Consider the following 72,089-nt stretch of genomic DNA (forward strand, 5'->3'; position numbering starts at 1 on the left):
TCCACATGATGCTTGCGCCAGGTCTCTCCACGTGTATTCAAGAATGCATGGAAAGATTAGAAAGGCAAATAGAAAGTGATGGAAAGATAAGCGGGAAAAGAAAATATAGTGGAGAGATTTTGAGTTGTAGTGGTGAGCCAAATCACGAAGTTAATGCATTCGAAATGGAATCTGAAATAAGTCGAACTTCAAATAGATTATTCTCTCCCTTCCCAACTTCAGCTTTGTTTCCGAACATTTATCATCACTGTGACCATAAAAGAGTATGCATAGAAGCTATATACAAGATGAACAAGATGCTTCATGTCCTGAATATGTATAGCAAGACTCAGAAACAGCGGCAAATGTTAACATACCAAAATGCATATGGAAGCAAACCTAGGGTTTACAACACATCTCAAAGCTATTTCCACTGTACTAAAGCAATATATAATTATCAAGATAAAACTGCTTTAAACAATCCCCAATTATGATTAAAAACCAGACAATAAATGCGAAAGAGCAGCAGTCTGAAACATTTATCTATAGATTTAAGCAAGCAACACAAACTTCCAAAAGAAATCTGAAACTCTAAGTCACGTGCTAATTTAAATCCATATTATAAAACTTAACTCGGGATAAGCATGCATGACCATATTAATCCATTAAGAACAACAAAACGAACCATAAAACTTCCTCCACGGTAACTCTTTTCGAATCTTGCCCTAGCACCTCTTCCACCGAACTTCCTCTGCTCGCGCCTCCTGGGATCAGCCACTAGCCAAGTCCTATCGTACCTGACCAAATATCCTTAATCTCCTTCTTGCTCTGCTCATCGACGTACTTCTGGTAAAAAGCCACGAGTGCTTTAGCGATGCTTTGGCGGATAGCGTAAATCTGAGAAGTGTGACCTCCGCCCTTGACTCTGATCTTATGTCGACGCCAGCGAAACGGTGACGGCCGAGGAGAAGGATTGGCTCAACGGCCTTGAAGCGAAGGATATCCGGCTCAACAAGCTCGATGGGACAACCATTGATCTGATCACCACGGCCTCTCTTGCAGTACGTTACAGCCAAAATTTTCACCATGAGTTTCCTTTAATCCTTCCTTTTCTCAATAATCAGATCTCCTTCGTGGAGAAGTAATGCAATAGCTAAGACCCCCTTCACGTGGCCCCCTATGTTTTTTTTCCTTTGCGTAGGTCCCCTTTTTATTATATCCAACCAATTATATAACCCCAGCAGCCACTAAAAATAGGAAGTGTCATCTCTCCCTCACCCCACAAAAGACGTGAGGTGAGTGCACAACCGACTCCCCACGAATAGGAACAGTTGAGATACGTGGGGTTGGGGTTGGAGTTGAATGGGTTAAGTGCTGCTGGGTTTAATTTGTTGGGCTGTTGAATTGTGTCGGCCTGCACAAATGTAATAATATTAATTAATAATAATAATAATAATAATAAATAAATAAATAAAATGTTTTCGTAAACCAGGACAAAACGAGTGTCTACAGCTGCCCCTCTTTGCACATTTTGTGTTAACAATAATAGGGCAAAGATGAAGATGAAAATAATAGTGTTTGTTGTGACACTAAGTCGATCCATTGGGCACGATATCCTTCTTCGTTGAGTTGAAATCGTGGGTAACTTATTCGTTGTGAAGTTGAGCCTTGAATTGGATATCATTCGTCGTGAAGTTGAAATCCAATCTTCAAGATGAATGTTGATGTTTTGAGACCAATATCCTTCGCCGTGAAGTTGAAATTGACTCTGAAACTGTAAAGTTTATTGACAGACACTCATTCTTTGAGTTGGATATCCTTCGTCGTGAAGTTGAAATCCAAATCTGGAGATGGATGCTGCTTGTGTGCACGATTCCCTTCATCGTGAAGTTGAAACTGTGGATGGCCCCTCCGTCGTGAAGTTGAGCCTTGAATTTGATATCCTTCGTCATGAAGTTGAAATCCAATTAAGTTATATTGTTTCGATTCTAATATCCTCCGCCGTGAAGTTGAAATTGGCTCTGAAATTGGGAAGCCCCTTCGTCATGAATTTAAGCCTCAAATGGCACGGTATCCTCTATCGTGGAGTTGAAATCGTGGATGTGTGGGTACGATATCCTCCGTCGTGGAGTTGAAATCGTGGATGGCCCCTTCGTCGTGAAGTTGAGCCTTGACTTGAATATCCTTCGTCGTGAAGTTGAAATCCAAGTAAGTTGTATTGTTTCGAGTCCAATATCCTCCGCCGTGAAGTTGAAATTGGCTCTGAAACTGGGAAGCCCTTTCATCATGAAGTTGAGCCTCAAATAGCACGATATCCTCCATCGTGGACTTGAAATCGTGGATATGTGGGTACGATATCCTCCGTTGTGGAGTTGAAATTATGGATGGCCCCTTCGTCGTGAAATTGAGCCTTGACTTGAATATCTTTCGTCGTGAAGTTGAAATCCAAGTAAGTTGTATTGTTTAGAGTTTAATATCCTCCACCGTGAAGTTGAAATTGGCTCTGAAACTGGGAAGCTCCTTCGTCGTGAAATTGAGCCTCAAATGGCATGATATCCTCCGTTGTGGAGTTGAAATCGTGGATGTGTGGATACGATATCCTCTGTTGTGGATTTGAAATCGTGGATGGCCCCTTCGTCGTGAAGTTGAGCCTTGACTTGAATATCCTTCGTCGTGAAGTTGAAATCCAAGTATGTATTGTTTCAAGCCCAATATCCTTCGTTGTGAAGTTGAAATTGACTTTGAACGAAATTGAAAAGTTATTTGTTAACAATCAATCGCCCCTTCGTTGTGAAGTTGAGCTTGTGTTATCTTGAGTCTAATATCCTTCGCTGTGAAGTTGAATTTGACTCTGAATAAAACTGAAAAGTTATTTGTTGACAGTCGCCCCTTCGCTGTGAATTTAAGCAACCACCATCAATTTCCGAATGCGATTTTGAATCGAGTATCTTTCATCTTGAAGTTGAAATTTGACTCTAAAAGCTGTAAAAAATTATATGTGCTAAACATGATAAATGTGATGCTCTTAAGTATCTTTAAGATGCATTCAACATGAATGAGTTATGTTTTATCTCTTAGATTGGAGTCTCGTGTTTTGTCTGCAATCTGGTCCGTGGAATCGATTGTGCCCATTGTTTTTTCAAGCTTTGGCTTTACAGACCTTTCATATATGAGATTGTTCTGTTTGAAAATGTTTTTCTCATTTTTCTTGTTTTAAGAGGGAAAATGATAAAAATGTTGTAAAATATTATTTGCAATTGAATCAAATTATAAACATGAGTTCAAAGTATATCAAGGAATCAATAGCTCTTTTAATGCTTTCAGAGTTACAGCTCTTTGACAAATGTTCAAATGGATGAGTTGGCTTTAGGTTGGCCTCCTTTCTAAGGTTTCGGTCATCCAAATGTAATTTTTTGAAATATCGCAACATGTTTTTTGTTTCGCATTTTAATTGGGTACGGACAAAATGACGCAATTAACATGATCAATTATTAGACCTTTTATTTTGGTCCTTTGAAATCTTCCATTTATTCAAGCTTGGTAGGCTCCTCTAACAAAGGCAGTGCAAAAATATCGGTCTAAAAATGAAATTCTTGAGTGCTCGTGTGAAATTGACTATAACAGGTGTTCCTTAACTCTCTTAGTCCATCATTACCGAAAAATTTCTTGCTTTGATTTAATTTGTTGTTATCTGGCTAGCTGAATCCATAAAGCTAGGGTGCTTAACCAATTGCTTTATAAGGACAACTTAACATTATAATCAGTTTTATCAAGTTAACTGAAGGGTTCATCTCATCACAAAGTCTTTAGTCGGACAATAGCAGTGGAGCAAACACCGAATTGTCAAGTGTTCGAGCAATGTCATGGTTTGAACGTAATCTACTCATAAGGCTAGGGCTTTCAAGTTTCCTCTATAACCAATTTCCTTAGTGAAATAGATCAATATTTACGGATTTAATTTCTTAAGATTGTCAAGAAGAACCTATTATAGTCTAGGTGTTGTTGAAAGTCAAAATTTCATCTTTAGAGTTCAATTTTCAAGCAACTAACCTAAACTAGATTCACTTACTCGACTATTCTATCTGTAAAGATAATTATCATCATTGAACGTCTTAAATTAAAAGCATAGTAATGTCATATGCAAAATGATGCCCCATATTGTCCTCGCCTTATGAATTGAAAAGGTTATATTGGTTAATTGCAAGAGCAGGGTACGGTGTTTGAGTGTATATTCTGGGTAAAGTAAAAAGTCCTTGTTTTAAATCATGTTACTTTGTCAGAGATCTGTAACTTTGAACCATTTACAGAGTTTCTTAATTCAGTTGATATTCAAAGAATTGCAAGTTTGCAAATGTGATTCATTGCTCGTCATCATTAAAGTAACATAAATTTATTCAAATGTTCTTACAAAAACTTGAGAAAAAATGAAAAAACAAACTCAAACAGAATGCCTCAAATGATGAAATGATCTTCTTCACTTGGATGCCCCCGAGTTGTTGAAGTCGATCCAATTCTTGTTATGTATTTTCTGTACGATTCTCTTGAATGTGGATTAGTTCTCGATAGTGCGACCTGGGACACCACTATGATATTCGCAATGAGCGTTCTTATTATACTACCTGGGGTACGGGGGCTTCATGGATTTCTCTGGATATGGTGACACCACATGTGCATCAAACAACTGTTGGTAAAGCTCCTTATATGTCATAGGATTGAAATATTCTCATTTTTTATGAAACATGTTAATGTAATAATAATAAAAGGAGAAAAATAATACGAAATATACAGGAATGCATGATGCATGTAATGTTCGAGGTATTGATCCAAAAATATGTTGTTAACTTCCTAAAAATGCTACTTTTAAAGCCTTTTTCACTTAAGTTATTGTTTGTTTAAAAGCTCATTTTAGTCATTTTAGGATCATGTAGTTGCATATAGTTGCATTTGTGGTGGTTGTGCTATTTTATTTCTTAATGGTGCTGTTTGAGGGAAAGGTGCAGTTTGTCTATGGTGTGCAGGGAATAGCAAGAAAAAGGATTCTTTGGGAAGTAATGCCGCGGCATCACACGTTGCTAAAGCAGATTGAAATGCCTTGGCATTTCTGGCGCAGAAAAAGATAAAAAGATATTTCTGCATAAGGACAGCTGGCACTGGACAGCTGTCTCTGCACGTGAAGGACTACTGTAACCGCCTGCCAGAGCTGCCAAAGGACCACTGCCACTTGGAGGATAAGATTCATGCACAACATGTGATTCTAGGGGTATGAGGGGTATTTTGCACCCAACAAACTCATCATTACCCCTAGATATTTTTTATTATATATGACACCTCATGGGAGAGAGAGATAGAAGGACAGAGAGCACACGCATAGAGCAGAAAAAATCACATTTTTATTTCTTCTTCCTTGGGATATTCCTCCATTGATAAAGCTCCAAGGAGTGGCAAGCTAGGCGTCGGAAGAAGCTAGCGAGCTAGGTGGTTCGTGGTGGCAAAGAGGAGACCTCCGGTGGTGCGTCGAAGGCTTCTTCTTACTTCCCTTTTGCTGTTATTTTTCTATTAATTTGTGCGTTGTTGGAACGAATATCTTCATGACTTTGTGTTTGGATATTTTGAACCCCACCATGAACTAACTTATTTGGTGGTGGTTGGTTGAACGATTGTTTAAACTTTATTTTTTAGGGTATATTTAAGTTTATGTTGGGTTCTTTATTTGCTTTGCTTATGAATGCTTCACCATCTAGGCTTGTAAGATACATGGAAATGTCCATCTCTTAGATGAAGGTTAGGTATTCGGAAGAATCCTAAACTAAAAATACTTGTAAGTATTCGGAAGAAACGCAAGATAAGATCCTCATAAGCAATGGGTTATGGTATTTTCAAGGGGCTTTGAACCGGCCTAGGAATATTATAACTTAATCCCTTAGATCTCGAAAGAGACTAGGATAGGATTTCAACGACTAAAAAGGGTGTCTTTATCAATAGGGTAGGCTGTCCAACATCGTTGAGTAAGAGCAGATGCCTTAGCATCCTATTCTGTTAGGTTCTTTTGAACACCTTAGGAAAGCCCTGTCGAGTAAGTAAAGATAAGATAGCTTAAATATACTTGAGAAATAAGTTTAGCAACCTTAGACCAATCCTTACCATTCATTTCATTGGAAGCTTGTCACGTGAGGATTATTTTCTTCTTATTTTATTTATTTATCTTTTTATTTACTGTTTTTACCATTTTTCATTGCCTTGACATTTCACCATACTCAATATTAAACATCCATCATTGCCACTGCATTTCCATTTGCTATACCATCACACCATCAATCCACATTCACCAGCATACACATTTCCATTACCGTGACATTTTTATATATCAAGACTAACTATACTTAGATAATTTAGTGCGTTTCTTTGGTTAGACTTTCGTAATTTCACCCAATCCCTGTGGAGACGATACTCACTCATAATTATATTAATTGAGCGATTGTGTATACTTGCACATTATTTGCATATATTTTATAGTACTCACAACACGCGAACAAGTTTTTGGCGTCGTTGCCGGGGATTGGCAGCCTGAAGTTATTTAGTTTTGCCAGAGCATTTTATTTTGTTTTACATTTTTATTTTTGTATAGTGTACTTGATATTTTTTTTTTATTTTTCTGGTTTATTTAGTGTATGCCTAGAAGAAATTCTGAAGAGCCTTTGGAACCGATAGAACCTGAGATTGAAAGACTCTTTAGAAGAAGAAGATGTGCTCAAGGAAATATGTATCAGATTGGAAACCAAGGCATTGGTCAAGACGACGGAAATCAGAATGTCGCGGCATTAAACAATGTTGAACCTGCTATCAGGCCTCGTGTTATTCGAGATCATTTAAATCCGATGCTGGATGATCTGAATCCTGGGATTGTGGCACCCGAAATTCAAGCTGCACATTTCAAGGTGAAACCAGTCATGTTCAACATGTTGAATTCCATTGGGCAGTTTGGGGGTATGCCAACTGAAGATGCCAGGCAACACATTCGTAATTTTCTGGAAGTTTGTGATTCTTTCCGCCAAGAATGAGTGCAGGAGGATTTTCTGAAATTAAAGCTTTTTTCGTATTCATTGCGTGACCGAGCAAGGGCTTGGTTGAGTGGTGTACCAGCCGGTTCGATGGAATCATGGGCCGATCTTTGCAAGAGTTTTTTATTGAGGTACAACCCACCGAATATGAATACGCAGCTAAGGAATGAAATATCATATTTTCGCCAGGGCGACGACGAATCCATGTATGAGTGTTGGGATCGTTACAAGAGTTTGCTTCGAAAGTGTTCAAATCATGGTTTTCATGATTGGACTCAAGTAGTCATGTTCTATAATGGAGTCAATGCACCCACGAGGATGTTACTGGATGCCTCAACAAATGGGACATTGATGGATAAATCACCTACGGAGGCGTTTGCTATCTTGGACAGAATTGCTAACAATGATTATCAATTTCCTTCCTCAAGACTTGGGAGTGGGAGGAGAGCACCTGGAGCATTCGAGTTAAAAGCCAAAGATTCGGTGTCTGCTCAACTCTCCGCTATTACTAATATGTTGAAGAACTTACAATGTTCCACTGATGTGAAGGAAGTGAAAACAACTAGTCTGGCATGTCTGTTATGCCAAGGCAATCATCACGAGAGCGAATGCCCAACCAACCATGAGTCCATCAACTTTGTAGGCAATTACAATCGAAGCAGCAACAATCCTTACTCAAACACTTATAATACTGGATGGCGTCAGCATCCTAATTTTTCATGGGGAAATCAAGGAGCCCACAATGCTAATCAACCTACTAGGCAGCAGAATCACAATGAGCCTCAAAGTTACCAAAATACTATGCCATGGCATAATGCTAACAAAGGAGCTTCATCTTCAGCGAGCATAAGTTCCTTAGAAGCTACAATTCAAGAATTCATATCTACTACGAAGACAATGCTGCAAGACCATTCTACTTCAATTAAGAATCAAGGAGCTTTACTTCATAGTCAAGGCTCCTTACTTCAAAGCCATAGCTCATCTCTGAGAGCTTTGGAAGGTCAAGTTGGTCAGATTGCTACGGCATTGCAAGAGCGTCAGCAAGGATGTTTGCCAAGTGTTACTGAAGTCACTAAAGGGCCTGGAAAAGAACATTGTAATGTGTTAACTCTTAGGAGTGGAACACAAATCAATCGACAAGTCAAGGATAGTGGGCCACAACAAGATGATTCTAATCCCACTACTGAAGCTGAATTACAAGATGATAGAGTTTCTGAGAAGGACAAGGAGGAGGATTCTACCAAGGTACCAGATTATGATGCCAAGGCAAAAGAAAATTCTATTCCTACAGCTAAGGAAGCTAGACCTCCCCCACCCTTCCCGCAAAGATTGAAGAAGCACAATGATGAAGTTCAGTTCAAGAAGTTCGTAGACATTCTTGATCAGCTCCATATCAATATACCTCTCTTGGAAGCTGTTGAACAGATGCCGATGTATGCCAAATTTCTAAAGGACATCTGTACCAAGAAGAGGAAAGTAGAGACTGTTGCCACGGCAACAGAATTTTGTTCTTCATTGAGTAAGTTTCCGCCAAAGAGAAATGATCCGGGCAGCTTCATTATTCCTTGTTCAATTGGAGCTAATTTCGTTGGAAAGGCTTTATGTGATCTTGGATCAAGTGTCAACTTAATGCCGAAATCGATATTCTTGAAGCTTGGCATAGGAGATGCAAGACCCACCTCAGTTATTTTACAACTTACCGACAAATCCCATGTTAAACCTGAAGGGAGAGTTGAGGATGTAATAGTAAGGGTGGACAAGTTTGTGTTTCCAGTCGACTTCTTAATTATGGACTGCGAAGTTGATGCCAAGGCACCAATCATTCTAGGAAGACCTTTCCTAGCCATTGGACGTATCTTGATAGACTGTGAAAAAGGTGAACTCACCATGAGAGTGGCTGATCAGTGTGTGACTGTCAATGTTTTTAGAACGCTCAAATATGTTGATGACACTGAAGAATGCCAAGGCATTTCTGAATTGAACTCAGTGATTGAAGAAGAGACTGAACATCTTTGCCAGAACAACTTCATTCAGCTAGCAGAAAATGAATATTGGGTGGATGATGAAAGCTTAGTGGAGTCCGACGACTTTCCAATTTTGGAGGAGCAATCTAGCTTAGTACAAGTTAGATCAGGTATGAATTTTGAACCTCTGAATTTTGATGAATTCATTTCTCCTAAGCCTTCATTATTGCATGCACCCAATCTAGAGCTTAAGACTTTGCCAGGGCATCTTAAATACGTTTACTTAGGTAGCGATGAGACTTTACCGGTGATCATTTTCAATAACCTTACTGCTAACCAAGAGCAAAGTTTGTTAAGTGTTTTGATACAGCATAAGAAAGCAATTGGTTGGACTATGGCCGATTTGAAAGGCATTAGTCCCATGATATGCATGCACAAGATTCTGCTAGAAGATTGCCACGGCAATTCAATTGAACCACAAAGAAGACTCAACCCTGTTATGAAGCAAGTGGTGATGAAAGAAATTCTGAAATGGCTTGATGCTGGAGTGATCTACCCAATCTCCAATAGCTCATGGGTGAGCCTTGTCCAATGTGTTCCGAAGAAAGGAGGCACGACGGTGGTTACGAATGAGGATAATGAGCTATTACCCACTCGCACTGTGACTGGATAGAGGATATGTATGGACTATAGAAAAATCAACAAAGCTACGAAGAATGACTACTTTCCTCTACCTTTCATCGACCAAATGTTGGATCGATTGGCCGGCAAAGCATTCTATTGCTTTTTGGATGGGTACTCGGGGTACGATCAAATTGCCATCGCACCAGAGGACCAGGAGAAGACTACATTTACTTGTCCCTATGGCACTTTTGCCTTTAGGAGGATGCCTTTTGGACTCTGTAATGCCCCGACAACGTTTCAGCATTGTATGCAAGCTATATTTTCAGATATGGTTGAGGATTTTCTGGAGATCTTCATGGACGATTTTTCTATTTGTGGGGATGATTTTGAAAGATGCCTCGGCAATTTAGAAAAAGTTCTCAAGAGATGCGAGGAGGCTGAGTTGGTCTTAAACTGGGAAAAATGTCACTTCATGGTGACTGAAGGCATTGTATTAGGCCACAAAATTTCACACAAGGGTATTGAGGTAGACAAGGCGAAACTTAAAGTGATTGAAAAGTTGCCACAACCAACTTCGGTCAAAGGAATAAGAAGTTTTCTTGGACATGCTGGATTCTATAGAAGGTTTCAAAGACTTCTCCAAATTTCTAAACCCTTGTGCACATTGCTTCAACAAAACCAACCCTTTGTGTTTGACGAATTATGCCTCGGCGCATTTACTGAGCTGAAACGACAATTGATCTCGGCACCCATTGTAGTCCCTCCCGACTGGACATCACCATTTGAGCTGATGTGTGATGCAAGAGACTATACTGTAGGAGCTGTTTTGGGGCAACGCCGAAGTAAAATCTTTCATGTTATTTATTACTCTAGTCGCACTTTAAATGAAGCACAATTGAACTACACCACCACTGAGAAAGAATTACTTGCCGTAGTATTTGCTTTTGATAAATTTAGACCTTACCTAATAGACACTAAAATTATTGTTCACACTGATCATTCGGCTATAAAAATACTTAGTGAACAAAAAGGATACCAAGCCTAGACTTATTAGGTGGATCTTACTTTTGCAAGAATTTAACTTAGAGGTGGTAGATAGAAAAGGAACTGAAAATCAAGTTGCTGATCACTTATCTAGGCTAGAGAACAATTCTGAATGCCATGACACTGTAGATATCCAAGAGGAATTTCCTGATGAGAAAATTTTATATGTCGCGGCAATCCCGTGGTTCGCTGACCTTGTTAATTTTCTTGTTAGTGGAATTGTGCCTTTTGATTTGAATAGTCAGGCTAAAAAGAAGTTCAAGCACGATGCAAGGCACTATTTTTGGGATGAGCCATATCTGTTCAAACATTGTGCCGATCAGCTCATTAGACGATGTGTACCTGAAGAGGAGCAAAGTGATATTTTGTACCATTGTCATTCGGCCCCAAGTGGAGGCCATTTTGGTGGAGCAAGGACTGCTGCTAAGGTCCTGCAATCAGGCTTTTACTGGCCAACTTTGTTTAGAGATGCCCAAGTATTTTACAAAGGATGTGATCGATGCCAACGGACTGGAAACATCTCCAGACGACATGAGATGCCGCTGCAAAATATTTTGGAGATAGAGCTGTTTGATGTGTGGGGCATCGACTTCATGGGACCATTCCCATCTTCTGAAGGAAAATTATATATATTGCTTGCTGTGGATTATGTGTCAAAGTGGGTGGAAGCAATAGCAACTTCAAAGAATTACTCCAAGACCGTACTCAAGTTTTTGCACAAGTATATTTTCACTCGATTTGGAGTACCTCGTGCTATCATCAGTGATGAAGGAACCCATTTTGATAACAAGTTGATTACCAAGGCATTGCTGAGATATGGAGTTCGACACAAGATTGTCACGGCATATCATCCGCAGACAAATGGCCAAGCTGAGATATCTAATCGAGAGATCAAGCAGATTTTAGAGAAAGTGGTGAACCCAAAGCGAAAGGATTGGTCGCCAAAGTTGGATGAAGCACTTTGGGCGTACAGAACAGCATTCAAAACTCCTTTGGGGATGTCACCCTTCAAGTTAGTGTATGGTAAAGCTTGTCATCTCCCGGTTGAGCTTGAACATAAAGCTTATTGGGCTATCAAGCGATTGAATTTCGATGCTCAACTAGCTGGGGAGCAGAGATTATTAGAACTTAATGAAATGGAAGAGTTTAGAGCACAAGCATATGAGAATGCTCGGATATACAAGGAGAAAAAACCAAGAAGTGGCATGACCAAAAACTGATGCCACGGCATTTTCATGTGGGGCAACAAGTCTTACTTTACAACTCCAGACTTAAACTCTTTCCTGGGAAGCTAAAATCTCGATGGTCAGGGCCATTTGAGGTGCATTATTTCTATCCCCATGGAGCTGTTGACATCAAGAGAATAGACAATGGGAAGATCTTCAAGCTCAATGGCCAGCGTCTGAAAGCCTACAATGAAATTCCACCACCACACATAAAAGACGTGTTACGGCTGCACGATACTGAAGCGTGCCCAGAGGAGAACCAAAATTCGATGCCTCGACATGAATTTGTGTCTATGCATAAATAAAATTTAACATTCAAGTTTTTTTTTCTTTAGTTTTATTTTATTTTATTTTGTAATTAATTTTTGATCTGATTTGTAGGGACCACATTGCTGCAAACCGTACAAGGAGCGGTTACCAAAGGGAGGAAAGGACAAAGCATTAATTGGAGAGATATTCTTTTGATTTGTTTCTTTTTATTTAATTTAATTTCTGACATTTACTTTTCTCTTTCCACAGTTTTTGTCCCATCATCATCATTGCCTTTTGGCAGTTTTTCCTTCCCCATACACGCACAACCCCCACCCACTAACTTCTCTCTTAATCGTCCTATCACCCCTTTTCCTTCTTAAATTTTTAACTTTTTCTTTTATCTTTCATTATTCATTTTTCTCTTTCATTTTAACTTTTACCTTTTCTCTTTCTTTCATTCATCTTCTTTCTTTGTTATTTCTCCATAGCCGAAATACATCCAAGTTTTTAAAGATTTCAAAAGCTTCTTCCTTTTTCATTTTTCTTACTTCAAAAACATTGAAAATGGTGCGCTCAAGACTAGCTCCAACCGACACGACCGCTTGGCAACAGTTTGAGAACGATGAGGCCAAAGTTCGGTTCCAAAACTTCAAGAACCGAAAACTCTTTTTTTGAGTTGGGATTTATTTTTACCGAGGAAACCGATGGTGGTTTTGGACCCGATGTTATGGACATCGTGACGCCACTCAAGTGGCAGAAGTTTGCCCGTCATCCTGGTTCGGTGAACGCCTCATTAGTTAAGGAGTTCTATGCGAATATTTCCAAGCCCAATCAACACTCCATCTTCGTTCGAGGTAAGAAAATCCGTTTTACATTCACTGCTATTATTCGTTATTTTCATTTGCAGGATGTTGTGGATAACCATGCCACGTTCGAAGAAGAAGCCGATAGCAACACATACGATGGGGTCTTGGAGGACCTTTGTTTCGAAAACACTGAGTGGAATGGTTGCCAGACGATCCGATACTCGGTCAACCGGGAACGTCTTCAGCCGCGTGCCAAATTATGGAATCACTTCTTCAAGCATAAACTCATGCCCACCTCCCACAACACTACGGTATCACTTTCACGCTTATTGCTTTTACATTCTATAATGGTATCCCGTCCGATCGATGTGGGTCGTATCATTGTTCAGCAAGTTCACGACTGTTTGGGTAAAAAGGCAAGTGCTTTGGTGTTTCCTAATTTAATTATCGCTTTATGTCGTAAGAAAAAGTTTGAGGAAAATGCTTTTGATGAAATTTTACCTGGATTATCGGGCATCACTAGGGCTAGACTTCCACTGTTGTTGGGAATTGAAAATCCCAAGTCTAACGACCCTGTTCATGAGCAATCTGCAGGTGCTACAGAATCGAATGCCGAGGCAAGGTTACTTGCTCTCGAGGAAGCTGTGACGCAGACTCAAGCTCAAATGCATGCTTTACACGGTGACATCCGTAACTTCTTTGGATATGTGAAGCATAGAGATGCTGTGGTGGAATCATTCTTTCAAGAAATTATTCCCCACGGTCAACGGAATTTCCCTGGTTTCCCAGACGAAATTCTGTCGGCATTCAATGCCGAGGCATCTCCAGAGCCTGAGCACGATGCACCTGATCCTCCTGTTGATGACCCTACTCCTGATACACACCGTTCCGAAACTCCTGAATATCCATCCACTGTCCCTGTCGAAGAAACATCCAGCCCCGTCCCAGCACCCAATCCTTCTCATGCACAACGTAGTGGTCGCCGCACCAAGACCACGGCTGGACGCATTGCGCACTATTACTCCACTTCTTCCGAGTCCAGCCCAGCACCTATCCGAAAGCGCACCCGATGAGAAGCTGCTAGCACCTCCAAAGCACCACCACCACGTAAACATTGAGGTACCTCTCTTGCATCCATTTTCATTTAGTTGCATTTCATTGCATAACATATAGTTTTATAGTTAGTTTAGTTCTCTTTAAGCATTGAGGACAATGCTTCCCTTAAGTTTGGGGGAGGTATTGTTCTTGGTAGGTCATATGCATGATAGCATTAGCATAGTATTATGCCATGGCATCAGTAAATGGTATGACAGTTAGATGAAATGTTTTGAGGATACCCGATTATGATAATTTTGTTAGGCTAGAATCTGAATGTAAATGTCTGTTGAGAATGATAGAACTCACTCTAGGGCTTGATGCTTTGTGAAAAATATTTACACGATTTGTATGTTTTCTATACTTAGAAAATTTAGGAAATTTTTATGAAGGAACTTTAGTTAGTCTTGGCATTGAAATATAGTATGGTGTTTAAAAGAAAAATCAAAAACAAACTCCCTTAGAAATGAAACTGTGAATAAATGCTTAAGCATAGCTGTAGAGGGAAACTCCTCTTTTCCGTGGCATTTCCGGGAACTTTCTTTAATAAATGGAAGCCCTGTGCATATGATGAATGAAAGAAGTCACGGATGACTCTACTTAACTAGCTCGGGATGGAAGGTATGCTCCCTTTCATCTAGAGTGTGGGAGAGTAGGTGTGATGAGCTGACTCCATTCGTAACAGCATAAAAAAAATCACAGAAAAGGGAGTAAAAATGTGCTTAATGATAAGTAAATGCCTTGACAAAAACTAGGGGACTTGATTAGAAATTGTCTAAATTCGCTAAGTATAGATTGGATACAATCACGCACACACACCCACAAAGGATTTTGACCTAGGGAAAAGTACTTGAATTCTTGATAAGTCTAGCATGTTGAAGCCTATCGTTCTGAGGGTTGAAATTCAATTTTGTCCTACTGTCTTACTATCGAACTTTGCCATGATATTATGCTTATGTAACTGCTATCCATTGCTTGAGGACAAGCAATAGCTTAAGTTTGGGGGTGTGTTAACTTCCTAAAAAGGCTACTTTTAAAGCCTTTTTCACTTAAGTTATTGTTTGTTTAAAAAGCTCATTTTAGTCATTTTAGGATCATGTAGTTGCATATAGTTGCATTTGTGGTGGTTGTGCTATTTTATTTCTTAATGGTGATGTTTGAGGGAAAGGTGCAGTTTGTCTATGGTGTGCAGGGAATAGCAAGAAAAAAGGATTCTTTGGGAAGTAATGTCGCGGCATCACACGTTGCTAAAGCAGATTGAAATGCCTTGGCATTTCTGGCACAGAAAAAGACAAAAAGATATTTCTGCATAAGGACAGCTGGCACTGGACAGCTGTCTCTACACGTGAAGGACTGTTGTAACCACCTGCCAGAGCTGCCAAAGGACCACTGCCACTTGGAGGATAAGATTCATGCACAACATGTGATTCTAGGGGGTATGAGGGGTATTTTGCACCCAACAAACTCATCATTACCCCTAGATATTTTTTATTATATATGACACCTCATGGGAGAGAGAGATAGAAGGACAGAGAGCACACGTATAGAGCAGAAAAAATCACATTTTTATTTCTTCTTCCTTGGGATATTCCTTCATTGATAAAGCTCTAAGGAGTGGCAAGCTAGGGGCCGGAAGGAGCTAGCGAGCTAGATGGTTCGTGGTGGCCGAGAGGAGACCTCCGGTGGCGCGTCGAAGGCTTCTTCTCACTTCCCTTTTGCTGTTATTTTTCTATTAATTTGTGCGTTGTTGGAACGAATATCTTCATGACTTTGTGTTTGGATATTTCGAACCCCACCATGAACTAACTTATTTGGTGGTGGTTGGTTGAACGATTGTTTAAACTTTATTTTTTAGGGTATATTTAAGTTTATGTTGGGTTCTTTATTTTTCTTTGCTTATGAATGCTTCACCATCTAGGCTTGTAAGAGGCATAGAAATGTCCATCTCTTAGATGAAGGTTAGGTATTCGGAAGAATCCTAAACTAAAAATACTTGTAAGTATTCGGAAGAAGCGCAAGATAAGATCCTCATAAGCAATGGGTTATGGTATTTTCAAGGGGCTTTGAACCGGCCTAGGAATATTATAACTTAATCCCTTAGATCTCGGAAGAGACTAGGATAGGATTTCAACGACTTAAAAGGGTGTCTTTATCAATAGGGTAGGCTGTCCAACATCGTTGAGTGAGAGCAGATGCCTTGGCATCCTATTCTGTTAGGTTCTTTTGAACACCTTAGGAAAGCCCTGTCGAGTAAGTAAAGACAAGATAGCTTAAATATACTTGAGAAATAAGTTTAGCAACCTTAGACCAATCTTTACCATTCATTTCATTGGAAGCTTGTCACGTGAGGATTATTTTCTTCTTATTTTATTTATTTATCTTTTTATTTACTGTTTTTACCATTTTTCATTGCCTTGACATTTCACCATACTCAATATTAAACATCCATCATTGCCACTGCATTTCCATTTGCTACACCATCACACCATCAATCCACATTCACCAGCATACATATCTCCATTACCGTGACATTTGTATATATAAAGACTAACTATACTTAGATAATTTAGTGCGTTTCTTTGGTTAGACTTTCGTAATTTCACCCAATCCCTGTGGAGACGATACTCACTCATCATTATATTACTTGAGCGATTGTGTATACTTGCACATTATTTGCGTATATTTTATAGTACTCACAACACGCGAACACATGTCTGTTATTAGAAATAATCCTTATTGGGGGAAAAAGTGTTTTATCTTTTAAGAGACAAAATTATCCTGACAGCTTCTGACATGTTAACTAGTCTTCTGTCTTCTTCTGTCACCGATTGAATAACTTGTCGAACAGCTCTATCTTCTGTGGATGAACCGTGCAAATGTTGAGTTGTTTTTTGTACTGGCCCAAGAAGTCTCGAATGACTGCATCTTTGAATTCGTCAGCAATGATCTCCAATTTCAGCTATCGTTCTGCCATTGTTGTCTTTGAAGGGACTTCCAAGATCAGTAACCTTCATCTTGCCCCTGCAACCTCTGCCAATCAGTTCTTCAGAGATAGACTTTCATTGTGCTTGATATAGACCCGGTTCATTATGAGTCCTCTATAATGCAGTAGAGGGATATATTCTTCAATTTTGGGCACCACTTCTTCTGGATTGAATGTGACACATAGTCGCCCTGTAGACTGTCATCTGCATTTTCATCTCTTGTATTACAACCCCTTTGTCCATTAATGCAAATTATTTATGTTTAACAGACATGTTTTAGTGGATCAACACCCCTTTTGAATGATGTACATGATAAAAAAATATAATTAAAAAAACGAAAAATGAAAGGAAAAAGGAAAAAAATTAGTGAGATAAGGATAATAAAAAAATAATGAAAATAACAAGTCCTACCCCACATGCTTATTATTCCTACCCGGACATGATCTCTATCCCGCATGATAATTTCAAACAAATCCTAATCGCATATTTGTCTAGTTTGCATGCTTTGAATAGAAAGTAAAAGGAAATAATTCAAGCATCCTAGGTTTTGAAATGAGGTTTTAGGGTGGGCTCTAATTCTCTATGGTCTCCTGATTTTGGTTCTAAAAACGGTACTCGAGTTCTCCTTGTTGGTGCCCCTTGGGCTTGCCAAACCCTTAGTCCTAAGCCTATTTCAAGCTTGTGTGGACTAAGTTAAACTCAAGAGGACACATTCCCTTATGTCTTTGTGGTGAATAAATTCACACAAAGGCATCGCTTTCACCCCCCACTTAAAAAGGTTTGGAGCTCGGGTATAGAGCTAGAGATAAAAATTTTGAAAATCTGAAATCATTGAAAAAAACGTTAGTACAACTATTTATTTGAAAAATAATCAAAGGTAAATAATTGTAATCGAATAAATAAATTTAAATTTACCATTTTCGCATAAAAAGACAACTGAAAATTAATTTCGGCCTGACTCACTTACCTGTCCCTAGCAGAGTCGCCAAGCTGTCAGAACATTTTATGCAGAAGACATGTCAACCTACTAGAATCTATTCGGGGTCTAGAGGATTTAGTTCGAATGTACATTTGATTGTTTTTATGTCTCTTAAAAGCTAAAACATTTTTTTCTAAATAAGGATTATTTATAATAATGGACACTTTTTCGGATCAATACCTCTAAATTACGTACATCATGCATTGTATTCCTTTCATTTTATATTTTATGTTTATTTTTATATTTTCGATGTTTTTACTTTCATATTAACTAACAAAACATGTCTCAGAAAGGGAAAGAGCAAACACCAAGTTTACCACTGCAAGCATTAGATACGCATTATCCGCATAACACTCGAGCAAAAAAGAGACAAATGGAAGCCAGAATTGAGAAGATTGAGGAAAACATGACAAAACTGCAGAAAGAGTTGGAGGACAAAATGGCCCAGAACAGTAAAAGTACCTTGGATTCCATAACGAAAAGTCAGGAGTCCTTAGTCGACCAGATCGTGACTAAGTTGTCTGGTTTACAACAACAGGCAAGTGTACCCGGAGTAGGTACATCTGAGGGGATAACCATACCACCGACCCCACAAGTGGTTGTCTCATTCGGGATCTTACCCGGACTGCAATGTGACTCATCTACAACCAAAGGGAAAGTTGTATCGGTTTTAAATTTATAGACATCTGCAACAAATCCTGACAGTCATCCGGACGATTGCCCCATCCTGGATTTTGACGAGGAGGATAAGGCAAATAAGATTGAAGAAAAGATCAGGATGTTAGAAGATCAAATGAAGATGGTCCAAGGGGACCATGATTACTATGGAGTGGATTCAATGGAGCTGAGCCTAGTTCCATATTTGGTGCTTCCACCTAAGTTTAAAATTCCTGAGTTTGAGAAGTTCGACGGGAACAGCTGCCCTTCAGCCTATATCACTATGTTTTATCGGAATATGACAAGATACGAGGGAAATGACCAACTCTTGATCTACTGCTTCCAGGAGATCCTGTCTAGTTCAGCTATTCGGTGGTACAACTAGCTCAGCCGAACTCATATCAAGACATGGAAAGACTTGGCCAAGTCTTTCTTAGAACAGTATAAGCATATCAATGATATGAGACCAGACCAGGTTATTCTACAAAGCCTGGAGAAAAAGCATAACGAAAGTTTCTGACAGTACGCACAGAGATGGAGGGATTTATCTGTGCAAGTTCATCCACCCTTGGATGAAAAGGAAACTAGAAAGATGTTTGTGCAAACCCTGAAGACACCTTACTTCGGGCACCTGGTGGCAATCACATCGGGAAGTTTCTCAGATCTGGTCATGGTCGGTGAAATGGTTGAACTGGCCATAAAACAAGGAAAAATTGAGGGAGGTGATTCCAGTAAAAAGCCTCCCCTAAAGAACAAAGAGCGAGAGATCAACAATGTCAATACCTACAGCGCCAACAAAGGTGTTACGGTCTCAAGTTCAAAAATAACTGCAGCTGTACCATCCGGTACTTCTAACCATGCTCAGAGAGAACCAAGGAAGGAAAGGGAAAGGGAGCAGTTCGATCCCATTCCCATGACGTATAAAGAATTATACCAACAGCTCTTCGATACTCATGTGGTGTCACCCTATCCTATGGATCCGATAAAGCCCCCTATCCGAAATGGTTTGACGAGAACGCCCACTGTGAATATCATGGTGGTGTGTAGGGGCATTCAATCGAAAATTATCTCACATTCAAGAGGCTTGTAGAAAAAGAATGTGGAACAAGAACTGGATCCATTTCAACTCTGGAACACCGAACGTCGCCCAGAATCCCTTGCCTAATCATCAGGAGACAAGAATCAACGCAATCACCACCGAGAATGGCAAAAGAATAAAAACTTGTGTTTCGAAAGTTAAAGCTCCTTTAGCTTGGGTTTGGAGCCAAATGGTAAAGGTGGGGCTTCTTGCACCTCAGTCATATTCCACGAGGATTCAAGATGGTAACCATTACTGTTAAAACAATGAAGAAGGGCATGGAGTCCAAGAGTGCCCCAAATTCAGATCATTAGTCCAGCTCATGATGGACAGGAAAGAGCTGGAATTTTACAAAAAAGTTTAGGATTCCCCAGAATCAGATATTTGCGCTACCAGAGAATCATCAGACAAAAGACTCGGTAGGGGTAGTCCTTTGATAATAACCCCTAAGGCAAAGATGACAACAACAACAACCCAAGCCAAGGTGGTGATCACAACACCTCGGCTTTTTCAATACAAGGACAATCGACAAGTGTAATGGAGGTACGAATGCTAGGTGAGTACTTCCAAATGATGTGATAACAATGTGAGGTAAAGACCACTAGAGCCTTTCAAAGAAGACGTGTTGGCTATAAACGAAGCTATAAAGGATGAAGAAGCTAAAGAATTCCTCAAGTTCCTGGAGCATAGCGAGTAAAGTGTTATAGAACAACACCATAACTTGTCAATGCGTACCTCAATGTTGGCACTATTATTAAACTCAAAGACACATCGGGAGGCCTTGTTGAAAGTCCTAAATCAAACTTTCGTGCCATAAAACATACCAGTCAGCAAGATGGATCGACTGGTGAACAATATTCAAGTTGATAATCTCATCTCATTCTTAGATGATGAGATTCCATCCGGAGGATGAGGTCGAACAAACGCACTACATATCACTACGTATTGCAAGGGGCACGCTTTACCAAGTTTATTGATTGACAACTGCTTGACCCTAAACGTGATGCCTTTGGTGACATTGAAGAGGCTGCCAATAGATATCTCTCATATGAGAGCTTGTCAGAACGTGGTCTGAGTATTTGACGGGACCAAAAGAGAGGTAATCGGTAAGATCGAAGTACCGTTGACCATCAGACCAGCCACCTATGATGTTGAGTTCCTTGTGATGGATATCATGCTGTCCTATAGCTGTCTTTTGGGAAGGCCGTGGATTCATCAAGCAGGTGCAGTACCCTCCATGTTGCACCAAAAAGTTAAATTTGTTATTGACGGGGACTTAGTAATTATCAATGCTGAGGAATATATCGTGGTAAGTGTGACCACGGAGGCCCCATACATTGAAGTAGACGAGGAAGCGATAGAATGATCATTCAGCTCCTTGGAGTTTGTGAATGCCACATTCGTGGCAGAAGGAAAGAAGATTTCTAAACCCTGACTCTCCAAATACGCAAAGATGGAGATCAAGTAAACCCTAGGCCAATGTGCTAAAATCGGAAGGGAGTTTGGGAAGCAACTGCATGGAATGATTAGTACAGTCCTTTCTATTTCAAAATTAGACCAGTTTGGGCTCGGTTTTCAGCCCAGTTATCATGAAAAGAGGAAGGAGATCAAAAATAATCGAGAGAGAAGATTAGTCAGATTGACTGGAAATGAACTCCAATGGAAGCCTATGATATTGACGCCTCTTTAACACACATTTAATTCAGGTGGTTATGTGTTTAAAACCACCCCGTTTGATTTAGAAACGGCTCTGGAATATCTGAACATCAATGCTGTGACCACAGAAGATGTTGAAAACGAAGATAGATCCGGAATATGCCGTCTGCCACCTGGGTTCGTGCCTAGCAGTTGGTCGGTGGAAGAACTACCTGTGGTTTACAAGAGTCTTTCAGAGTAATATTCGAACTATCTCTATTTGCCTATACCCAGGGCAATAGGTGATCTTTTGTAAGGGTGAATAAAAATTTTGTTTAAGTTTAATAAAAGATGCATTTTTTCCCTTTCCATGGCAAACAAGTTTTCTTATTTCATTTTCTTTTGAATTCATTGCCTATTTTTTCATTCCAATACTCTATTCTATTCTTCTTCAAATTTAATTCTTTGTCTGTTTCGTGTGGGATATTTCCTCTCTTGTATACATATCTTCTTTGTTTCTTCAGGACCCCAGATAACGATAATGCAGGCACTGATGATCCTGATCCAAAGGTGGATTTTGAATCAGCCATTTTTCTCGGGAAATTTGATGAATGCGACACTAAAGAGGAGTGCAACTTACTCACCAAATTGTTAAGAATGGTAAAAAGTGAAGATAAACACATATTGCCACATGAGGAGATGACTGAAGTCTTGAATCTGGGTACTGAAGAGGATAGAAAGGAGGTTAGAATTGGCACAACTTTTTCAGCTGAAGCAAGACAAAACCTTATAGTCTTACTTCAGGAATATAGAGATGTGTTAGCCTGGTCGTATCGAGATATGACAGAACTAGACACATATATGGTAGTTCATAAACTGCCAATTAAGCCAGAGTGCAAACCCGTGCAACAGAAACTGAGAAGGATGCGACCTGAGATGCTCCTTAAAATTAAAGAAGAAGTCAAGAAGCAATTTGATGTTGGTTTCCTTCAGGTGGCCAAGTATCCGGAGTGGGTGGCCAACATAGTGCCAATTCCGAAGAAAGATGAGATGGTTCGCATGTGCGTCGATTACCTAGACCTTAATAAGGCGAGCCCTAAAGATAACTTTCCTCTGCCTCACATTGATACGTTGGTAGACAATACAGCCAAGAACTCTTTCTTTTGATTCATGGATGGATTTTCGGGATATAATCAGATCAAGATGCATCCTGAAGACATGGAGAAGACCATGTTCGTCATGATGTGGGGAACTTTCTGCTACAAATTGATGCCCTTCGGATTGAAGAATGTCGGGTCCACATATCAGAGAGTTATGGTGACCCTGTTCTACGACATGATGCACAAAGAGATCGAAGTTTATGTCGATGACATGATTGTCATGGCACAAACTAAGAATGAACATGTTGAGAACTTGAGAAAGCTCTTCCAGAGATTGTGGAAGTTCCAACTAAGATTGAACCCTAGCAAGTGCACCTTCAAGGTAACACCATGAAACTATTAGGCTTCGTGGTCGGCAGAAAAGGCATCGAGGTCGATCCCGATAAAGTTAAGTCTATTCAGAGTTTACCTCCACCACGAACACAAAAAGATGTCAGAGGTTTTCTGGGCAGATTGAACTATATAGCACGGTTCATATCTCAGCTAACCGACAAATGTGATACAATCTTCTATTTTCTCTGAAAAAACATTCCAGGAGCATGGGATGAAAAATGCTAGATTGCATTCGAGAAAGTAAATGAGTATTTATCTCACACTCCTGTCCTGATGTCCCCTATCACGGAAAAACCTTTGTTCTTGTACCTATCCATATTTGAAAACTCAATGGGATGTGTCCTGGTTCAACATGACGAATCTGGAAGAAAAGAAAGAGCCATCTACTATCTGAGCAAGAAATTCACTAATTGCGAGGTCAGATATCCTCATATCGAGAAGGTTTGTTGTGCTCTAGTCTGGGCTACAAAAAGACTCCGACAATATATGTTGTATCATACCACTTGGCTGATCTCCAAGTTAGATCCTTTAAAGTACATGATGGGTGTACCTGATTTATCTGGAAGGTTAGCCCGATGGTAGATGCCCTTGTCTGAATTTGAAATCAAGTACATGAGCCAGAAAGCAATCAAAGGAAGTGTCATATCAGAGTTCTTCACAAGTAGAACCGATGAGAATTACGAGTCTTTGGACTTTGACTTCTCAGACGAAGACTTGATGGCTATATCCTTAGAAAAAGCAAGTACTTCCACGGATAGTTCCTGGAGAATGCATTTTGATGGTGCATCAAATGCATTAAGACATGGCATCGGGGCAATCCTAATCTCTCCAGAAGGGAGTCACTACCCATTTACCAGCAAACTAAACTTTGATTGCACAAATAACATGGTAGAATACGAAGCTTGTATCTTGGGAATTCGGGCTGCACTAGGGCAAAATATAAGGACTTTATTGGTGTACGGAGACTCAACCGTAGTAATCTATCAGCTCTGAGGAGAATAGGAAACCAAGGATGTAAAGTTGTTAGAGTACCAGAAACTAGTAGTGGATCTGCTCGAAGAGTTCGACGAAGTCACATTCCACTACGTGCCTTGAGAAGAAAATCAAATGGTTGACGCTTTAGCTACCTTGGCAGCCGCATTCAAGGCTGGCGGGGAGTCTGAAATGATGGCAATTGACATGCAGTCGTATGAGTACCTGGCTCATTGCTACCAAATTAAAGAAGTGAGAAACTAAGCCCTTGTACTACAATATTCTGCAGTATATCAAGTATCGAAATTATCCAGAGGAAGTCACCGAAACCGTTAAAAGAACCATTAGAAGGATGAGAGTTGGATACGTCCTTGGCGGGGATGTCTTGTACAAGAAAAGCCATAATCAAGTCCTATTAAGGTGTGTCGATGCTGAAGAGGCAAAAATGATAGTGGAAGAAATACATGATGGAGTTTGTGGAACCCATGCAAATGGGCATATGATGTCAAGACAAATAATGAGATGCGGATACTTTTGGTCCACACTAGAAAGTTAAACATCAATTATGCCAGGAGATGTTATAAGTGTCAAATTTACAGAGACAAAATCAATGTTCCATCTCATCCACTTAATTTAATGATGTCACCATGGTCGTTCTCTGTGTGGGGCATGGATGTTATCAGGAAAATCCATCTGAAGGCTTCAAATGGTCACTGATTCATTCTTGTGGCAATTGATTACTTTACAAAGTGGGTAGAGGCTACGTCATATGCCAGTTTCACTCAATCTACTATTTGCAAGTTTTTGAAGAAAGAAATCATATATCGGTATGGTCTACCTGAAAAGATCATCATCGATATCGCTACAAACTTGAACAACAATATGGTGAATGCTGCTTATGAACAGTTCAACATAAAGCATCATAATTCTACTGCTTATAGACCAAACAAGTCCTACCCCACATGCTTATTATTCCTACCCGGACATGATCTCTATCCCGCATGATAATTTCAAACAAATCCTAATCGCATATTTGTCTAGTTTGCATGCTTTGAATAGAAAGTAAAAGGAAATAATTCAAGCATCCTAGGTTTTGAAATGAGGTTTTGGGGTGGGCTCTAATTCTTTATGGTCTCCTGATTTTGGTTCTAAAACGGTACTCGAGTTCTCCTTGTTGGTGCCCCTTGGGCTTGCCAAACCCTTAGTCCTAAGCCTATTTCAAGCTTGTGTGGACTAAGTTAAACTCGAGAGGACACATTCCCTTATGTCTTTGTGGTGAATAAATTCACACAAAGGCATCGCTTTCACCCCCCACTTAAAAAGGTTTGGAGCTCGGGTATAGAGCTAGAGATAAAAATTTTGAAAATCTGAAATCATTGAAAAAACGTTAGTACAACTATTTATTTGAAAAATAATCAAAGGTAAATAATTGTAATCGAATAAATAAATTTAAATTTACCATTTTCGCATAAAAAGACAACTGAAAATTAATTTCGGCCTGACTCACTTACCTGTCCCTAGCAGAGTCGCCAAGCTGTCGGAACATTTTATGCAGAAGACATGTCAACCTACTAGAATCTATTCGGGGTCTAGAGGATTTAGTTCGAATGTACATTTGATTGTTTTTATGTCTCTTAAAAGCTAAAACATTTTTGTCTAAATAAGGATTATTTATAATAATGGACACTTTTTCGGATCAATACCTCTAAATTACGTACATCATGCATTGTATTCCTTGCATTTTATATTTTATGTTTATTTTTATATTTTCTATGTTTTTACATTCATATTAACTAACAAAACATGTCTCAGAAAGGGAAAGAGCAAACACCAAGTTTACCACTGCAAGCATTAGATACGCATCATCCGCATAACACTCGAGCAAAAAAGAGACAAATGGAAGCCAGAATCGAGAAGATTGAGGAAAACATGACAAAACTGCAGAAAGAGTTGGAGGACAAAATGGCCCAGAATAGTAAAAGTACCTTGGATTCCATAACGAAAAGTCAGGAGTCCTTAGTCGACCAGATCGTGACTAAGTTGTCTGGTTTACAACAACAGGCAAGTGCACCCATAGTAGGTACATCTGAGGGGATAACCATACCACCGACCCCACAAGTGGTTGTCTCATTCGGGATCTTACCCGGACTGCAATGTGACTCTTCTACAACCAAAGGGAAAGTTGTATCGGTTGTAAATTTATAGACATCTGCAGCAAATCCTGACAGTCATCCGGACGATTGCCCCATCCTGGATTTTGACGAGGAGGATAAGGCAAAGAAGATGGAAGAAAAGATCAGGATGTTAGAAGATCAAATGAAGATGGTCCAAGGGGACCATGATTACTATGGAGTGGATTCAATGGAGCTGAGCCTAGTTCCATATTTGGTGCTTCCACCTAAGTTTAAAATTCCTGAGTTTAAGAAGTTCGACGGGAACAGCTGCCCTTCAGCCTATATCACTATGTTTTATCGGAATATGACAAGATACGAGGGAAATGACCAACTCTTGATCTACTGCTTCCAGGAGATCCTGTCTAGTTCAGCTATTCGGTGGTACAACTAGCTCAGCCGAACTCATATCAAGACATGGAAAGACTTGGCCAAGTCTTTCTTAGAACAGTATAAGCATATCAATGATATGAGACCAGACCAGGTTATTCTACAAAGCCTGGAGAAAAAGCATAACGAAAGTTTCTGACAGTACGCACAGAGATGGAGGGATTTATCTGTGCAAGTTCATCCACCCTTGGATGAAAAGGAAACTAGAAAGATGTTTGTGCAAACCCTGAAGACACCTTACTTCGGGCACCTGGTGGCAATCACATCGGGAAGTTTCTCAGATCTGGTCATGGTCGGTGAAATGGTTGAACTGGCCATAAAACAAGGAAAAATTGAGGGAGGTGATTCCAGTAAAAAGCCTCCCATAAAGAACAAAGAGCGAGAGATCAACAATGTCAATACCTACAGCGCCAACAAAGGTGTTACGGTCTCAAGTTCAAAAACAACTGCACCTGTACCATCCGGTACTTCTAACCATGCTCAGAGAGAACCAAGGAAGGAAAGGGAAAGGGAGCAATTCGATCCCATTCCCATGACGTATAAAGAATTGTACCAACAGCTCTTCGACACTCACGTGGTGTCACCCTATCCTATAGATCCGATAAAGCCCCATATCCGAAATGGTTTGACGAGAACGCCCACTGTGAATATCATGGTGGTGTGTAGGGGCATTCAATCGAAAATTATCTCACATTCAAGAGGCTTGTAGAAAAAGAATATGGAACAAGAACTGGATCCATTTCAACTCTGGAACACCGAACGTCACCCAGAATCCCTTGCCTAATCATCAGGAGATAAGAATCAACGCAATCACCACCGAGAATGGCAAAAGAATAAAAACTTGTGTTTCGAAAGTTAAAGCTCCTTTAGCTTGGGTTTGGAGCCAAATGGTAAAGGTGGGGCTTCTTGCACCTCAGTCACATTCCACGAGGATTCAAGATGGTAACCATTACTGTTAAAACAATGAAGAAGGGCATGGAGTCCAAGAGTGACCCGAATTCAGATCATTAGTCCAGCTCATGATGGACAGGAAAGAGCTGGAATTTTACAAAAAAGTTTAGGATTCCCCAGAATCAGATGTTTGCGCTACCAGAGAATCATCAGACAAAAGACTCGGTAGGGGTAGTCCTTTGATAATAACCCCTAAGGCAAAGATGACAACAACAACAACCCAAGCCAAGGTGGTGATCACAACACCTCGGCTTTTTCAATACAAGGACAATCGACAAGTGTAATAGAGGTACGAATGCTAGGTGAGTACTTTGTGATAACAATGTGAGGTAAAGACCACTAGAGCCTTTCAAAGAAGACGTGTTGGCTATAAACGAACCTATAAAGGATGAAGAAGTTAAAGAATTCCTCATGTTCCTGGAGCATAGCGAGTAAAGTGTTATAGAACAACTCCATAACTTGTCAACACGTACCTCAATGTTGGCACTATTATTGAACTCAAAGACACATCGGGAGGCCTTGTTGAAAGTCCTAAATCAAACGTTCGTGCCATAAAACATACCAGTCAGCAAGATGGATCGACTGGTGAACAATATTCAAGCTGATAATCTCATCTCATTCTTAGATGATGAGATTCCATCCGGAGGATTAGGTCGAACAAACGCACTACATATCACTACGTATTGCAAGGGGTATGCTTTACCAAGTTTATTGATTGACAACTGCTCGACCCTGAACGTGATGCCTTTGGTGACATTGAAGAGGCTTCCAATAGATATCTCTCATATGAGAGCTTGTCAAAACGTGGTCTGAGTATTTGACGGGACCAAAAGAGAAGTAATCAGTAAGATCGAAGTACCGTTGACCATCAGACCAGCCACCTATGATGTTGAGTTCCTTGTGATGGATATCATGCTGTCCTATAGCTATCTTTTGGGAAGGCCGTGGATTCATCAAGCAGGTGCAGTACCCTCCATGTTGCACCAAAAAGTTAAATTTGTTATTGATGGGGACTTAGTAATTATCAATGCTGAGGAATATATCGTGGCAAGTGTGACCACGGAGGCCCCATACATTGAAGTAGACGAGAAAGCGGTAGAATGATCATTCAGCTCCTTGGAGTTTGTGAATGTCACATTCGTGGAAGAAGGAAAGAAGATTTCTAAACCCCGACTCTCTAAATACGCAAAGATGGAGATCAAGCAAACCCTAGGCCAAGGTGCTAAAATCGGAAGGGAGTTTGGGAAGCAACTGCATGGAATGATTAGTCCAGTCCTTCCTATTTCAAAATTAGACCAGTTTGGGCTCGGTTTTCAGCCCAGTTATCATGAAAAGAGGAAGGAGATCCAAAATAACCGAGAGAGAAGATTAGTCAGATTGACTGGAAATGAACTCCAATGGAAGCCTATGATATTGCCGCCTCTTTACCACACATTTAATTCAGGTGGTTATGTGTTTAAAACCACCTCGTTCGATTTAGAAACGGCTCTGGAATATCTGAACATCAATGTCGTGACCACAGAAGATGTTGAAAACGAAGATAGATCCGGAATATGCCCTCTGCCACCTGGGTTCGTGCCTAGCAGTTGGTCGGTGGAAGAACTACATGTGGTTTACAAGAGTCTTTCAGAGTAATATTCGAACTATCTCTATTTGCCTATACCCAGGGCAATAGGTGATCTTTTGTAAGGGTGAATAAAAATTTTATTTAAGTTCAATAAAAGATGCATTTTTTCCCTTTCCATGGCAAACAAGTTTTCTTATTTCATTTCCTTTTGAATTCATTGCCTATTTTTTCATTCCAGTACTCTATTCTATTCTTCTTCAAATTTAATTCTTTGTCTGTTTCGTGTGGGATATTTCCTCTCTTGTATACATATCTTCTTTGTTTCTTCAGGACCCCAGATAACGATAATGCAGGCACTGATGATCCTGATCCAAAGGTGGATTTTGAATCAGCCATTTTTCTCGGGCAATTTGATGAATGCGACACTGAAGAGGAGTGCAACTTACTCACCAAATTGTTAAGAATGGTAAAAAGTGAAGATAAACACATATTGCCACATGAGGAGATGATCGAAGTCTTGAATCTGGGTACTGAAGAGGATAGAAAGGAGGTTAGAATTGGCACAACTTTTTCAGCTGAAGCAAGATAAAACCTTATAGTCTTACTTCAGGAATATAGAGATGTGTTAGCCTGGTCGTATCGAGATATGACAGGACTAGATACAGATATGGTAGTTCATAAACTGCCAATTAAGCCAGAGTGCAAACCCGTGCAACAGAAACTGAGAAGGATGCGACCTGAGATGCTCCTTAAAATTAAAGAAGAAGTCAATAAGCAATTTGATGTTGGTTTCCTTCAGGTGGCCAAGTATCCGGAGTGGGTGGCCAACATAGTGCCAATTCCGAAGAAAGATGAGATGGTTCGCATGTGCGTCGATTACCTGGACCTTAATAAGGCGAGCCCTAAAGATAACTTTCCTCTGCCTCACATTGATACGTTGGTAGACAATACAGCCAAGAACTCTTTCTTTTCATTCATGGATGGATTTTTGGGATATAATCAGATCAAGATGCATCCTGAAGACATGGAGAAGACCATGTTCGTCATGATGTGGGGAACTTTCTGCTACAAATTGATGCCCTTCGGATTGAAGAATGTCGGGTCCACATATCAGAGAGTTATGGTGACCCCTTTCTACAACATGATGCACAAAGAGATCGAAGTTTATGTCGATGACATGATTGTCATGGCACAAACTAAGAATGAACATGTTGAGAACTTGAGAAAGCTCTTCCAGAGATTGTGGAAGTTCCAACTAAGATTGAACCCTAGCAAGTGCACCTTCAAGGTAACACCATGAAACTATTAGGCTTCGTGGTCGGCAGAAAAGGCATCGAGGTCGATCCCGATAAAGTTAAGTCTATTCAGAGTTTACCTCCACCACGAACACAAAAAGAGGTCAGAGGTTTTCTGGGCAGATTGAACTATATAGCACGGTTCATATCTCAGCTAACCGACAAATGTGATACAATCTTCTATTTTCTCTGAAAAAACATTCCAGGAGCATGGGATGAAAACTGCTAGATTACATTCGAGAAAGTAAATGAGTATTTATCTCACACTCCTGTCCTGATGTCCCCTATCACGGAAAAACCTTTGTTCTTGTACCTATCCATATTTGAAAACTCAATGGGATGTGTCCTGGTTCAACATGACGAATTTGGAAGAAAAGAAAGAGCCATCTACTATCTGAGCAAGAAATTCACTAATTGCGAGGTCAGATATCCTCATATCGAGAAGGTTTGTTGTGCTCTAGTCTGGGCTACAAAAAGACTCCGACAATATATGTTGTATCATACCACTTGGCTGATCTCCAAGTTAGATCCTTTAAAGTACATGATGGGTGTACCTGCTTTATCTGGAAGGTTAGCCCGATGACAGATGCCCTTGTCTGAATTTGAAATCAAGTACGTGAGCCAGAAAGCAATCAAATGAAGTGTCATATCAGAGTTCTTCACAAGTAGAACCGATGAGAATTACGAGTCTTTGGACTTTGACTTCTCAGACGAAGACTTGATGGCTATATCCTTAGAAAAAGCAAGTACTTCCACGGATAGTTCCTGGAGAATGCATTTTGATGGTGCATCAAATGCATTAAGACATGGCATCGGGGCAATCCTAATCTCTCCAGAAGGGAGTCACTACCCATTTACCAGCAAACTAAACTTTGATTGCACAAATAACATGGTAGAATACGAAGCTTGTATCTTGGGAATTCGGGCTGCACTAGGGCAAAATATAAGGACTTTATGGGTGTACGGAGACTCAGCCTTAGTAATCTATCAGCTCTGAGGAGAATAGGAAACCAAGGATGTAAAGTTGTTAGAGTACCAGAAACTAGTAGTGGATCTGCTCGAAGAGTTCGACGAAGTCACATTCCACTACGTGCCTTGAGAAGAAAATCAAATGGTTGACGCTTTAGCTACCTTGGCAGCCGCATTCAAGGCTGGCGGGGAGTCTGAAATGATGGCAATTGACATGCAGTCGTATGAGTACCTGGCTCATTGCTACCAAATTAAAGAAGTGAAAGAAACTAAGCCCTTGTATTACGATATTCTGCAGTATATCAAGTATCGAAATTATCCAGAGGAAGTCACTGAAATCGTTAAAAGAACCATTAGAAGGATGAGAGCTGGATACGTCCTTGACGGGGATGTCTTGTACAAGAAAAGCCATAATCAAGTCCTATTAAGGTGTGTCGATGCTGAAGAGGCAAAAATCATAGTGGAAGAAATACATGATGGAGTTTGTGGAACCCATGCAAATGGGCATATGATGTCAAGACAAATAATGAGATGCGGATACTTTTGGTCCACACTAGAAAGTGAAACATCAATTATGCCAGGAGATGTTATAAGTGTCAAATTTACAGAGACAAAATCAATGTTCCACCTCATCCACTTAATTTAATGATGTCACCATGGCCGTTCTCTGTGTGGGGCATGTATGTTATCGGGAAAATCCATCTGAAGGCTTCAAATGGTCACTGATTCATTCTTGTGGCAATTGATTACTTTACAAAGTGGGTAGAGGCTGCGTCATATGCCAGTTTCACTCAATCCACTCTTTGCAAGTTTTTGAAGAAAGAAATCATATATCGGTATGGTCTACCTGAAAAGATCATCATCGATATCGCTACAAACTTGAACAACAATATGATGAATGCTGCTTATGAACAGTTCAACATAAAGCATCACAATTCTACTGCTTATAGACCAAAGATGAACGGAGCAGTAGAATCAGCAAATAAAAACATTAAGAAGATAGTGGAGAAAACAATTGAAACGTACAAAGACTGGCATGAGAAGTTTCCTTTTGCTTTGTTCACTTACCGAACCTCGACTGGACAACTCCATTTTCACTAGCTTATGGAATGGAAGCAGTGCTGCCCATTGAAGTAGAGATTCCGTCACTCCGGGTCTTGACAGAAGTCAAACTGGATGATGCGGAATGTGTGCAATCCAGATATGATCAGCTTAATCTGATAGATGAAAAGAGACTGAAAGCCATTCACCATGGTCAAATCTATCAGAAACGGATGATTCGAGCACGTGACAAGAAGGTGCGCCCGAGAATATTCTACGAAAGAGATCTGGTGCTAAAAATAATTTGGCCAATCCATAAAGACTTCCGAGGAAAAAGGACGCCAAATTGGGAAGGACCTTATGTCATGAAAAAAGCCTTTTCCAGATGAGCCCTTGTCTTGGCTGAGATGGACGGACATGAACTACCACATCCCATCAATTCGGATGCAGTCAAGAAATACTTCGCTTAGGATGAAAACCCGAAAGGGCGTCCTAAGTCGAAGAAAGAAAAAAAAAAGGAGAAAAAGAAAAAGGAAAAAAGAAGAAAAAAAGCATTTAGGGTGAAAACCCGAAAGGGCACCCTAAATTAAAAAAAAGGGAAAAAAAAAGAAAAAAGAACAAAAGGAAAAAAGAAAAATAAGGCGGGTTCAAGATGAAAACCCGCAAAGGGTGTCTTGCAACCAAGGATTGGTCCAAGTTGAAAACCCGAAAGGGTGATTTGGATATCGATCAAGAAAATCCAGACAGTGGAAATATCCCGACATCTGAATCTTCTACAGACTCAATGAGTCGAAGAAAGGTTGCACTCTCCAGAATATTATCGTATTTTCAAAGATCCCTTGGCAAAGGCTGCGTTCAAAGTCACCTAACAGCTTTTCAGCTCAGAAGTGCCCACATTATCGAGATCTCATACTTCATCATGTATTCATTTTCCAAAATGTTTGTCATGTATTATCTGTTCTTTTTCTCCCTTATGAATAAAACAATCTTTTCTCTAAATCAATTCCTTTTGAGCATCTTGAATTGAAAGTAAACCTAATGATTTATTTATTTTTGCAAGAGATAATCACATATTACTGTACAAAGATACGTTGAAAAGTACAAGTACCCGAAAGTCGATCAAGGCTCATGCACATACTTGAGATGGTCGAGAAGTATTTCCCAAATAAAGAAACAAATAGAATGTGCACATCAGATTTGAATATTTGAAGAATTCAAGATCAGGGATCAAAACTTCAAGATTCCAGAGTCAAGATTCCAAACATGCAACCGGAGATTGAGATTTCCCTCCACAAAATAACATATGTTGCATGCATTTTAGGCATACCTAAGAGCATTGCATCCATAACATCGCATATATGCATATCCTCTCAGGTTTTATCTAGAGCCAATTTTAACTTCGCAGCGAAGCAGATTGGACTCGAAACGACACAATTTGCTCGAGAGTATATTTCAACTTCACGACGAAGGATATCTAGCTCAAAGCCAAACTTCACAATAAAGGGGTCATCCACGATTTCAACTTCACAGCGAAGGGAATTGTGTCCACTCGCAACATACAATACTTGGATTTCAACTTCACGACGAAGGATATTCAAGGCAAGGCTCAACTTCACGATGAAGGGGCCATCCACGATTTTAACTCCACAACAGAGGATATCGTACCCACACATCCACAATTTCAACTCCACGACGGGGGATATCATGTCATTTGAGGCTCAACTTCACGACGAAGGGGCTTCCCAGTTCCAGAGCCAATTTCAACTTCACAGCGAAAAATATTGGACTCAAGACAACACAAGCTCAACTTCACAACGAATGGGCGATTGATTGTCAACAAATAACTTTTTCAATTTTATTCAGAGTCAATTTCGACTTCACAATGAAAAATATTAGACTCGAGACAGCACAAGCTCAACTTCACGGGTGAAGGGGCGGCTAGCTTTCAACAAACAATTTCCCAGTTCCATAACCAATTTCAACTTCAAAACGGAGGATATTGGACTCGGAACTATACAACTTACTTGGATTTCAACTTCACGAAGAAGGATATCCAATTACCAGGCTCAACTTCACGACGAATGAAACACTTGCAGTTTCAACTTCACGACGAAGGGAATCATACACACAAGCAACATCCATCTCTAGATTAGATTTCAACTTCACGATGAAGGATATCCAAAGAAGGAGTGTCTGTCAATAAACTTTCCAGTTTCAGAGTCAATTTCAACTTCACAGTGAAGGATATTGGCCTCGAAACAACGCAACTTACATTGGATTTCAACTTCACGACAAAGGATATCCAATTCCCATGCTCAACTTCACGAAGAAGGGGCCATATACGATTCCCACTTCACAACGAAGGGTATCATACTGCAACAAATTGACCCAACTTCACGACGAAGGAGTCATCTATAATACAGCAACACCGAAGTCTTCAAGACAAGTGTCACCTTCACGACGAAGTATCTTGAGCCAGAAGACGATTCAGAGGTCACTCACCAAAAGCTTTGAGTTTGATTTCAACTTCACGACGAAGGATATCGTGCTCAAAAGTCTCCAGCTCAACTCAACTTCACGGCGAGGGAGTCATTTTCGTGATTTAATCCAAATATCGAATTTTAACTCTACGACAGAGGACATTCGATATAGACGAATTTTGGTGTCTTTTAATCTTTGCTCTATTTTCGTTACACGATAATGAGCAAAGAGGGGCAGCTGAAGACACCAAATCTTGACCAACTAATGTTACTATATTATATAATATTTATTCATTTTTTTGGTTTTCTACAGGGCCCAGGAATAAATAAACGTTGTAGCCTAACAACGAGTGGCCCAAGTACAAGCCAGCAGACCCAACACACGCAACCCACTGAAGCTAGGGTTTTCAGAACCCTAGCGAGACTGTCATCTAGCACCACAATGAGGGAAACCCATCCCAGCCGAGGACTCCTCGCCATGCAGTCCCCATTATGCACGCCTCTCCAATAGCCTGAGTTCTCCGACGCAAGGAAATCACACGAAGCCAACCGTTAATAACAAGCAAAGCGGCATATTAGTTTAGGACTTCAACAACCAAATCGAGTTTTACTCGGATTAGAACTCTAAAAATAGGTTTGTGTTTCCATTATAAATAGATGTAACACACACAAGGATTTCATACAAAAGCACAAACACGATTACTAGAGAAAAATCACAGCTAACCGCAAGAGATATTCGAAGCATTTTTGTAATACTCGAAGACAAAAAGAAAAGAAATAAAAGGTATAGTTTACCTCGATTTGGCGTTTTTCTTTGTGCATGTTGCATTCATGGTTCCTTTTCTTTGATTTTTGCTTCGAAACAGCCAATGAACCGGGGCGTTTTCAATATCTACTTCCGTAGATCTAGCCCCCGAGGCTTGTGTTTTTGAAAAAATATTCGGATTTTTAAAACAAGGAGGTGATGAACTTTCAGAAAGTAAAAAATCATATTTTACAGCCGATGACCGGCAGCTGACGCCTTCAGCGGAGGCGGCGAGGCGGCGTATGGCGGCCGGGATCTGGAAATTGGCCCTGTTTTTCATTTCTAAAGAACATGCGATAGCATTTGAGGATAAGGGGGAGGAGGCTTTTGTTTACAAATAAGGATTTAACAAATTTTTGCTTAATTTTTAAGTTATATAGCTGACCCGTTTGGACCGTGACCCGACCCGCTCATCCCTCAGACCCACGTGTTTCTATTCAAAAGAGGGTAAATCACCCTTTTAGTCCCACTGAGATGCAATTTACTTATTTTTGGCCCCTAAATCGATTTTAAGCCCAAACTTTTCACAACTTTACCCTTAAATTTTGTTTCTTTTCAATTTAGCCCCTATTAACTTCAATTTGTCTATTCAATTTTAATTTTTTTATTATTTGTTTTTCGTATTATTTTCATTATATATATATTACGTTTTATTAGTTTTATTATTATTAGTATTATATATATATATATACATAATTATATTTCCTATTTTATTTCTTATATATATATATATATATATATATATATATATATATATATATACTTTTGGTTTTCTATTTTCTATTTATTATTATTTTACCTTATATATATATATATATACTTTTTTTATATTTTATTTACTTATTTATCTATTTTATTTTTATTTTTATTCTCTATTTTTATCTTTTTATTTTCCTTTTATTTGTTTTACTTATTTATTTATCTGCATTATCATCTTATTTTTATTTAGTTGTTTGCTATGTATATATTAGTATTATTATTTTTCTTCATTTTATTTATTTTATTTATTCTATTCATTTTTATATTTAGTTTATTTTTATCTTATTTATTTTTTATTACTTTCCTTATTTCATTCGTTTTACTTTCTTTATTATTTATTTATTTCTTCTAACACATATTTTGACTTTTAAAGAGCACATTTTCAATCAATCAGAGGTAAGTAATTTGGATCGATATTTTACCTTTTAATTTAACTTTCAATTTTCTTAACATAAGACAAATGGAAATTACGTAGTACCGAAAGGGCAGTTCAAGGGTGCTAACCCTTCCTTGAATGTAACCGACTCCCGAATTCGACACATCTTTAGTAAGACACGGATCAGGTAAGTAATAAGGTATCCGATCTACCCATTTGTTTTAAAATAAAAGATCGGTAACGACTCCTAATCCATTTTCCTAAGTCGAAGCCCAACTCGGTGGCCAACCGAAAGACGGTTCTAACTTTAAAAATATTTAGGTAGATCGGACAACATCTTACCTGATCTGTGTTTTACCAGAAATATGTAGGGTTCGGGAGTCGGTTACGGTCAAAGAAGGATTAGCACCCTTGAACCGCCCTTTCGGTACCAATTAATTTGTCGGTTGTCTTTAATTGTGAAAATAAATCGAAATTTAAAAATTAATTTTGAATTGTCTACCTTTGATCGATTGAAATTGCTACTGAAAAAGTCAAAAAGATGTTAGGTGATAAAATAAAAGAAATATCAAATAGAAATTAAAAAATATATAATTTAACCGTTAAAATAAAAAGGATTAAATTAAATATGATATACATATGGATTAATCCTTTAATAATGCATATAGTGACACCTTCCACATGATGCTTGCGCCAGGTCTCTCCACGTGTATTCAAGAATGCATGGAAAGATTAGAAAGGCAAATAGAAAGTGATGGAAAGATAAGCGGGAAAAGAAAATATAGTGGAGAGATTTTGAGTTGTAGTGGTGAGCCAAATCACGAAGTTAATGCATTCGAATGGAATCTGAAATAAGTCGAACTTCAAATAGATTATTCTCTCCCTTCCCAACTTCAGCTTTGTTTCCGAACATTTATCATCACTGTGACCATAAAAGAGTATGCATAGAAGCTATATACAAGATGAACAAGATGCTTCATGTCCTGAATATGTATAGCAAGACTCAGAAACAGCGGCAAATGTTAACATACCAAAATGCATATGGAAGCAAACCTAGGGTTTACAACACATCTCAAAGCTATTTCCACTGTACTAAAGCAATATATAATTATCAAGATAAAACTGCTTTAAACAATCCCCAATTATGATTAAAAACCAGACAATAAATGCGAAAGAGCAGCAGTCTGAAACATTTATCTATAGATTTAAGCAAGCAACACAAACTTCCAAAAGAAATCTGAAACTCTAAGTCACGTGCTAATTTAAATCCATATTATAAAACTTAACTCGGGATAAGCATGCATGACCATATTAATCCATTAAGAACAACAAAACGAACCATAAAACTTCCTCCACGGTAACTCTTTTCGAATCTTGCCCTAGCACCTCTTCCACCGAACTTCCTCTGCTCGCGCCTCCTGGGATCAGCCACTAGCCAAGTCCTATCGTACCTGACCAAAATATCCTTAATCTCCTTCTTGCTCTGCTCATCGACGTACTTCTGGTAAAAAGCCACGAGTGCTTTAGCGATGCTTTGGCGGATAGCGTAAATCTGAGAAGTGTGACCTCCGCCCTTGACTCTGATCCTTATGTCGACGCCAGCGAAACGGTGACGGCCGAGGAGAAGGATTGGCTCAACGGCCTTGAAGCGAAGGATATCCGGCTCAACAAGCTCGATGGGACAACCATTGATCTGATCAACCACGGCCTCTCTTGCAGTACGTTACAGCCAAAATTTTCACCATGAGTTTCCTTTAATCCTTCCTTTTCTCAATAATCAGATCTCCTTCGTGGAGAAGTAATGCAAGATAGCTAAGACCCCCTTCACGTGGCCCCCTATGTTTTTTTCCTTTGCGTAGGTCCCCTTTTTATTATTATATCCAACCAATTATATAACCCAGCAGCCACTAAAAATAGGAAGTGTCCATCTCTCCCTCACCCCCACAAAAGACGTGAGGTGAGTGCACAACCGACTCCCCACGAATAGGAACAGTTGAGATACGTGGGGTTGGGGTTGGAGTTGAATGGGTTAAGTGCTGCTGGGTTTAATTTGTTGGGTTGTTGAATTGTGTCGGCCTGCATAAATATAATAATATTAATTAATTAATAATAATTAATAATAATTAAAAATAATAATATAATAATAATAAATAAAATATTTTCGTAAATTCGAACAAAAATAAATGTCTATATCAATAACATGATGATTCATTGATAATCAATTAATTTAGCACAATGATACATTAAATTTTTTAAATAAAATTAAGGATGTAAATTATAATATTACAAATAGATACACTAAATTAAAAAAAATTATCCTCATAATAAATTTATATAATACTTAATTTAATCTATGAATAAATCCCGTACTGCGATCATATAATATAATTTGATAATTTCATGTTTCCTGTTTAATAAATAAAAGTTTGATGATACTATTAATAAAGTTGGATCCTTTTTAGAAAAACTGTCTATAGTCTTACCCGTTTGACGCTCTGAGTCCTTGAAGAAAAGGATAAAGCTTTTTCTACCCAAAACAGTTTTCAGTTGTCTCCATGGCAGCCATTTTTTCCATCTGTCTACCAACAAGACTTTTATTCATTTAGCTCTGTTTCTTTTATTTTCAAAAAAGAAAAGATGGAAATTCCAGCTGGTGTGGATTCCCCTTTGTCCTTTTCATTTGATCTCTGAATTTAGGCTTTGGGATTTTGTAAAAACAACGAAGGATTTGCTTTATCATATTCGGGGAACAAACACAAGAGAAAGCTTCATTTTTAGCTACAAAACTTTTCTTCTTGTTCTTGTTTTACTTTTGTTCAAATTGGGTTTCATGTTACATGTTTTTTTTTTTTACATTTTCTTGTTACAAAATCTGGGTCGTGCTTCTTTTTTTCTTCTCAAGTTCAACATTGGGCTGATTTGATGATTTTCTTTGAGTTTTAGTGCAAACCTATGAAGAATTTTTACTGGTTTAAGCAAATCTCAAACAATGTTAAGTCGGAGAGGAGACTTTCACTTGGAGAATACAGAAGAGCGGTGTCTTGGTCCAAGTATTTGGTTTCCTCTGGTGCTGAGATAAAAGGAGAAGGGGAAGAAGAATGGAGTGCCGACATGTCACAGTTGCTTATCGGCAACAAGTTCGCTTCAATTAGACACAGTAGGATTTACAGAGGGATATATAAGCAAAGGAACGTGGCAATCAAAATCATCAGCCAGCCTGAGGAGGATGAGAATTTAGCCAACTTTCTTGAGAAGCAGTTCATATCTGAGATGGCTTTACTTTTTCATCTGAGGCATCCCAATATCATCACTGTAAGTTCTATCTAATATCTTTGGTGCCCTTTTACCTGCATTATATTTTTTTGCGGGAAGGGATGACATGGCATATAGTAATGTTTGAATCATGCATTTTTCTTTGGTGTGGATTTGGGGGAATGTGATGTTTTTGGCATAAAGAAACATGGTGATCTAGTTTCTGCCTTTTTGCTTTTGTGATTTTATTGTGACCACATTTCATAAATTGTATCATATTCAAGCAAGTGTTTAGTGAAAAAGATTGCTGAAAATGAATGGATCATGACATATCTGGTAGGAAAGCAACTTTTTTTTGGAATGGGAATGAGCTGGGGGAATCAAACTGCTCTACCCTGAAAAGGGAAGAATGTGCTTACTTCCCTTTATAAGATTCCTACTTAAAAAGGTCTTTATCCTTTGAAATGAGTCAATTAACAACATCAATACTTAACTATACTGCCAAAGTAGCCTCACTTCTGATCGAATTTCTGACCATTTTCTTTTCACTCTACCATTTGACCTCTTTTATTCTGTTTCGGGAATTGGGGGAATGGGATGAACGCTGTTTAGCTCTTCAGATGGCATTAATCGAGCAGTATTTATCATACCTATCCGAGACGTGTGGCATTTAATTCACTTACTGTTGCAATGTGGACTTCTTCAACTTGCCCGTGTTACTAGCCTTGATAATTTGATAAATAACTTCTTTTCTTCTACAAAAGTCTGGCATCATAACTTGATATTGCCATAAGGTAGCATAAATTAGTTCCTATTGATGAGATGATCCTAATGGGAAAGAATAGACTGTGCCTATAGGTGTCACATTATTATCTTATATTGATTGTTTAGAAACTGACAAAACATTTCTCAAGATATTGTGCCCACTTTGAACTTCTCTGAAGGTGAGATGCTTTGATTGTTTGGATTGGGAATTTGTCCCATTCATTGTTTGGTAGAGTTGAAAAAACGTGAGGAAAGAAAATGAAATTTTGATAAAATGCATAATTTTGAACTCTTTACCCTTTTCCATTCTCCTCTTCCATCTCTCCACCTTTTCACTCAACTAAACACACCCAAAGAGTTATTTATTAGTTTGTTTGCTAATGCTTCCTCAGGGAATTTTGGGATGCAATATGTTGTATTTATGAAAGCAGATGAAAAAAATTAAATTCTTTAACATCCTCGCACAACAAACAAGAGATTCTCTCCATTCCTTATTCCCCTTGGTGATCATGAAATATTCAAAACCAAAAAAGAATGAAAAGAAAGTTTGAATCACTTAAACCTGCAGACCTTGTGCCTCTTACCACCTATCAGCATGCGATCAATCATCTGCATAAGTCACAGTATAATAAGCTGAACTTTTTCTGCACGACGAGCAACTGCTAGTCTCAAATATTTTAAAGCTTGGGGCTCCATTCTCTTATTTGTTCACTAATTATTTTTACTTGACCCTCCAATCAGTTTGTTGCAGCAAGAAGCCTCCTGTTTACTGTATAATCACCAAGTATCTTGCGGGTGGATCATTAAGAAAGTACCTGCATCAGCAAGAGCCATATTCAGTCCCACATGATTTAGTTCTAAAATTAGCTCTTGATATTGCACGTGGGATGCAGTATCTTCATTCACAAGGAATACTTCACAGGGATCTCAAATCAGAAAATTTACTCCTTGGAGAAGATATGTGTGTGAAGGTGGCAGATTTTGGCATTTCGTGCTTAGAATCTCAGTGTGGTAGCGCAAAGGGATTCACAGGTACTTATCGGTGGATGGCGCCTGAAATGATTAAAGAGAAACATCATACAAAGAAAGTTGATGTTTACAGTTTTGGCATTGTCCTCTGGGAGCTTTTAACAGCTCTAACACCATTTGACAACATGACTCCGGAACAAGCTGCATTTGCAGTCTGCCAAAAGGTAAAGACTTTACTCATTCTTGGTATGAGTCTTGAATGCTATCAAGATTCTTTACCTTTGGTGCATGGAAGCCTTTTCTTTATTCCTCTCTCGCTCCGCTCTCCCTTGTACTATTCCATAATTAAGGTCATGGGTTAGTTCTTATTTGCCGGTTATGTAGGAAATTGAAATTGGAAGCTGGATTGTGAATAGTGATGATCCAATATAATTTATATTGAGGAGTTATCAAACTCATAAGTGATTAGTTTTACACTCATGAGATTCCACTGATCTCCCTATCCTTCTCTCTTAATGGAAGTGCTAATGTGCTAAATGCTAATAGTACACTGAACTAATGCTCCATTTGAATTGATTTGATTTGATGAAGTTCTTCACTTTAGAAACTTTTATATTGAGGAGTTGTCTAATTCATATACAAGTGATCAGCTTTACACATATGAGATTCCATCGATCTCCCTTCCCTTTTTCTCATATTGTAAGTGCTAATGTGCTAATATTATGCTGAACTTATGCTCCACATGAATTGCTTTGATTTGATTAAGTTCTCTACTTCTGAATTAAATTCTTTAAAACTAGTCATGATCCAATTTAATTTATATTGAGGAGTTATCCAACTCATATTAAGTGATTAGTTCTGTACATATGAGATTCCACTGATGTCCAAGCCTTTCTCTCATAATGGAAGTGCTAATGTTATGCTGAAGTATTACTCCATGTGAATTGATTTGATTTGATGATGCTCTCTACTTCAAAAACTTTTGTAGCTTTTAATCTAGATGATATCATAACAGAGTTGAAGTGGTTTTTTCTTTTAAGCTTAGATGATATCAATTAAAGCCATATCGAAAACTTAACGTTGTATAACTAGGCATGGCATGATGCTGAGGCAATAGAAATGAAATATTAGATGCTAAAGTCTTAAAGTTGGATGAAGTGATAAATATAAGTAGGCCCATAACCGATTTAAGTTTACAAAGAAATCATGCAACTTGATAGAGGATATGATCTAAAAGAATGTGGAACAGGTTTGTAGGAAAGTGTCCCCCTTTTTATTAATTGTTTCGGGGTGATATATGTGAAACATGTAAACACTTATTCTATATTATGAATGATTTGATCATTATTGATCTATAGACCTATAATTAGGTGATGATAATAATTGTGAAAGGATATTTTTTTATAAGAATTTGTGAAAGGATATGGAGACATTGATGCAGCATCTAAGATCAAATTTTCAGTTGGCATTGAAGTGTGATAACAATAGGCAAATAGAACTTTATCCCGATTGCTCACGTACTCTTGAGTGTGGACTGGTAAGCGGAATTCATTATCATTATTTTCATCACAATTCAACAAACGAAGGGGAAAAAATTATGTTGCAAGTTGCAATCATGGGTTTTTTTTAAATCAGTTCCTTTTCTTTTGAGCATAACTTCTAATCCCCCAATAACCAGCAATTTCATCTTATCTATTCTACCACTTGGATAGTGGGCATGCTGCCCGGTGTCAACAGTGAGGGTGTGTTCTGTGCTCTTTTGTTGGTAAAGACAGGAGAATGCTAATAACAGCCTTTCTAAGTTGCTGAACCTCGACTGTAAATGTGCTTGGGTTTAACAAATGGCTTATTGGGTGGATATATTGTGCTTGGTTTAATGTGCTAATTTGTTCTGGACTTCATGCAATGTATGGATACGAATGTCGACTTTGCAAGTATCTTTTATCCGTGTTATAAAGGTCTTTGTATATCTTTTCCGATTCGTTGTTATAGTAGCACCCTATTATAATTTCTCATTGCTCAGATTGCTCTTTCGCCTCCGCTCTTTTTGACCCTACAATGTTTTGTGAACCATGATTTTCACCGCATCGGTTTAGTTTGCTTTCAGAACTTGAATAAATACCGAAACTTTAAGCATCGGCATAAGAGTTGGTTGAGTAGCTGCATAACTTGTTTTGTTATTCATCTCGAGTTCATATTACATTACTTAATTTGTAACTTAACATGTATAGTGAGTCTGAACGTTATCATTCCCGAATTTCCTGAGGTTCATGAGCAGGTTTGTTGGACGAATGGTGTTCTTTTCTCTTGATGTTAGAGTAAAATGATTGATTTTGATCTTATAATTTGTGGGATTTATGCAGAATGCAAGACCGCCGCTACCCTCCTCGTTGCTCCCTGCGTTTAGCCATCTCATCAACCGATGCTGGTCAAGCAATCCCGAGAAGAGACCACCGTTCAATGAGATAGTTTTGATTTTGGAAAGTTACGATGAGTCTCTCGAAGAGGATCCGGAATTTTTTAAAACTCATAAACCTTCTTCAGGTCCTAGATGCCTACCAAAATGTATTGACGTTGCCTTTTGAACCTAAGACGTATGTGTGTGATGCTAATGCTAAGTGTACCATAATTTTTACTTTGATTGGTAATTGTAAGCTTGTCTGGGCTATTTTCCTTCCATCTTTTATGTGCTTTTGCCAACCTAGAAAACATTATATATAAAAACATGTTATGTTAGTACGATGGCGTATATACATCTTGCAGATAATGCATATACATATTGTAGATGTTGGAATTTAAATTTTCTAGAGAAAACAAGACTTCCTTCTATTGTTAAGGTCGTTTGATGAGTTTGTATACCGACAATACTTAAAAAAAATTGTTGAACCAAACATGATAAAATCTTAAATTCTCATGGGTAAATCAGATTATCCACACCTATTATCTTAAGCAGCACATGCTTAAATGATACAGTAATAAATTATGAATTTTTTCCTTTCTCTTTTCTTTCATAACAATTGACATTCTCACTATCAATGATATATCCACAAATATTTTGATTTTCACTCAATTTTCTACAATTAAAGTTAATTATTGCTATTCAAGCATTTACTTTACTGATCGATGCATAGTTTTTTTTTGTTAAGTGCATGATCGATTGCTTTCTTCTTCTTCTTTCAAATAAAAAGAAGAATTAAATCCAGGTGAGTGGTAGTTGCAAGTTGAAAGGTGTCTATTTAATAATTTAATGGTTGACTATGATATACATGTTTTTTCATTACTTTACGAGCACATACATTAGTTTAAATACCAAATGTGTATTTATCCTAAAATTAAATCAAAAGTTCAAAACACAACCGGACAAATTGAAGCCTTTTGTCCATCCCAAGTAGTACTCATGTAACTGGATCATGCATTGTTTCACAAGGAAAGTTCATTGAAATTTCTCCACCGACATACATTAGATAAATTCTCTCCCTAGGACAAAGGGCCGCAAATTTTGCTTAATCTCTTAAAAAGTACACATTTCGAAATAATTCCGAGAAAGTATCAAACCTGCTCTTTGAAGTTGGTGTCAGTGTCTTACTTTCTGACATGGAAAGTAACAGATACAAGTTCACTTCACCAAAGTAGGGTTTGAAGTGAGTAAAGTTGAAGAGGAGTACGAGGAGGAGGAAGATTGTGACAGTTTGTCCATATGAAAAAGTCTCAACATTCTCTCCACCAAAAACCAAACAAAGAAAAGTCAAAACAGGGTTTTGCATTTGTCTGAAAACTGAAAAGTCCATGGACCATTATAAACTTCCCACGTGGTAGACACAAAAACGGGTCGGCGGTTGCAGGCCAGAAAGCCGACTGCCTTAATGCCAATACCAATGCCATTTTATCATATAATAAAATCAGACATCCTAATCCTGATACCAATTTAAATTACCCCCACATTTTTTTTTGTAGTCTTTACACCTTCATTTCCTTTTTTTCCCTTTTACCTTTCTCTGGATCTCCCTTACTCCCTCCCTTCTTCAAAGCAGGTAACTTTATTTCTCTTTCTATGTGAAACCCAGAAAAGATATCATCTTGTTTGTTGGTTTATTCTTCTTTCATGGCTGTTTCATTGGGTTATTCTTATTATTATCTATCAGGTCAAAGTGCAGGTATTTTATTGAGAATTTTGTGATATTAAATGTTTCCTGTTTATTTATGTTGATTTCGTATGATTATGTTTTCTGTATTGGTTGATGGGTTAATGAATATCTGGGTGGATTTGATTCTTGAAGATCTGATTGGTGAGTTAATGAATATATGCTTTTTAATGATGAGCTAAAAAGGGTTTATCTTTTGGGTGTTGTTGGTTGCTATCAGATTGGATTATTCTGTGAAATTTTTATGATTCCTGTTGCTAGGATCTGGCGTTTGATGGGATTGGTTTGTGTTTGAAACCATTTTGTGGAGAGAAAAGATTAGGAAGGACTGTTGTGGGTTTTGGCACATAATGATGCCAGGTCTTCCCACGGATGAAATTAAAGAAGAGACTGTGATGAAGGAAATAGAAGGGAATTCGATTTTGAACAAGTCCACGGCACGGAGTCTGCAAAGCCCTCGTGGCGCCGATTACCTTGGCAATGGGATGATTCAGGTTGAGACCTCCATTGAGGAGCTTTATGAGAATGTATGTGATATGCAGAGTTCTGATCAGTCATATTCTAGGCAGAGCTCTGGGTCATATGGTGAAGAGTCCAGGATCGATTTGGAATTGCGTCATCTTGTTGGAGGAGAGATCAGGAAAATTGAGATAATGCAAAAGGGGGAGGAGGAGGTGCATAAACCAGAAGATGATGCTCATAGTAGTTCATCTTCTAAGAAGGGAAGTGTATCGAGTGGTAAGAAGTTGGGGCGGTTGGACAAGTCCCGATCCACGGGTCTAAGGTCCATTTCTTCAGGTGATAAAGTGTCTCGGTCACAAGTGAACTCCGAAGCATCTATAAAACCCAATGTTAAGTGGAAAACTCCACCCGAAAAACCTCCCATAGATAAGGGGAAAGTAAAGACCCTAAAGAAAACAAGCACAGGAGTCTTGCCTGCGAAGAAAGGGAAAGTTTCAAAGCTACAAAATGGATCTGAGGATGCTTCTAAGGCAGGGTTAGCTAATCCTGATCTCGGACCGTTTCTACTCAAACAGCTAGGGATTTGGTGTCTTCAGGAGACAATCTGCAGAAAGCTCTTGAATTAGCTTTCCGAGCAGCAAAATCGTTTGAACTTTGTGGCAATGGAAAACCCAGTTTAGAACAGGTCATGTGTTTACATGTCACTGCAGCAATAAATTGTAGCCTAGGCCAATACAATGAGGCAATTCCTCTTCTCGAGCAATCGATTGAGATTCCTGTGATTGAGGAAGGCCAAGAACATGCCCTGGCTAAGTTTGCTGGTTATATGCAGTTGGGTGACACTTATGCTATGCTAGGACAGCTCGAGAACTCGCTAACTTGTTACAGAACTGGTTTAGAAGTCCAGAAGCAAGTTCTTGGAGAAACAGATCCTAGAGTTGGAGAGACCTGCCGGTATTTGGCTGAAGCTCATATGCAGGCATTGCAATTTGACGAAGCACAGAGGCTATGTCAAATGGCTCTCGACATTCACAGAGAGAACAGTAGAACGGCTTCTCTCGAAGAGGCAGAAGATAGGAGGCTCATGGGTCTCATATGCGAAACAAAGGGAGATCATGAAGCTGCTTTGGAACATCTTGTTTTAGCCCGTATGGCCATGGTAGCAAATGGCCAGGAGGAAGATGTGGCTTCTGTTGATTGCAGCATTGGAGATGCGTATTTATTTTGTCTCGATATGATGAGGCTGTTTTTACCTATCAGAAAGCACTTACAGCTGTGAAGACAACTAAAGGAGAGAATCATCCGGTAGTTGGGTCAGTCTTTGTTCGGTTGGCCGATTTGTATTACAGGACAGGGAAATTAAGGGAATCGACATCTTACTGTGAGAATGCCCTTCGAATTTATGAAAAGCCCATGCCAGGATTCCCCCGGAGGAGATTGCAAGCGGCCTCATTGATGTTTCTGCCATCTATGAATCAATGAATGACCTTGATCAGGCAATCAAGTTGTTGCAGAAGGCCTTAAAAATACAACGATGTCCCTGGTCAGCAAAGCACAATAGCTGGAATCGAAGCCCAGATGGGAGTAATGTACTACATGCTGGGCAATTATTCAGAATCTTACAACTCCTTAAAAAGCGCCATCGCGAAACTACATGTATGTAGAGACAGGAAATCTTCCTTCTTTGGAATCGCTTTCAATCAAATGGGGCTGGCCTGCGTGCAGCGCTATGCTATAACGAGGCTGTTGAGTTGTTCGAAGAAGCCAAAAGCATTCTGGAGCAAGAGTGTGGACCATACCACCCTGATACACTCAGCGTATATAGTAATCTCGCAGGCGCTTACGATGCAATTGGCAGGTATGCAGCCGTCAAGATGCAGAAAGAGAGATATGCTTGTTCCATTTTATCCATGAATGTAGAACACATTCAACTTCTTTCTGATGCTCATTGCATTCTGTGACATACGATGCTAACGCAGGTTGGATGATGCGATAAAAATACTGGAGTACGTCATTCAGACGAGAGAGGAAAAACTGGGGACTGCGAATTCTGAGGTATGCGACGAGAAGAAAAGGTTGGCCGAACTATTGGAGGAAGCAGGAAGAGGCGAGAGTAGAAAAGGCAGATCATTAGAAACCCTTCTCGATGCCAACCCTCATCTGAATTCAAAAGCTGAAAGATTCATGGTATGAATACGATAAGCAAGAATTCATGTGATATATATAAGATGATGTATTATAGGCTCCATTAAAGTGAAGAAGATATGAAAGAGAGAACAGAAAGTTCTTGGGGATAGATTCTAATACTGATAAGAATGGGTGGTCAGTTGGGTTGAGGGTGAAAAAAAGTGAATTATTTATTGTAATTTTTATTTTGATTAAAGGTTGCTTTCAAATTACTTTGAGATCATTACTGGTGAAGTAAAGATTGTTTGCCGTTGAAATCGGATTTGATTAATAAAGCCAATTCTTGCTTTCATTAGGACTTACCCTGCTATTTATTTACTTTTTCTGTAGTAAGTCTACTGCGGGATAAATAATTTAAACATTACCAAAAAAAAACATTGGAATTCTTCTAAAATATATTTAATTTGGATTCTCACAAATCTAAAACATTTACAATATATTAAACCACAAACAAACAAAAAAAAACATTTGCGTTACATGAGAGACCTGCACAGATACATTGAAAAGGGAAAATTATTCTTTTTACTTTCAATAATTAAATTCTAAATAAATAAGTAAAAAAAAATGCCAAAAATACTAAGCATTTTCGGATTAATAGGCTCGATTCGGGGCTTTTGGGTTAGAATTTGGTAAAACGGATCGTAAAATCAGACTCAGGACGTCGAAAAAAATCTAGATAGAGGTTTTTTAAAAAAAAAGTCAACGTCGGTCAACGGGCTGTTAACGGTCAGCGATCAATGGTTGACTGGTTCGGTTTGGGTCGGATCGGATCATGTCGGACAAGAGTCGAGTCTGATCGGCCCATTATCAAGCAGCCCAGTAGGTGGTGGAATTTCCCCATGCGTAAGGACAACGCGAGGGGTGCATGCAGAGGCTTCGGAAGTCAAAACAATTATAGAAAAATTCCTACTTGTATTTTGAGGGGTTTTGAGAGACTTACCAAGCTTGGTTCACAGCGGTGAATGGCGAAGAGATTGATTTTGAAACGTCGGAGACTTGACCTTTTTCACCCCTCATACGTCGGCGGTAACGGAGATAAGATGGACATCAGTGGACTCAGGACGACGCAAGGAAGACGATGGTGCAGAAGGTGTCAAAAACGAAGCAACGGTCGGTAATGAAATGCCGATTGAAGTTTCTTGCTAAAAAAAAGCATGAAGAGAGAGATAATGAGTTTCCAATTGAGGAAACTTTCTAGATTTGGGGTTATATTTTCCCTAAAAAATGGTAAAATTACACTATAGGTCATTCAGTTTTTTATACTTTCTGAATTTGGATCCTAATTTATTCAAAATTTAACTATACCCCCAAATTTAGTTAAAATTTCAATTTAGTCCTCAAAAGAATTTAAAAAAAAAAATTCAGGCCCTAAGTTGAGGTGTAACAACTCTCCCCTTAAAAGAAATTTCATATTCAAAATTTACCTTATGGAAATAGATGCAAAAACTGAGCCTCCATCGACTTCAATGTCTCCCAAGTAGCTTCTGAGGGGCCACGATTACTCTATTGAACTTTGACCATCAGAATCTGCCTATTCTGAAGAACTCTCTAATCCCGATCTAAAATCTGAACAAGCTCCTCCTCATAAGACAAATTAGGTCTCAACTCTACTTCATCCATATGAATGATGTGACCTGGATTTGGACGATATCGCCTCAATATGGATACATGAAAAACATCATGAATGTGAATGAGCTGGGGATGCAACTCAAGCTGATAAGCAACATGTCTGAATTTCTTCAAAATACGATACAACCTAATAAATATCGACAATTTACCCTTACGTCCAAATTTCAACACTTTCTTCCATAGAGATACCTTCAGAAAGACCTGATCCCCACCCTCAAACTCGATATCATTCTGTCGTTGATCTGCATAAGATTTATGCCTATCAAACGCCTCTCTCAGGCGATCACGAATCAATCGCTCCAACTTTCACTCGGGAATCTTAATAGACTGTAACAGTCCCGACAGATGTTGGTGCTCTGCCTTAACCTACTGATAAGTTAGACACCTCGACGCAAAATATGAAATATCCTTCTTCATGCCACTCTAAAAGTATCGCTCCTTGATATTCTTGTACATTTTGTCCCCACCAGGATGCATGGAATAAGGAATACTATGAGCCTCATGAAGAATAACTCGTCTTAACTCATCATCTTTAGGGACGTAGTAACTGCCATGAAAGCACATAATACCATCCTGATCAAAAGTATACTTTGAACTCGTTCCCTGCTCAACCTGCCCAATCATGGGGAAAAAGGAGCTATCTAGGAACTACTTGGCCATAATCTCTTTGGCCAAAATGGGTTTAACCTGTAACTCTGCTAACATGCAACCATCATCAAACAAACTCAAACTGGCAAACAAGGCTCTCAGGACGGATATCGTTTTACTCCTTAAGGCGTCGGCCACCATTAGCATTCCTTGGATGATACTATATCTCACAATCATAGTCCTTTAGAAACTCCAACCAGTGACGCTGCCTCAAATTCAACTCTTTATGAGTAAATAGATACTTCAGACTCTTATGATTGGTATATATATAACACTTTTCTCCGTAGAGATAGTGTCTCCCAGATCTTTAAAGAAAAAACCACGGTAGCTAACTCCAGATCATGAGTGGGATAGTTGCGCTCATGCGGCTTTAACTGACGTGATGCATAAGCGATAGCATTCCCATCTTGCATCAAAACACATCCTAACCCAGAGTGAGAAAAATCACTATATACAGAAAAATCATTCCTAGACTCAAACTGAATCAACACTGGGGCTTGAGTCAAAATAGTCTTCAGTTTCTAAAAGATAGCTTGTTGGTCCTCAGACTCGACAAATGGAACATCTTTCCTAAACAGTTTTGTTAGAGGAGATGCAATAATAGAGAACCCCTCAATGAAATGACGATAATAACAAGCTAAGCCCAAGAAACTACAGATTTCTAAGACGTTGTTGGGTTGCTTCCATTTTATAACAGCCTCCACTTTACTCGGATCCACCTGTATACCCTCAACAAAAATGATATGCCCAAGAAAAGTCACTTCGCTGAGCCAGAACTCACACTTTCTCAACTTGGCATATAACTTGTTTTCCTTCAGAGTCTATAGAACAATCCTTAAATGCTCATCATGTTCTGCTTCAGTTCGAGAATACATCAGTATGTCGTCGATGAACACAACTACAAATTAATCCAAGTAAGGTCGAAACACCCGATTCATCAGATCCATGAAAGCATCAGGGGCATTAGTTAACCCGAATGGCATCACTAAAAACTCGTAATGCCCATATCGAGTACAGAAAGCATTTTTGGGACATCAGAATCCTTTACCTTGAGTTGGTAATAACCATACCTTAAATCTATCTTTGAAAATATAGAAACCCCTCGAAACTGGTCAAACAGATCATCGATCCTAGGTAGAGGATATTTGTTTTTAACCGTAAGATTGTTCAGTTTCCTGTAATCAATACAGAGTCTCAATATCCCATCTTTCTCTTGACAAAGAGAACTGAGGCTCCCCACTGTGAAATATTGGGTCGAATGAATCCCCTATCCAACAACTATTGGAGTTAGACTTTTAGTTCCTTAAGCTCCTTTGGAGCCATACGATAAGGAGCCATCGAAATCGGGCTGGAACCGAAATAAATTTTAATCTCAAACTAAACTTCTCTAACTAGTGGCAATCCAGAAAACTCTTCAGAAAAAATATCAGGAAATTCCTTAACAATCCAGATACCTTCAATGTCAGATCGAGAACTCCTAGTATATAAAATATAAGCAATAAATGCCTCAGAACCCTTCCTTATCATCCTTTCAGCTACCAAAGCAGACACAATATTTGTTATGAATCTACGATGTTCCCCGATCATTACAATCTTCCGATTATCCAGAGTCTTCATAACAGCTCTCTTGGTCTCACAATCGAGATTATCTCAATGCTTTCTCAACCAATCCATTCAAGTCAAACTCCTCCAAAGGTAACTCCATCAGGTCATTCAGAAAGATCTCCCCATGAGTCTCTATAGGACACCCTTTAAAAATACAATCTAACTCTATAAACTGACTTATGAGACTTTGAACTGTCACTGAACTCTTAGTATTCTCAACCGAGATAATAAGACCCTCAGAAATAGAATGCGACATATATGATGGTAGAACCATTATCAAATAATGCGAAGTAAGGAACTGGATGAATAATAACAGTACATAATCACATCGGGCTCATCATGGTCATGTTGACATCTAGTAGAAACCAACGCATATTGTCTAGCCTCAGATTTGGTTGGACCCCTACATTGAGAAGATTAACCTCTACTAGCCGATCTTGATACTCTTTCTTGACTACAACCCCTTACTGGAGTCTAAATTGTACTCTGAGTACGAGTAGGAGTACGATCTGGTGTCTGAACTATAAGAACTGAATCTGGATAATCCCTTATGAGATAGTCACCAGAACCACATCTAAAATAGGTACCAAACTTTTTCATACATTCACCAAAATGACATCTCCCACAGAGCTCACATGATGACAAAAGCTACGATCCAGAAGAACCACCTTGAATAGAATGCGTCATAACTGACAAACTTGACGCTACATGCTTGGTACTCGTACCACCTCTCTGAAAAGACTTACCCCTTCCTTTCTTGTTGGGGCATACAGAAGAGTTAATAGAACTAGAAGGCCTCTTGAATCAGTATCGATCTCGGTCTCTATCTCTCCCGCGCTCCATACCTACTCGCTCTATCTCCTCAGTGGTCTTGGTTATCTCAACCAAAGCATCAAAGTTTCTCTCTTGGTGGGTAGAAACTCGACTCCTGATCTCATACATGAGTCCATTCTCGAATCTTAAACACTGATCCAATTCAATGTCAACAAGTCCAGTAGCATAACAGATCAGTCTGATAAACTTAATCTCATAATCCCTAATAGACATATCACCCTACTCCAAATTATGAAACTCCTGGCGTCGCTCCTGCAAGTATCTCTTTCTGATTTACCGACTTAAAAAACATGCTTGAAAAGATCTCAAATCAACTGATTTCCTGGAATACTACTGGAAATCGATTGTCACCATCTAAAACTCTCTTTCTTCAGCATAGCTATGGGCCCCTTTAACTTTTGCTCAGGCTTCATCTCATCGATAATCCTCTTTGTATCCTCCAACTAATACTCAGCGTCACTCGGAGGTCCACGAGTAATGCCCTCGAAATGAACTACTCCAGCAGCTACCAAAAACTTTGAAATCTTGACCGCATACACATTACTAGGGACTCTAATAGCTATCCTGAATATACGAAAGACAACTCTATTAATGGCATCCTCATTCGCATCAATGTCATCATCTTTAGTGACAGAAGGGTCTCTCGTAGGTATAATCAGATCATCTCTGGGAATAGGCGGATCTACATACGGAACAGGTGGATCTCGCGGTGACATCAGATCGTCTATAGTAATAGAAGACCGAGTCACTTGCCCTCACCACTGCCATGGACTGGCCTACGACATCTAGAAGCACTCATCGGATAAATATACAAAGCTCTTCAGAAAGAAGTTAAACCTAAGTTAGACTAGCATTAGGAATCTCAAATATATTTAAACTCATAAAATAAGGTAACACGATTTTTGAAATTATAAAAAATATCTTGAAAATCCAGATTTTAGGACTCATCCATGGTCCGAGTGTTTAAAATCAATGGCTTTAATACCAAGTGTAACTCCCTAGACCCTACCCGGATGTTATGCCTAAATCTAGGCGGCTACATATCGTATTCAAAAATTCTTTCATATTTAAAACAACGTTAAAATCCATATAATAAATTTGAAATTAGTCATAAGAAAGGTTCATACGATGTATATATATTATCAGAAAATCGTATAAAATATATACATAACAAATACCAGTAATACATATATATCAATACGGTAATAAAAACATGTGGCACCAAAGCATAATAAAAGACATATAGAGATATACAGTGGTACAAAAATTGGAGTAGATGGTCCTCGTTATGCCAAGTCTGTTAGCCTATGGGCTGCTACTATCTGAAAATGTTAAAATTTACAGAATGAGCTAAAAATCTCAGTGTGCTCCTTATGGTGTATAAAATATACAGGTAAATATTTCAGTAAAGAATAGTTTTATCAAATATGTTTTAAAAAAATAGACCACTACCCCAGTCCGATCACCATATGTGTAGGTTCCCCACAACCATACGCCACATGTACACCCGATAAGGCCTTATATATATAACATAAAGACTTACGGTAAGAACTTACCCTGAGCACAAACTGCAATAAGGACTTACCCTGAGCACAAAGAAGAGAAGCTTGTTGTAAGGTCTTATAAGTCATAGACTATGCCTGATATACTTCCTCTAATAATACCCCTAATGACAGTAATAAACATGTATGTATTCGAGTGAAAATGATAGTTTAATCCATTAAAACATGAAAATATTACAGACTTAGAAATTAGATACAAAAACACAAAAATCAGAGATTATATCATAAATGTACAGCAAATCAGATATTAAATAAACAAAATTCATAAAATCAGGTATCATGACGTAAAAATATTCAGTATTATCAGAAATCTAAAACAGTTCAGATAAATAGTTTAAAACAGTATGTAACACCATCAGGAAACACACCTGTATCAGTCTGAGTAGTCTGATAAGAAAGCCTACTACTGAGTCTGTCGATCACGATCGGCGACAGTGCTAGTCTGAGTAACTCTCGAGGAACGCGGATCGTATGAATCTGACGGACAGGAAGCAACGGATCTAACTGACCCTCAGTCAGGTGAAACACGTGTACCTTTATAAAAATATATTCTCGGATCAATTTCATAATCAAATCCCAAATAAATAAGCAAAACTACTAAAAATACTAAGCATTTTTGGATTAACGAGCTCGATTCAGAGCTTTCGAGTCAAAATTTGGCAAAAAGGATCGTGGAATCAGACTCATGATGTATAAAAACATCAAGATGAAGGTTTTTGAAAAAAGTCAACACCGATCAACAGTTGACTGGTTCGGGTTGGGTCGGGTCAGACACAGGTCGGGTTAGGTAGGCGGATCGGCCCATTATCAAGCAGCCCACCAAGTAATGGAATTTCCCCACGTGCAGGAGTAACGTGTGGGGGCGCGTGCGGACGCTTTGAAAGTCGAAAAAATTACGAAAAAAATTCTACTTACATTTTGAGAGGTTTTGAGAGATTTACTAAGCTCGGTTCATAGTGGTGAACGACAGAGAGCCCGATTTTAAAATGTCAGAAACTTAGCCTTTCTTACCCCCTCACACACCGGCGGTAACGTAGACAAGATGTATACTAATAGACTCAGGACAATGCAAGAAACACAATGGTGCGGGAGGTGTCAAAAACAGAGCAACGGTCTGCGACGAAACGACGATTGAAGTTTTCTTGCTAAAAAAAGAAAGCTTGAAGAGAGAGAGAGAATATGGTTTTTAAATGAGAAAACTTTCCAGATTTGGGGGTTATATTTTCCCTGAAAAGGAAAATGTTAAATGTTGGGATTTTCGAAGCTCAATTTGAACAATCGAAAATTGTAAAAGGGGGTGAATTGGTAAAAATTTGTTTAGGGAGTAAGGAGAATAAAAGATAGAAGAATTGACACAACGATTTATAGTGGTTCGACTTCTCACTAAGTCTATCTCCACTACCTTATCTCCTCACTATGGATTTATAAAAATTCACTAATTTGTTTTTTTCTTTTTCAAGGGCAAAGAGATAACCTTTACACAACTCTCTAGCTTTTCAAACACTCAGCTAGAACCAAAATCCCTTTACAAGGAAAGAAATGTAAACAAAGAAATCTCTAAAAGGTAGGGTGTTTACAAGAATAAAGCTCACAATACAAAATATTTACAAGAGAGTAGTAATAAAGAGTGCAAAGCTCTTCTCTTTTGTTTGATTGCTTGGATAGGTGTTTTAACCCTTCTTCAAGTGTCTTGAACTTGTATTTATATGTTGGAATGAGTTTGTGGCCGTTTCTAGCCGTTGGGAGTATTTGGAACCGTTGGTGATGTTTTTTCTGCAAAATAAAACTGCTTAGTACAGAGGGTATCGATACTCCTACAAGGAGTATCGGTACTACCTTTGTTATTTTTAAATTAAACTAGTCGTTACTAGTCGTTGGGCCTGACAGAATCGATACTAAGCCTATAGTATCGATACTACTATGTAAAGTAGTATCGGTACTCCTTTAGGTATCGATAACATTTTTACATTATGGAATTTGAGCAATACTGGTAGTATCGATACTACCTAGTGAGTATCGATACTTTCCTTACCTTTGGTATCGGTACCATATGAACAATATCAGTACTATTCATAAGGTATCGATACTGTAAGAACAGTGTCATACTTCTTGTCCAAAAAATTTTGTGCTCAATTACAAGTTAAATGGACTTTGAATTATTTTTAAAAACATTGAATAAATTCAATTCAAGTCCAAAAATATTTTGCCATAAATTGTTATATCAAAACATAGTTCAACAATCTCCTCCTTTTTTATATAACAAAACATTTGAAAAATTATTTTTGGCAAAACTCTCCCTTAATAAAATATTTAATGAAAAAGATACTAATTGTTGAAAAATGTTCAGCTCCCCCTTTTTCATTAAGAAATTGAAATTTTCAAATCCATACTCTTCTCCCTTTTTTGTTATATAAAAAATAATTCAACTTTAAAGTTCAAAAATAACATTGGAGAGTAAGTGGTAATTTTGACATTAAAAATCATTTGAAAAATCAAATCTCCCCCTCAAAAGTGCATTCCAAACAAAATTTAACTTTAAAAGCTTGACACTTAAATAAATTGAATTTCATCAAAGAATAACAAACATGTTAGTAGCACATGAAATTCAATATAATCAAGTCTAATAAACTTTATGCAATATCAATTGTTGAATTTGAGTGTATGTGTATAAAGCTTTCCAAAAATGTTATGCATTTGAAAAAATTGATATCAATTGTTAGAAGATATCATTTGAAATAAATCACATGCATACACATTTAAATTTAAGGTCAAAAATTAAAATTTGTAAAATCAAAGCATTTGAAAAATTGATATCAATTGTTATAGAGATATCTTTTGCATTAAAACTCAATTTTGACCAAAATTTATTATGATGAACTAAAATAAATTATGAAAAATCATTAAAGCTTTAAAATGTTTATCATAATACACTTTTCAACATATTTGAGATGAAAAATATAAAATTATTTAAAATCAAAGTTCATGCATGCTTAAAACTAAATGAGCAACCAAATAATAAAAAATAAAAACATTAAGCTTAGATGTTACCCATACAGTTTCAAGTGTGGCTAGAGCATTGAACATCTTCATTTTCATCAGTATTGCTCCCATACACCTACAAGAGACATTAAGTATATTTTAGTATCCAAATTGATTTGGATCCTTGCACGTTAGTTTCAATGCCCCTTATTCCCTTAGGAACTCATACTTGTCTAATTTTAAAAGATTTTATTTTCTTTATGGGACAAGTATGTTCCAAATGACCATGAAAATGACAATGTGAGCATTTTGCCAATTTTAAACGCAATGAGTTGTTTTTAGAATTTTTTTTTCTTTTGTTAAGCTCTATAGCTTAAGTTTCAAATCAAATTTTCTTTTCTAAATCATTGATTTTGACTTTTGAAAGCTCTGAATCATGTTTTAAATATTCATTTTGTTTTCAAAATCAACTTTTTCTTTCAAACCAAATCATTTTCAACTTTAAGTTTTGAAATTAATTTATTATATTTGGAATTCATGTCTCAAATTCCAAATCAACTTTTATAAGAAACTTGTAACTCATCAAAAAATAAGAATCGAATTCATTTGAGTTAGAAGTTACCATTGAATCTTCTCCGATGGCCATAAGGCATAGGTTGACTACTTCATCTTCATCATTAGAGTCATTTTCATCACTCCAAGCTGCCACAAACGTCTTTTTCTTTCTTGATCCATTCTTCTTTAGGAGGTGACAATCATACTTGACTGACCCATTATTGACAATTGAAGCACACGGGGAACTCTTCTTCTTGCTCAATTCATGCTTCACTTCCTTGGAAGTCATGAATTTTTTGAAGAGCTTGGCCATCTCTTCTTTTTCATCATTGTCTTCATCCACCTCTTCACTAGAATCTTGATTGCTCTCATTGGTGTATTTGAAAGCAATGCCTACATTCTTATTCTTCTTGTTTTGCTTCTCTTTATTTTCTCCCTCTTCATTCACCATCAACTCATGAGTGAGAAGAGAACCAATCAGCTCATCGAGAGTGAAAGCCTTTAAATTCTTAGCCTCAATGATCGTCGTCTTCTTCGATTTCTAAGACTTTGAAAAAAAGTAGATCGTCTTCCTCACAAGCTTCTCATTATGTATTACTTCTCCAAATCCCTTAAGACCATTAACAATCACGTAAAATCTATCAATCATAGCTTTGATGTCTTCATCAGGTTTCATCTTGAAATTCTCGTAGCTATGGTTGAGAAGATTTATCTTGGTTTCCTTCACTTCATCGGTTCTTTCATGAGTAACTTGGAGCTTGTCCCATATTTCCTTGGCATTGGAACAAGTGGAGATTCTTCCATATTCATCCAGGCCTAGTGTACAAAAGAGGATGTGCATAACCTTAGCATTAAGTTGGAACTTATTCTTCTCTCCATCACTCCAATCATCCATCTCACCGGGTGGAGTGGAGTAACCCTTCATGATTGAGTTCCAAGATCCTAGAACATTTGATTGAATGAAGAGCATCACCCTATAATTCCAATAGGCATAATTTGTTCCATTGAAGAAAGGTGGCTTGTTGACCGGTTGAGAGTCTTCGATGTAGTATGAGCCAGAAGTCAAAGCCATCTTCTTGTAGGTTACGTCGAGAATCAATAGAGCTTCTTCTAAGATCGTCTCAAGGTGGTTAAACCTTCTAATGAGTCAAGCTATGATACCAATTGTTAGGATTTTCGAAGCTCAATCTGAACAATTGAAAATTACAAATAGGGGTGAATTGGTAAAAATTTGTTTAGGGAGTAAGGAGAATAAAAGATAGAAGAATTGGCTTAGCGATTTATATTGGTTCGACTTCTCAACTATGTCTACCTCCACTACCTTAGCTCCTCATTTAGGATTTTCTAACAAATTTACTAATTTGTTCTTTCTTTTTCAGGGACAAAGAGATAACCTTTATACAACTCCTTAGCTTTTCAAAGGCTCAGCTAGAACCAAAACCCCTTTATAAGGAAAATAAATGTAAATAAAGAAAACCTCTAAAAGGTAGGGTGTTTACAAGAATAAAGCTCACAAGAACAAAATATTTACAAGATAATAGGAATAAAGAGTGAAAAGCTCTTCTCTTATGTTTGATTGTTTGGATAGGTGTTCTAACCCTTTTTCAAGTGTCTTGAACTTTTATTTATATGTTGGAATGAGTTTGTGGTCGTTTATAGCCGTTGGGAGTATTTTGGAGCCGTTTGTGATGTTTTCTCTGCAAAATAAAACTACCCAATACAGAGGGTATCGGTACTCCTACAGGGAGTATCAATACTACCTTTTCTATTTTTAAATAGAACTAGTCATTGGGCCTGGCATTATCGATACTACTATGTAAAGTAGTATCGGTACCCCTTTGTGTATCGATACTTTTTTTATATTCTAGAATTTGAGCAATGCTGGTAGTATCGATACTACCTAGTGACTATCGATACTTCCTAGTGAGTATCGATACTTCTTAGTGAGTATCGATACTTCCTTTACCATTGGTATCGGTATCTTATGAACAATATCGGTATTGTTCCTGTTCATGAGGTATCGATACTTCTTATCTAGAAAAACATTTTGTGCTCAATTCCAAGTTAAATGAACTTTGAATTATTTTTGAAAACTAAAAACTTTGAATAAATTCAATTCAAGTCCAAAAACATTTTGCTATAAATTGTTATATCAAAACATAGTTCAATAGTAAAATTAAACTATAAGTCCTTCAGTTCTTGATACTTTCTGAATTTGGATCCGAATTTAATCAAAATTTCAATATGACCCCCGATTTTAGTTAAAATTTCAATTTAGTCCTTAGAAGAATTTTAAGAAAATTTTAGGCCCTAAGTTGGGATATGACATACCCGATACTTAATCGGGTACTCGCTGACCCGGTACCCAATTTATTAGATATATTATTTTTATTTTATATTAAATGTTTATTTATAATTTTCAAATTATTTCACTCTAACATTCTAAATTCCTATTTTCTTAAATTTTACTACCATAACATTCAAAATTTTTAATTTCTTATATTATTTTACGTTAACATTCTAAATTATTTTTTAAAATATTTATTTTAACTTTGAAACCCTTGAAATTTAATTATATTTTTATTTTATTATTTAATATTTTCCATAATTTGAATTTTTGAATTTTATGTGTGAATTATATATTATAGACTTTAAATTTTAAATTATATATATATATATATATATATTAAAAATAATATAATTTAAAGAAAAAAAATTATGAACCTTATTCGTGATTCGAAAATACGGGTACCCAACTTACGGGTATCTGGATGTCATGGGCCGGGACACAGACCGACATTTTAGTACCCGAAAATTTCAGGTATCCGAAAAATCGGGTACTCGGTTTTGTACACCCTTACTGTAATCGGGACCATTTGTATATTTTATCTTTTTTTATTATCTATTGGCACAAGCCTTTGGGTAGTTGCCACGATATCTATTAGGGTTGTTCATGGATGGTTAAACCGTACCGTTTAGTCTAAACAGTCGGTTAACCGTTATAACTATTATGAGATTTTTCTAACTGTAACCTAACTATTAAGAAACTGTTAATCGCTAACGGTTAACCATTATTAATAGTTTAGTTATAGGTTAACCTACGATTAACCTATTACAATTATTTGTCAATTTTTTTCATAATTCATACTACATAATATATATAACTTAACATATACTTACACCGATGTAAGTAAATAAAATAAAAAAGTGTAGCAATTAACATATTGTTACATCGGTCCAATTATGTACATCTCCAGATATCTTAGTATCTAACAAGAAACACATAATTATATTGGTGTAAGAATATTTCTATATTTTCAAAGAAATAAAAATTAAAAATGATAAATATATATTAAATTATTTGTATACAAATTTTATTAAATATATATATATAAATTATAAATAATAGAAAACTATATTAAGTAATTTATGTAAAAATATAAAAAGTAGAAATATAATTATAAATTTAATTTCTTAACGGTTAACCATTTATCAAAACTTGTAACTGTAATCTTAACGTTAACCATCATTTTTATTGGTTCGGTTAACCGAAACAGTTTAATATTAACGGTTCAATTAATTAACATGTTAAATATAACGATTATACCAGTTAACAGTTACACTTAACGGTTCCGAGGTTTTTTGAACACCCTCAGGGTTCGTTTGTTTCACGGAATGTAAGATTACCAGTGGGAATGTAAAATTACCAGGGAATAAGATTACTGGGAATGTTGTATTTTGTGTTTGGTTGGTTTAGCGGAATGTAAGATTACCGTGTTTGGTTAAAGGAATAAAAGATTATTGGAATGTATATTTGACCAAATTGTCCTTATTGTTTTTTAACAAGTTGGAAAATATTTATATATTTTCTTTAAAAAAATTTAAATTCATAAAATTTATATATATTGTTTTTACAAAATTGAAAATATAAAAAGGTTAATGAAATGGTAAAATTTTATTTTAACCCCTGAACTTTATATAAAATTTTAATTATAGATTTTTTTTGTAAATCTAAAATAGTTTAAGGATAAATTTGTAATTTAACCTTCGTAGAATTTTTATTATTCAATGACAGAAGAATGATATTTTTGAAAAAAATTTAAGGGCATTTTAGTCCAAAATGCCGGTAATCCAATAATACCTAAGGAAAGGGAGGTAATGACATTCCCGATAATATACCTCAAAAAATCCACTATTAGTAATCTTGCATTACCGAGAATGAGATTCCCGAACTAACCAAACGGGGGAATGTAATGCCCCTTAATATCTATTGTATGAAGAGCATACTAAAAAGCCTTAAAGGCCTAAAAGTGGAAGGTAGATCGAGGAATTCCATTTCTAGGAGTTAATTTGTTTCCATTTCTATAAAATTTATGGTTGGTTCCTCAAATAAAAGTGAAACTACATAAATAATCTTTGTTATTAGAGTGAGCTTTTATCTTTTTGTCTATATTTTAAAAGTAATAATTTAAACATTAACATTATCGATATATGATAAATCAGTTATTCGATATGAATTGTTATCACTCCAATAATAAAATGTTGATATGAAACTGTTGGGCTACGTGAGATAAATACATTGAATGACGGTTGAGTTCATTTTTATTTTAACCGATGTTTGATGTGATAGTTTATAAGAAATTACAAAATAAAAAAAAGACTTAGTTTATCAAAATATTCGAAAAATTTATATACTTGAATCTAATTAGTCGTGAAAATATATGAATGAATTATCGGATGAACCAAAATCGATCATCGAAGACGGGTTCAAACTTTATACATGCATAATTAATTTCATATCCATCATGAGATCTTTTCGTGCCTTAACTAGGATTATGGGTTACATTTATTTGCATAGATAATTTTGTGAACCAAATAGGTCTTAGTCTACGCTAGGGATTTTCCCGCCGTTTGGCTACACACAATGTCAACAATACAAGAAGCCACTTTTCCGCCGCCCAATCATAAAAATTTTCTCTCTTTCTCTCTGCTCTTTTTTCCCTCACTCATCCTTGTTTCTTTCCTTTAGAAAACTGAAGATCAAATATATTTCTGGTCCACTACGCTTCGATTTCCCCCTGCATTTGCACTTTGCCTAATGAAGCTTAGATCGCGTAAAAGGAACTCCGGCCTCTCTGACTGTGGTAAAGCTATTGCCCTCAACGACTTTTTCTTTTTCCATGGCTTAGGGTTATATTCCCTTTTATACATTACTATTTCTCCTCATTTTTCTTCTGGAAACGGTGGTGAGCGTTACACTCCCCGCACTTACATTCAGGTTGTTTTAGGGTCTCCCCGTTAATTATTAACTTTACTGGATGGTTGGGTCTAACATTTTTTATGACTGTTATAATTTGGAATTATGTTAATCTTGAAACAGATGAGCACAGTGACGGCTCTGACAAACCCGATGGTCCTATTATGTTGGACTCTTTCTCTGACTCAGAAATATATATGCCTTCGTCCGACTCTGATTTAGGTACTTTTTCTTCGATGATCAGATAAAGAAATCTTTTTATTCCCCTTTCCATTTTTTGTATTGATTTTTTGATCTTGATATACGATAAAATGATTATATGGTTGTAGGGGAAGAGTAAATTTTGGACTTAAATCATAAAACAAGGAAACCTTCTGGTATCACCGTTTCTGATTTTGCTGAGCCTTCAACAAACAGAGGCAACGGTGAGCAGGAATTGTCTGAGCAAAATGAAGTCAGCGGTGACTTTAATGTGTCGAGCACAAAGAAGAGAAAGAATGCAAAAAGGAGAAAGAGGAAGAAGTCCGGGGAAGTGTTAACGTGGGAGGTTTGGGAAGAAGAGAATGAGAAATGGGTTGACGAGAATTTGACAGTAGATGTTGATCTTGATAACAGAATCCCGTCATAACTGAGACTTCTGAGGCATCGTCCGACTTAATTATTCCTTTGTTGATATACCAAAAGGAATGGTTGGCCTGGGCTCTGAAACAGGAACACTAGGAAACCAAAGGGGGAATCCTTGCAGATGAGATGGGAATGGGGAAGACGATTCAAGCAATAGCTCTTGTCCTTGCCAAACGGCAATTCTTCCGTGAAATTGGTGATCCCAATGGTTCATCAGTGACCTCGGGATCGTCAACAGATTTGCCCAGGATCAGATGCACCCTTGTTGTTTGTCCGGTTGTTGCTGTGAGTCAGTGGGTAAGTGAGATTGATCGGTTTACTTCTAGAGGAAGCACAAAGGTGTTGGTTTACCAAGGTGCCAACAGAGGGAAAAATATGAAACTGTTCTCAGAGTATGATTTTGTAAAAACAACTTATTCTATTGTTGAGTCCGAGTATAGGAAATTCATGATGCCGCCAAAGAGTAAATGCCCATACTGTGGGAAGGCATTTCATCAAAAGAAGCTCACTGTTCACTTGAAATATTTCTGTGGGCCTGATGCTGTTAAAACATTAAAGCAGTCTAAACAAGAGAGTAAGAAATCAAAAGCTACGCTTATGTCAGACAGAAAACTTGCTAGTAATAATGAAACTGATTTGAGAAAGAAGGGTAACAAGAAGAAAGCAAAGCTTAATGAGGGAGACAAAGACATTGAATTTGAGTTTAATGAAACTTCTGCAGACATAGAACATATCTTGCCTCGAGGAAAATCACCTCTGCATTCTGTAAAGTGGGAGCGCATCATCTTGGATGAGGTGAATCATAGCATAATTATTATCTATTGAAAAAAAATAGGAATATACTATATCTTTAGCTTCATTTTTTCACTAGAATTTTTGTAACACTTCAAAAATAAAATAATGGGAGTTTCATCTCAGGATTTATAATCTACTAGAAATCATGTCCTACTAGAATTTTTCTGTGTGTTACACCTTTCCTCTACTTTTATATCAGTTGATGCTTCCTGTGGAGGGAAGAAAAACATAATTTTAGAATGAATACTGTTAATTAACTGCAATTTTGTATTTTTCGACGTAGGCTCATTTTGTAAAAGATAGACGTCTAATACTGCGAAGGCTGTTCTTTCCTTGGAATCCTTTTACAAATGGGCTTTGAGTGGCACTCCACTACAGAATCGTGTTGGAGAACTATACTCTTTGGTAAGTAACATTTGTGTAGAAATTGAATTGCTATTTCAAGTTTTATTTTGTTCCTTATCTGTTTTCCATTGCATTCCCCAGGTTCGCTTCTTGCAAATAGTTCCATACTCCTATTACTTGTGCAAAGATTGTGACTGCAGAATTCTTGATTATGGGTATGGGTTGTTACTGAATTCTGAATTTTTTTTATGCTATGGTTGATCCTGATTTAATGTCACAGCAAGTTCCAGAATGTTATTGCCAATTCCCTTTTGGACATAGAGTTTTAACTTGTAGCAATCAGATCATCCAACTTAAAGATTGTAACATAATTAGTAACTCTTTCAATGACTGCTATAAGTCCATTGATGGAATGTTTGTTTGGTATTCATGTCAGTTCCATGTGTGTCATGTTGAACCCTTCTTTCATTTTTTGTTCTTCTCTTAAATATTCACCTTCTTTTTAGAGTTCTTTTATTTTAGGAATTCTTTTTTTTATGCGCCTCATCATAGCTACTTTTAATTAAATGTTATAAAATATTATATATTCAAACTAGGGCAATAAAGAAAGAAATGACATAAGAAATAGAAATTAATGCAAAAAGAAAAGGGTGAAACCATACTTCGAATTGTAATAATAAAACAATATATATTTAATGGTTGTGAATATAAACTTTTGCTATCATTATGCAACTTACTATAGACCGAATGGATTTACATTTTGCAATATACTTTTACATTGTAATCTGAAATTTAATCATATCAAGGATTATTTAATTGATAGGTGTCAGTTAATGTATTACTTCCAAGACTTTAAAAACGTTAAAACTAATTTGATTGTGTAAAATTAAGTGTATCTGCTTCAACAAAAGATTTTGCATTGATCTATTGAGAAAAGCTCTCAACATCATATTTATTTTAGTTATCGTTTTTCTCAAACAAATCACCGAAATTGACGAAATTTGATTGCATTAGCATCCTTTTGTATTAAAATTCACCAAGAAACACCTTCAAAAAAATTTCACATGGAAATGAAAAATAAATCAGTACATAAGATTTTTTTACAAATATAAATTATGACAAATGTACACAAAGCATTGCATGGCCTTATTTCTGATTGACTATAACTTTGGTTGCTTGCAGCTATTATGAGCTTGCCCTCGTCAAGCTTATAAGGGCAAGATTTGATTGACTGAATTGGCTATGTTTAATATGACTGTTTTAGATGGTCTGAATTCTGAAATGATTAGAGTGAAGCAAATTTGGGATAAATATTTCGGCTTAATTACCCCATGCTTATTGGCATTTCAATTTCAAATTCAATTTAGGTACATACATAGGTAAGCTGACAGAATTCTATCAAAAAAAAAATAGGTAAGCTGACAGAATTGGTCTGCTGTTCGGTGTTGTTTTGTTGCCTCTTGGACACAAGTGATACTTTGATTGGCTTTTATATGTTTCTCTTATGCAATTGTAGCTTTGCCGCTGGAATCCTTTTCCTCTGCTTGTAACTTAACAATTTTGTTATTCTTATCTCATTTGTACAGTACATCAAGAGAATGTTCAAACTGCCCCCATAGTTCTGTGAGACACTTCTGTTGGTGGAATAAGGTGAGTTTTGCAATCCTTTAGATTTCCATTAGTGTTGGTTATGATAAAAATTTACTGACTTTTTTATTCTGAAATATCTTTAAAATCTTAGTATGTGGCTACGCCAATTCAAAATCATGGACATGGTGAGATTGGAAAAAGAGCTATGATATTGCTAAAACACAAAATTTTGAAGAACATTGTCTTAAGACGTACCAAGAAAGGCAGGGCTGCTGATCTTGCTCTTCCTCCTAGAATTGTAAGTGATTTTGACCCATACATGTTCTCAAACATCCACATGCCCAAATACAAACACAATTGAAAGCAAATGATGGATTCTTGTTTATTCTTAAAATTCCTGTTATGCTTCTTCTCCCAATGCCCTCATCCTACAGATTTCTTTAAGACGGGACACCATGGATATTAAAGAAACGGACTATTATGAATCCTTGTACAGTGAAAACCAGGCACAATTTGACACGTAAGTTACCATATAGATCTTTAGCTTTTGATTGCTGTATTGATTGAAAGCACCTAGTGGTGTACAACTCTTGGTTAAAAAAGATAGATATTCTCGGAAATACTTTCATTGTTGTTCAAAAGAAAAGATTAAGAAAATTCTAATTAACTAGGTATAGATTGTTCATATCACCACCACTAAGCATTTTTTCTTATTGTACCTCACCCTCTTTTCAATATTTTGACTGCTAATTTGGATGTGTTAGCTTATTAATTGTAAGGATCAAGCTGTTTACTGAAGCATTTCATGTCCGTTTTAGGTCACACTGTACCTTCTGTCTTGACAGGCATATTTTTTCGATGTTTGGTTTCACTTGAATCTTCATTACTACGATGTGGTTCTGTCTATTCATTCTGGATGTTTAATGCTGGAGCTTTTGATTGATATATAATATTTTATTATTTCGATTTTATCTATTAAGTATCGGATATATTATGGACTGCTTGGAATAAAGCTTTATTTGCAAGAAAACATAGTAACTTTACTTGCTAGAGTTGTAAGCTTTACTGATAACCTCGTTATTATTCTTATTATTTTCTTCGAACTAATAGAGAGAAACCGGAGGCTTTTGTTAACCTTTTGATTTCTAGAGTTCCAACTTTCTTGCTTGTTTGTTCAGCCCTAATTCTTTTATCCACTATTGTTTTCCCCTAAAACACTCCAATATTGCCTAGTCCCCATCACAGTGAAATTGGGGCTGTTCATATTTTTCTGAATGATCTGAAAAATCTAGTTCAAGCTACTCTTTTGATATTGTCTTATGCACTTGAAGCATCAAAAGATGGTTTTTCTTTTTATGGTGTTACGCACTTATGCTTTGTTCTTGCATTTTTAATGTTCTCTTCTTGCAGATATGTTCAAGCAGGAACTGTAATGAACAATTATGCTCACATTTTTGACCTCCTCACCCGCTTGCGGCAGGTGACCAAGTCTTTACCTACATCATTGGATGAAACATCCTTCTATTCTGGGTTTTCCCCCTATGGGTTAATGAAACAGTGCTTACCGACTCAACTTGAAACTTGGAATGCTGATCTACAAAGCATAAAATTGGATCTGATATATGTTCATCCTCTTTCTGACTTGCTCACATATACAATACATCTATTTGGACTCAGTAGGGCATTAATATTTATCTAATCTTAGAAAATGACATAAAGGGGTAGTACTCATATAGGTTCATCCTCTTTTTTACTTGCTTACATATGCAGTACATCTTTTGGAATTTGGACTCAGTGGGGCATTAATATTTTGTAATCACTAAATATATTGATAATAAATTGCATATCCTTCAACTGTTTTGCTTTTTAGTTTTTTGTATTATCGACTTATGCATGAATCCTATTGATTTGTGTTCCGTAATTTGTAAGCTTTAATTCTGGTTTAGATTGCTTTTTTCTTCTGAACTTGAGTAAGTAATTGTAGCCTGAATCAGATTTTTTAATGTAATTATATGATTAATTATTGGTATAAGGTAATTTTCCAAAAATTATTATGGAGTGATCTAAAATCAATGATTTTTTGAAGATGATGTGATTAAGGTTTGATACAACCAAAGAGATATTGTCACTTGGTGACTGTTTAGCATTGTTGGAAGGCGTGGTGGGGAATCCCCCTCACTGCCCTGGACCAGTAGTGGATTAGATGGGGTCCAGGTGGGACTGGGGGGTGCTCCTCGCCGCTCCTACAGGATGTGCTAAATGGGCACATAGATAAGACCAAGTTGTTGATCCTTTCACAATCACCCTTATCAACTATGGCAAACATCCCTGTGGTAAACCTTTTTTTAAGAAAATGAAATTCTAATAATTTATACTGATCTGTTCAATCAAATGTTTTTATGGGCAAAATTATAGGCTGTTGACCACCCTTACCTTGTGGTTTATTCGAGTACTGCTGCACAAAGAGCTGGAAGCATAGAAAACAGTGATAGGAATAATGATGAACAAGTATGTAGCATTTGCAATGACCCTGCAGAAGATCCAGTGGTGGGTTACCCTTTCTGTTGTTCTCTTTAGTATTTTCTTACTTTACTACTTCCTGGAATTATAAATATGTAAAGCTCATAACGGATATACTTATCCATCCACCCATTTTCATATTTGAGCGCATAGTTAGAATAAGACGCCACTAAAAAGATAATAAAATAATCACTACAAATTGTGAATGCAGAATATGTAAGTTTCTGTTTTGTTTGAATTTCCTGGTTCTGATTGTTTCAGGTTACTGCATGTGAACATGTATTCTGCAAGGCTTGTCTGATTGATTTTTCTGCCTCCCTGGGATATGTCTCATGCCCCTCTTGCTCAAGATTGCTTACTGTTGATATGACTACGAATGCGGATGCTGGAGGGCAATCTAGTAGGACAACACTGAAGGGTTTTAAATCCTCAAGTATTCTAAACAGGATACAATTAAATGATTTTCAGACAAGCACGGAAATAGAGGCTTTGGTATGTCTTATTGGGATTCATTACATGCTAAAAAAGTTGCTAGACAATTTTGAGAGGACAACATCTCTACTATATGCTCAACCATTGTTTGCATTATGTAGAAGAGTTGTTAATGGCTATTGTATCTCTCCATTATAATTTATTGGCATGGCAGTACTGGATGGTTTAGCAGAAGCTTCATATAACTTGTAAAAAACTTCCTAAGATAGCCTTCCAAAAGTTGGTTTGGAGTTCCCATTTGGCATGTCTTCATATAGTAAATTATTTTTCAAATCCCATTGACTGGCAGTGGCTTTATGTGTATACTACGTTTTCATCAAAGTTGCAAATTTTTGCATTTTGAACTTCAATATTGTCTTATGTTATGCTGCAGTAGCAGTGCTATTCATATAATGTAGAAGCAGCTGCATTTCTTTGTTAAGATAAATGGATGATAACAAAGATAAATGAAAGAAACATGAAATACTATATTCAATAGCATGAACGGTTCACCTATAGAGTAGTAAATCTGGTCCGATTGTTAGACTGATTTAGATTTTAGACACTCATATACTTCATAAGACTTGCTGTAATACTATTGCTGCCGCTATTGACATTGTTGCTTTTATTGTTTTTTTTTTTATTACCGATCATTATTATGACCTATGGAAAATTTTTATTCCATATTGTTTACTGTTTACCCCTTGATCCTCTGCTAACAGAATTTTCATGGTTTTAGAGGGAAGAAATCAGATTCATGGTGGAAAGAGATGGTTCTGCCAAAGGAATAGTTTTTAGCCAATTCACTAATTTCTTGGATCTCATAAGATACTCCCTCCATAAGGTTTCTAAAATGAGAAACAAATCAAAGTCTATTATAGTTCTTTTATGTAGATAAGAAAAGATGTTTATTATAGTTCTTTTATGTAGATAAGAAAAGATGTCATTATAGTAGATTGGCATGTTTTGCAGTCCGGCATAAGTTGTGTTCAACTGGTAGGGAGCATGACCTTGGCTGCACGAGATGCTGCAATCAAAAGTTTTACTGAGGATCCAGATTGCAAGATATTTCTCGTGAGTTTAAAAGCTGGAGGGGTTGCCCTTAATCTCAGTTGCATCACATGTAAGTAATATCTTGTGAAATGCTTGTTCAGCTTAATCTCTTATATCTTTTGGTATCGGTATGCAAAAACCAATATTTTGGAATTGCCTCCTCTTATTGGGATTATTAAGGTTGCGGTTTGTTTTAATTTTGCGATATATAGTTTTCCTTATTCGAGTTTCTTGAAGATGATCCAATATGAACACAGTAGTGTTTAGGTTAAAATGGCTATTTCTTTGTTTAAGCTTTCCTATATTATTAAAATGGTTGTCTTTAAACCTGTTTAGGTTTTCTTGATGGACCCTTGGTGGAACCCAGCCGTGGAGCGTCAGGCACAAGACAGAATACACCGAATAGGGCAATGTAAACCGATAAGGTTGGGTTGGGTTTGCCTCTTTCAATTCCATCCTTAAAGATTGTAACAACTGTTTTGACTTGCTTGTGTGGTATAGGATTGTGAGATTTGTTATTGAGAACACCATAGAAGAGAGGATATTAAAGCTGCAAGAGAAGAAGGAATTGGTATTTGAAGGGTATGAGTTAAGTTTAATATTTTTGGTGTGAATACTAACGAAATGAATAGAAGTGTTTTGGGGAATTGGACAATCATCAAATGGTATTGGAATGTTTTATATATTTGAATGTTGTATGTGGTGTAGGACCGTGGGTGGCTCGACAGAGGCTCTAGGAAAATTGACGGAGGCAGACATGAGATTTCTATTTGTGACTTGAGAGCTGGATTGTCATAACACTCTTCTAATCAAATGTATGTGAAACTGCTACCAACTCCTTGCTTGTTTCTGTGACTAGCTGTTTTATTATTGGAACTAAACTAACGGACTTGTTCAATGGTGCCCATGGACAGACCCAGGATTTTATATTAGGGGGGGAGAACTTGAATTTTTAAAATTTTAGAGGGACAAACTTGAACTTATAAAATTTCAAGGGCCGAATATATATTTTCAATAGAATATACATAGAAAAAATCTAAAATATATGGTAATTTTGAATTTTTAGGGAGGTGGCCGTTCTCTTTTCCTGCTCTCCTCTCGGTCCATCCTTGTGGTGCCTAAATGTTATGTATAGGGAAGACAGAGGGGTTGACGTCCTATTTTAATTTTTATTTGCTGAATTTTAAAATATCAA

At 37.5% G+C, this 72,089-nt stretch overlaps 1 protein-coding gene and 4 pseudogenes across 1 annotated transcript; 3 read left to right on the forward strand and 2 right to left on the reverse strand.

The window, feature by feature from the left end:
* Positions 1-585: 585 nt before the first annotated feature.
* LOC120178940 lies at positions 586-1,067 on the reverse strand (annotated as a pseudogene).
* A 36,843-nt stretch (positions 1,068-37,910) lies between these two features.
* Positions 37,911-38,488, reverse strand: LOC120178856 (annotated as a pseudogene).
* A 653-nt stretch (positions 38,489-39,141) lies between these two features.
* Positions 39,142-44,222, forward strand: LOC120178857 (serine/threonine/tyrosine-protein kinase HT1-like). The gene is made up of 3 exons (XM_039184631.1): positions 39,142-39,966; positions 41,409-41,860; positions 44,000-44,222. Exons 1-3 carry the CDS (start codon positions 39,603-39,605, stop codon positions 44,219-44,221), a joined length of 1,038 nt encoding a protein of 345 aa, XP_039040562.1. The 5' UTR covers positions 39,142-39,602; the 3' UTR covers position 44,222.
* Positions 44,223-45,581: 1,359 nt separating this feature from the next.
* LOC120178929 lies at positions 45,582-48,645 on the forward strand (annotated as a pseudogene).
* Positions 48,646-63,243: 14,598 nt separating this feature from the next.
* LOC120178927 lies at positions 63,244-71,729 on the forward strand (annotated as a pseudogene).
* Positions 71,730-72,089: the final 360 nt, after the last annotated feature.

Source organism: Hibiscus syriacus, unplaced genomic scaffold (genome assembly GCF_006381635.1).
Source record: "Hibiscus syriacus cultivar Baekdansim isolate YM2019G1 unplaced genomic scaffold, ASM638163v2 tig00112383_pilon, whole genome shotgun sequence".
Classification (NCBI taxonomy): domain Eukaryota; kingdom Viridiplantae; phylum Streptophyta; class Magnoliopsida; order Malvales; family Malvaceae; genus Hibiscus; species Hibiscus syriacus.

Bases quoted from the DNA above. Each gene is read 5' to 3' on its own strand.
- LOC120178857 (XM_039184631.1), top strand. From the start codon at position 39,603: ATGAAGAATTTTTACTGGTTTAAGCAAATCTCAAACAATGTTAAGTCG. The intron at 39,967-41,408 runs GTTCTATCTAAT...CCCTCCAATCAG, and splicing joins TCCCAATATCATCACTGTAA to TTTGTTGCAGCAAGAAGCCT. The intron at 41,861-43,999 runs GTAAAGACTTTA...GGATTTATGCAG, and splicing joins CATTTGCAGTCTGCCAAAAG to AATGCAAGACCGCCGCTACC.